A 70,915-nucleotide genomic window follows, 5' to 3' on the forward strand; every position below is an offset into this window, starting at 1 on the left:
CAATATATTTATAGCTATACTATGTTAAAACATTAAGAGGCATGGAAAATGCTTTAGGCTAATTTGTTTTCCAAATTTGCCATTGCAGCTTCAATTATTGCATGCACACCTACAACTGATTAGTTTCTGAGTCTTATTGGTTCAAGATGACTGCCACTACCTGTTGACAGTGGCAATTACAAAAATGGCAACAATGCACTAAGATTTTATAAGGTAGTAGCTGAGTCAGTCGCAACATAAGAGTGCTGGGAGGTTTTGGAAGATTTTGCAAAATAGCACGAGATAATGCAAGGTTTAACCAAAACATCAACTCCATCATTTCCCTACAAAAGATAATCTTAGATAAACATCTAAGTTCATTCCTTCAGTTACTAGGCTTTTAATTACAGCAAGCATCGAGAGATTTGTGATAAATATGAAATGTGCTTCTTAAATCTATCATTGAGAATGTTCCCATCTTATGTGAAAACAGACTTCCTTCAGTGTCTGTGCCCCCAAACTCAGTAATCGTTGTTGTTTGTCTTGTTCATAAAGTGCTGGAAATCCAAAGTTTCTCCATCTTCGTCTGAATACTACAGCTGAGTAAAATCACCATGGAATAAAGTCTCCTTTCACCGCTAGTCGATGCCGCAGCAGTCTGGACAGTTTTTAATCAGACATTGCAGTCCTTCTCTCACCCACCGGTGTACAGCTGTTGAGGCTAAATTTAAAACCACTAATAATAAACTGTTGTGGTACCAGCCAAGGACAATTCCTAAAACATCCAAACGGTCACACACTCCCTAACACTGCTTTGGCACCACAATCTACAAGAATACAGGGACAGATCTCAGAATACGTCAGAAACACAGTTTAGAGTACAAAGTTCATCTCAGCTTGCTTTCAGTTCAGTTTTCATTTGGCACTTCAGTTGATGCCATCCTCCCCCAAGTAGTCAAGCTCCGTGCTGGGCTTCTCCAAGTCCAAGTCCATGTCAAGATCCATCATCCCTCCTGCTGAGCGCTGATTAAAGCTGGCTGCAATCTGGTCAAAGGTCTTTCCCCGGGTCTCCGGCACCCGGAGGAAGGTGAAGATGAGGAAGAAGAGAAGGAGGACTGCGAAAATCAGGAAGACATATGGCCCACAAAGATCCTGGGGAAGAATGGAAGACAAATTTGAAAGGTCTTGTTCACAAACCATGGAATACCTGATCCTTTTGAATGCAATTGGTCACTCTGACTTGTACGTGCAAGCTGAACGTGAAAGTTTTCTTCAACACTCATCACCTGCATTAGCCGCAGAAAGATAATAGATGGGGAAAGGCTTGTGTCAGAAAAGGGTCTCATATATGTAAAAGGGAAAATTAGTATTCATGGCCTCAACCCACTTGGACTCGTGACTGCAGAAAGGTGTAAAGAGAGCAGAGCAGAGATGTGTCAGTCGCGAACGAACCTGCTCTAAGAGCCGGCTCTATGAAGTGAACGACGGGAGCCGGCTCGTCATTCACTACGTTTACATGCAGCCAATATCCGGGTTATGATCGGGTTAAGGTCCGTATTCGGGTTTCTGAGTTGATCAGAATAACCCGTTTACAAGCACAAATAGAAAGATTTACCCCTAACTTGCATAACCCGATTTAAATGCGGACGTTGGGGTAGCGTCAGGACGTATGGACTACGTTCAGACGCAATACGCGTCATTTCCGGTTCTTCTTGTTCCGGTATCCATGAAAACAACAACATGTTTCCCAGTTCGGAAGAGATAGCGACCGCGTTTGTTTGCGCTTTAGTTTCGTCACTCCAAAAGTGTGGTGCTGTGCCGCGACTCGCCATTTTGCCCCCAACTTGTTGTTTACTTCCGGTGTTCTGGCGCATACAAGACGTCTCGCTACTCAAAAGACCAAGATTCCTTGCGAACAGAGCATGTGCAGAACACACGCTTTGATGGGGATATCCCGATATGCGTTTACACAACCAAACATTCGGGTTAGAAAAGGGTTACCCCAGGTGTAGTAACCGGGTTTTTAAAAACCCGGTTATGAGCATATCTGGGGTTTTGGCGGTGTTTACAAGGACCTGCGGAACCGGGTTATTGTGAATATTCGGGTTTTAAAAGGGTTACTGGCTGCATGTAAACGCACTGAGTGGGAGCCATCAACCCCCCCCCCCCCCAACCCCCCGCCCTGGTGAAAGCCACAGGTCAACATGTGTAACTGCGTGTCCAGACTAGAGCCCTGCACTGGAGCCCGACGGCCCGAGTGTCAGGCTTCGGGCCAACGACTGTGTAATTACCTTGGACACGGCCCGGCCGGGCGCCTTTATTTTTAATCAAATTCATAAAAAAAAACTGAAACACTTGAACGCAGCAGCACCTGCCTGCTTCTCACGCACCGGCACCCGTTAGCTCAGTTAAGGTCTGTGTGGTTTATAATATAAACGAATCCTCAAACTGCTGATTGAAACATGCGCCCCTATTCTAACATGCCATTTTATGTCCACTTTGATGTCAGAAACCATTCGTTTATTCTCATGAAAACGGCAGCATTCTGTTTTTCTGTGAATAAATTCGCTCTGCAGTTAAAAAATACAGCATTCATTGCTGGTTTATTTCTAACTGGAGAGAGCATTTTCAGAGCGGCAGATAAAATTTACAAACGCTAGATTAACTGGGGGCGTTTATTTAATCAGCCGCTCTGAAAATGCGCTCTGCAGTTAGAAAATTAGAACGCTGCTTTTTTTCCTAATTGCACACGAGCGCTTTTTCAGAGCAGAGTAAATTTACAAACGCATCCAATTAATATAGTGTTCGTAAATTTCATCTGCTGCTCGAAAAATACACTCTGTTACAAAAAAAAGCTGCTTTGATGCTGTTTTTCTTTCTTTTCTTTTTCTTTTTTTTACTGCAGAACGCTTCCCACAGATAATTAGAAGGCTGAGCATTCTGTCACGCTAAAACATTATGAAAGGTTAAAAAAAAGTCGGGCTCGGGTCGGGCCAGGGAATCCTGAAAACCTTTTCGGACCGGGTCGGGCTGGGGCTCCACCCCCTCGGGCCGGGCCGGACACGGGCTCAGATTTTTGGCCCGTGCAGGGCTCTAGTCCATAAATCCATATAAATGATAAATATTTGATATATTGCATTTTTTTACATTAGTAAATCATTTTACATATAGTTTAGCATTATTTTGGTTATAATTATACCCTACGCAACAGAAAATCAGAGGAGCCACTTGGGAGCCGAAAGATCCGGCTCTTGATGAATTCCCATCACTAGAGCAGAGCGCATCTCGGCTAGCTAACCAATAGCATTAGCAACTCTGCAACATGGCTAAACACTTTCTGACTTGTGTTATTTGTGGCTATAAAACATCATTGCTGCATTTTTGACCAAGAAATAAGAGCAAACAAAGGCAGCGTTGCTAACGTTGCTGTTAGCCAATCAGAGGCGAGATGCTTGCATATCTTGTAAAATAAATGAGTTGTGAAACAGGAGCGGCAGAATGACTCTAAAAGTATTAATTCATACTAGAGACCACAGCATATTGTATTTTAATGAGACATTTGATTGCTAAAATACACACTTAAAACAAACAACTCACTGGGAAAGGAAGCTACTTACTGCCACATATTGAAAGCCCATGCCAATGATGAAGTTGGCGGTCCAGTTGGAACAGCCTGCCACAGCCATGGCAGCCGGCCTCGGACCTTGAGAAAACAGCTCAGCTACAAAGAACCAAGGGATGGGGCCTGGGCCCACCTCGAAGAAGGCCACAAAGCCAAAGATGGCCAGCATGCTGATGTAGCTCATCCAAGGAACGCTGTCCTGTCAAATGGAAGAAAGCAGGAGTTTGTTCGGGTTGATGATCCTGGTAGATAAAATATTTAGCACGACAAACTCAAAGCTGTCACTTACTAGCAAAGCTAGTGCTATAGTCATAATGACGGCACAAACACACATTCCTCCCAGTCCCAGCATGTGAAGGGTGCGCCGGCCCATCCTCTCCACGAGGAAAAGCTGTTCACATAAAACAGTATGATGGTGCTAACAGTGATTTTAGTACATTTAGAAACATTGTCACTAATTCGGTTTCTATATGATACTGAAATTTCTTGGCACGGCAAATTAAACATGGCAGCGGCTCGTGAAAGTGGGTTAGCAGCCTCCACCTGTCTTATCTGCTGTTTGATAGATAACGGAGTTAAACACTGAAAGAGACACACTTATTGATCCACCGCAGCACAAAAGCTGTAGCCCTGTAGACTTTGATATGGATGCAAGCTTTTAAAGCTCGTGAGGATGGGGCCATGGATTATAGTCAAAAGCACGTTGAGATCGCTCACCGACACCACAGTGAAGGCACAGTTTACTGCTCCTGCTCCTATAGTGGCATAGACCGGACTCTGGACTCCCGCCTTCATGAAGATACTGGTGGAGTAGTAGAAAATCTGCAGGAGGAGGTCAAGCAGGTCAAGTCACAAAAAACTGTGTACGGCCGTCTCTTTGTCGTTACCGACGAACAACTATTTAACTCACTGCGTTGACTCCGGAGAGCTGCTGGGAGAGCTGCAGAAGGATGGAGATGATGATGGGCTGGCGGTAAAGAGTGGAGCGGAAGAGCTCAGGGATGGAAACCTTCCTCTCCATGTCCATCCTCCTCTTCTCCTCCTTCATCTCCGCCAGCATGTCTCCCACCTCCTGCCGGCCCGTTAATCGCCTCAAGCCTGTTTCCAGTACGAGGAGAGATTTAGCCCACCGCATTTCTCTTTTGACAATAAAAGCAAAACCAACAATGTTACAAATGCAAACCAAAGAGCGTCATAATTAAGTGCTTTTTACATTTTTATGTGATTTAACCTCCCGAGACCCAAATGTGCATTTGCTGTGATTTAAAAGAAGAAAAAAAAAACACTTCCAGCCGTTATAGATTAGTCGACTCATAAAGGTGGAAAAATAACAGTAAAAATTAATCTTTAAATTAAATAAAAATGTTGACAAACTTCTGAAAAAAGAAAAAAAAATGTAAACTTAAAGTCAATATCAAGTGTCTCTAAAAAAAAAAAGGTTTACGTTGAAGAGAGTAAAATATGGTGCATGAAGTCAATGTCCACATATGTGGTTCAGGTTATTTGGGATAAAGTAAAAGTTTAAACTATAAAGGCAAGTGTTTCATCATTGAGCTCTACCGTTTTAACAGGATTAGTGCATGCTGGTGCAGAACTTCTATACTATAGCCGGTAAGTGACAATTTTATTGCTAGTTTTTGGTTGACTGTAAATCTTCTTGACACGTTTTTGAATTTCTCCTCAGAGAGAGGTTTGGTATGATCAAAAGCCAACATCTAAGACGTGTGGAGTTTTTCAACAACTCTCACCTCTCTTGGCAAGGTGCTCTTGGCTTCGGACGATGTAGAGGAACCGAGGACTCTCGGGGCAGAACGGCAGCAGACCCATCTGAAGTACAGTCGGTACGACTGTCAAACCCAATAGAACGGGCCACAAGTCGTCACTGCCAAGCAACGACTCCAGACCCAGGACCTGCAGGGAGAGGTCACGTATATTAGTGATTTGACCTGCTCGGTGGGATGAGCGTCCACCGCTGAGGCTGGGAGACTGTGGGTTCAAATCCACGGTTGGGTCATACCAAAGACTCTTCAAAATGGGACCCAATGCCTCCCCCTTTGACACTCAGCATTAAAGGGTTCGATTGGGGGGGTTAACCACCAAACAGTTCCTGAGCGCGCGTGTGTCTGCAGCTCTCCTCTTCCCCAGGAGATGGGTCAAAGGTGGTGAAAATAATTTCAGCAGAGTGTGACAACTAATGGGCCTTTAACTTTAATTATGAAGTAATTATATACGAGTAGAGCTGGGCGATATGGCCTAAAATCAACATCACGATATATTGAGGATTTCACCTCGATAACAATGAACGGACGATGCTGCCAACCTACACACAACTTTTCATTTTTTTTATTATCAGATTTGTTGACCCGGGAAAAGTGATCTCAACAAGGGTCAGAAATGTCCCTTTATTGCCCAGCCTTATATATATAAGTAAATAATTAATATTCTGTGTCAAATACATACACAAACACATTAATCTACAGAACATTTATAGATATGATCTAAAAGGTTTAGGCAACAGAACAGTAGGGGGAGCTCCCGCTGTGTGCTTGTGAAAAGATTAAAGGAGGAAACTAAAAATGGAAAGTCTCAAGACTGTCCTCTCCACTCTTGATTCAAGTAGAAAGATAATGATAAATGACACACTTCTTTAGCTCCTTTCAGAGTCAATCGACTCCAAAGGGCTTTACACTAGTCTGTCATTTATCCACTGGTATCCACATTGTAGCCACAGCTGCCTTGGGGCATTCTGACAGGGGTGAGGCTGCAGGGTGCGGGCGCCACTGGTCCCTCCGACCACCACCAGCAGGTAAGGGTGTCTTGTCAAGCGGCACAACAGCAGCCTTCTCTGCCGGGATTGATCCTGCAACCCACTCCACCTCCTGAGCTACTGCTGCACCAGGGCACACACGTCCAAGAAAGGTAGCAGAGTGTGAACGTGAGGGTGAATTAGTAATTGATTCTTTACAGTGGGCTTTGGGTTTCTAGGGGTAAAAGTGCTATATAAATGTTATCCATTATTATTATTATTATTATTTTGGATTGTTAAATAGCAAGTAAGAAGTAGCAGGAAGTCCTGAGTCAAGCCCCAAACGTGTCAGAACAGATCATCTTCAGGAATAGTGCTTATTAAAAGATGTATTCATTAGACGGAACGAGCAGCAAACCCAACGGCACCTGATCACGAACAAATGAGTGCTGATGCCACGTTTCACAGTAAATGAAACGTTTTGTGCCTACTTTGCAAGTTTTAGGATTTTTGGGTCAACACGCTCGAAAAACAACAGAAATCGCGAGTCATCGGTGTCAAAGTCGATCCCTAAGTCTTGGTGGTGATTTCTTCATTCGGGTCTAAAGCCACAACCATTTCAATCCACGTCATGTGACATAAGTTCACACCTTTGCTTATCATACCTGTGCTATGAGAATCCCCGTGACTATAGCCAGCTGGTGCAGGGTCCCAAGTGCACCTCGAAGACTGGTAGGTGCAATCTCACCGACATACATTGGTGTCAAGCCAGAGGCGAGTCCTGTGGTAGAGGAAGAATACCGATGAAACACACAAACCTGGCATGACGGTGGAGTTAAAATGTGAGATGGTTACAAAATGATCAGAGACTAAAGACTGGACAGCTCACCACAGTAAGCACCGATGATGAAACGCCCCAGGATCATCATCTCAAACGACTGGCAAAGCTTGGACATTCCCATGAGACTTCCACCAACAAAGGCAAACAAGTTGTTTGCCAGCATGGCTTTCCTCCTGGGAGACACATGGAAGAGCGGGAATGTGGCTCAGTGGTAATCCTTTTTGATGCGTTAAAACGATTCAGTGAGGACAAACTACCATGCTATTAAGTCTGACAACTGGAAGGAATTGGACTGACTGATGGAATGGGCGGGGCTGACTCTGGTGCAGCTCCACCTTCTGGTGCAGCTCCGCCTTTGTGGTTCTGCAGCACCACTTGGGTTATTTAGGGTCTGAAGAGTGCCTTGACAGTGTTTTAGCCACTAGGGGCAGCATCATAGAGACCAATGAAACAATTCCAGAGCATCTGAAACAAGACATCCTAAAAATGCTTTCCTTTCCCATTGTGCTCATACATGAAGATAAGTTTGGTGTCCACTCACTCTGCCCATTGCTGACAAGTTGCACAGAAGATAAATAATGAGTTTTTGCAACAACATTGTTGTTATTCTTTAACAGAGTCTCATTTAGGAAACCACTGATCGCATCGTCTGCTCTGATTTATTTAGTCAGTATTCTGGGGTGCTCATCTTTTGTTTGAGGTATGCCAAGCATGCCAACACCTGCGGTAAGTGTATCACTGTCCGATATCTCTCTTACACAAATCCATAGAGAGTAGTTTTGAATTCCATGTTGAGGATAACAGTGGACTCAACATCATTTGGGAAGATTATTGAGTCATTTATTAAAACCTGTTGAACAACATAACACTGTAGGTTCGTACCTATTTCAGGCATTATAATGAAGTATTTTAACTTTTCCCTAAATAAATGACTTTAAAATACCATGACTGGTCTGTATCTGTGGAATTACACATGTTCTGATTTTTAATGTTACGGTTATAATTTCTAACTGTGACTCAGACACAGAGGGGCATTTTATGTGCAGCGGATAAAACACATCTGTCTGATGAGCAAATATGAAAATGCATTTGAATGACATTTGAATTGTCATCAGAGCGCACATGCAGGCCTGCTTCCCATGGCAACTTTGCATTTTGTAAACAAGTGTCCTAAATGTTTTGGTGACCATTGCTTTTACGTTAGTTTTCACAAAGCATTGTGGGATATTTTCAGTCTGACTGACCAAATTGACCTCTTCAATTTAATGATTTGTCTACATCGAAATTCCTGATTCGAATAAGATTAACTGATTAACAGACCTCTGCAGAGCTCAGTGACCTGCTGAACAGATGATTCAACCATTGAATCAGATGTGTTAGAGCAGAGAAACAACTAAAACATGCCGTATGGGGCCCTAAAAAACCAGGGCTGAAGACCCCTGGTATAGACTGTTACCTGCTCACACACCCAAATTGAGGTTTAGTTTCCTGAACCACTCATTGTAGCCTTATGACCAAGTTCTCCACCAAGAAAAGGATATTTTTCATCACCAAATGTTTGGTGGTTTGGAGGTGTTCCTCTGGGAAGATGGTTTGGCACCATTCTTTATTCATGGCTGTTCTTAGCTTAAACCAGTAAACCTCAACTGGCAGCCTGCGGGCCACATCCGACCCGCCAGGCCTATGCACCCAGACCCCCAACCATTTGGGCCCCAACACCCCCCGATTGGGGTACTTTGAAGTTTAGCAGCAAAATTCATGTCCCAAATATCAATAATTGTTTATGTTCTCCAAACAGAACTAAAACTACAATCAAAACGGTTTAGATAGAAAAAGAAAGCCATGTTAAATATGAATGAATTAAGTGTGTTAAGGTGGAGAAACGAGGGCCCGGGCGGGATTCAATCCCCAGACTCCCGGGTGAGAATCATGCGTGCACAGGCAGTTTTACCATTAGGCATAGGTAGGCGGCCGCCTGGGGCCCCCTTTTGTTGGGGGGGCCCCTAGCCCTGACCGCCGGCACCCCTCTGTTAATGCCACAATATTCTTATTACCAACCTGTGGCCGCAGACGGGATTGGACATGTGCACTTCTCATTACCATAATTCCTGAACCGTTCAAGATATCATTAAAATTCCAAAAGTGCTGAAAAGATTAAAAATGGGGCCTTTCGTGCATATACAATACATTACGGTAGCCACCGGGACTCCCTGTCTTGAGCGCAACCAATCACAACACATATTCAGAGACGTGCTGAGTTTTTCATCCAAAATGCTCCGTTTTATAACTTTTGAACGGCTGGTCAGATCCAAATAATTCCAACGGTTCCTAAAAGTACATAAAAGCAGCTTCCCAAGAACTATAGCATGAAGCAATCAGAGTTAGGGAACATATCGCTACGAGGGGAAATCCTGCTGTACAGCCTGATTGAAACGGAGCGCAGCGCCGCGGTGAAAGCGGATAACGGAACGGGGAAGCTAATCAGCATAAAAAGCCAGCATGAAATTATGGAAATGCCTCAAAGAAAATCAACACGATCTATTAGGTGTCCCAGAAGGCTTATATCTGAAGACAGTGACCACGAAGAAGGACAGATCTCCAGTGAACCAGGATATGAACGTTTGTACAGTCTTTATTTTTTATTGTTTTATTTGAACAACCCTCGACTATTTGCTAATTGTAAGATTCAGCTTCATTCCAGCATTACTTATCTTTTCACCATAAATAATTATTTTTGCTTAAACAAATGTTTTTGGTATAGCAGTGCACGTGTGCCAGAGAAGAACCCCATGGCAGTGTGAGGTGTGCAGGACTCTGCCTGCAGCTGGAGAGAAGCTTCTTCAAGGTCTACCACATCAAATAAAAACGTCTGAAAGTTTACAAAAATAAATGGTCTTAAAAACTGCTAAAAATGATACCATGGTCCAAACTTTTTTAAGAATAGATGCATTTCAGTTCAAAGTTTAAATTGTTTGCCCAGTAATTTATAAGTTCCTGTTCGGTAATAAATGTAAAAAATCCAAATCCGTTTTTTGCTTTTTTCACTTTTGAGCTGATTTTTTAAAGGCTGTAATAGAAATAAATTCTAAATAGAAGAAGAACAAGAAGAAAATATCATTTCTATAGCGCCTGTCAAGATAAAAAATCACGAGGCGCTTCACAAAAACAAAAAATGTAAAAATATAAAAAAGCATTTAGAAAATGTATTTAAAATGAGCAAAAATAGGCAATTGGGATTTAAAAGAAAAAATGTTAAGAGAGAGAGAGAGAATAGGAAAGAGGGAAATCAGTGGATCCTGAGGAAGGTGGAATAGGTGGGAAGAGCAGAATAAAGAGAGAGTGGTGAAGAAGGTCATCCAAAAGCCAGCTTGAACAAGTGAGTCTTCAGCTGCTTTTTAAAGGAGACCACTGAGTCCACTGATCTCAGACTCAGGGGGAGAGAGGTCCAGAGTCTGGGGGCCACAGCAGCAGATGATCTGTCACCTTTGGTCTTTAGCCTGGTGCTGCACAACCAGTAGGCTTTGATCACTGGACCTCAGGGACCTGCTGGGGGTGTAGGGACTGAGAAGATCACCAATGTAAGATGGTGCTTGTCCATGTAAGGCCCTATAGACCAGAACCAGGATTAAGAAATGAACCCTAAAGTTGACTGGCAGCCAGTGAAGCTGGAGGAGAAGCGGCTTCACGTTTCTTTTCGTGAAATGTTGAAGTGGTTTGGAAATACAAACCACACACTGAAAGCTGAGGTTGTTCTGAAAAAAGGAGAGAGTTACACACACTTTGCACTTTTTATTACAATTTTACAGCCATAAGAATAAAAAAATACCAGGCGGCCCTGTTATAATGATGGTCATAAGAGGGTTATTAAGACGGCGATGCACAAACAGGAAGTGATTGGTAGTCATTCCACTCCAATCCAGTTGGTGGCGGTAATGCACCAAATTGTTGTTTGCCAAGTGCCATAAGACCACAAATAAGAATAAGAAGAGAGGCGGGAGCATTCGTAACAAACGCAAAGTGGTAGTCAAAACATTAAGCATGAAATGGAGTTATCCTAGTGGCTCCAATAAGAGAAAGAAGCAGCTTGCTTCATAAAAGCTTTTATCTTCACTTCTGAAAGTGACGTCGTTTTTTGATGTAAAAAGCAGAAAGGAAAAACAATGGAAAATGTTTAAAGGGAGGAAAACATAGACCAAAATGGAAAATAGAAAAAAAAACTAAGGCTAAAGCACAGGAGCACTGACAGGAAGAAGAAAGCAGAGCAAATATTGAAAGTGCTCAAAGGGAGGGAAATACAGGAAAAAAGAGGACTAATAAAATGGGAAAATAACTCATGTCAGAAGAGGGGAGAGTTTCGCAAATCCAGTTAAAGGGAAGATTGTCGAAAATTTAGTCTAAGGGGCCCCATGTCTGTGTTCGCCTTGGGCCCCCAAATTGCTAAATCTGCCCCCGCATGCGTGCTTACCAGTCAGCCAAAGGGACATCCCATTGGCCATGTGGCCAGGGCACATGATCAATTAGGACACTGTGACAGGATGCTCACACTGCCACATCAGATACAATAATACTTGAACTTTATTTTTGAAGAGCACATGGCCCTCACGGTGTCTGCTGGAAAAAACTTTTGCCCTTAATGGCACCATCTAGTGGCTGACAAGTAGGCTATATCACACAAACAATTTCTCCTTCAGATTTTTTTTAAGATGGCGACTTCACGTTTCTAGTTTATAAATGTGCTACTGCAGCCGACAAGCAGAGCTAAAACACGTTGTTTTACGAGTATTATTCTCATGTCCTTTTGTGTTCTCATATATTTATATTTTAGAGACTTGTCTGAAAAGTTCATCAGCTCTGCATCCGAGGTATTCCTTAAATTTGAAGCGTGTAAGCGGTAGTCTGACGCTATTGGTTAGTTCTGGTCGGTGCTCAGTTTCCTATTGCACGCTTTTAGCAAAACAAAAACAAAAAAAGACGTATTGCTTACATCACATCACAGTACATGCAAGATAATCACTTTTACAGATTTCTGAAAAATCTTCCATTATCTCTGAAAGGAAAAAACTCCGGAAAGACACTTTAAACCATCATGAGTCCACTGTTGGTAGGACAGGGGATTGATAGGAGCACTTACATTTACTTTGTCCTTCTACCAGATGCCTCAAAAGGAAAGAGTCCTCAGTTGACAAATACCTGGACCTTTACCAGGGTATCGGTATGTTTAATGGATTTTGTAGAAGGTAAAGAAGGACGTTGCAATTAATCTGATCATCCATCAGCAATCAGCCAACTTTGTCACAATTAATTTTTTTGTAATTCTCAAATGATACAGATCCCATGTTGGAGAACAAGTGTCACAAGAGACTAGAGGGGCATCTGCTTTGACTTCAGAGGTCACAGAAGTGGCATCGGCTCAGTTTAAGGGGAACATTTGTCCTGAGAGGGACTTGACCTCCATTCTTGACCTATGTGGACCTATTGACTCTGGTTCTGGCAGGAACATCAGACTCCATGAAGATTCTGTCATGAGGCATTCATTTGTCTTAAGACTGAAATAGTGAAATCTGTTATGGAAAGTGTCATGATAGAGTTTTGGACCTTGCATTTGGCTTTTCTTTGTTGTTATTTAGCAAAAGTCAATGTTAAAGTTAAAGTTAAAAGTTAAAGTCCCATTAGTTGTCACACACACTGATGTGTGTGCGACATTTGTTCTCCGCATTTGACCCATCCCCTGGGGGAGCGGTGGGCTGCAGACACAGCCGCACTTGGGAACCATTTGGTGGTTTAACCCCCCAATCCAACCCCGTAATGCTGAGTGTCAAGCAGGGAGGCGTTGGGTCCCAATGTTTGTTTATTATTACGTGATTTCTTCACTCGTTCATCAGATCCCACAATTCCTACCATTCAATGATGGTTTCCTTGCCCTTTTGATATGTTGTTCTATTTAGATTCAAACTTTACAACCTGTCAATTTGAAAAATGAGCAAAATGTATATTTTGTATTTTTGTTCCATGGAAAAACACTGTCTAGGTTTGCTTGAACACCAGCTACACATCTGCAGACAGGTAGAAACAGGTTCTCAGAATTTCATGTCAAAACTAAAAACAAATGAGACCCGGTGAGACGGAGGTAAACATGTTTCCATCCGTGCAGCAGATCTTGTTTTCTTACCTTCCCAGCCACTCTGAGATGAAACCCACACAGAAGGAGGAGAACATGCCCCCGATAGAGAAGATGGCGACAGAAAGTGACCAGAGGGAGGTGAGGGTCCCTGTGGGGATGGGTTCTCCATACCGGTGCACCCATGTTGCGTTGTAGTCCTCCTCAATGATCTGCAGATAAGCCTAAATTAGTGTCTAAACTACTACAGTGGACATTTTAAATCTCTATTCATGGTGGATTTTTATGTTTACGGCAGATCAAATGGCTTCAAATTGGACTATTGCTTTAGGATACATGTGTTAAATGAAGTTGACAAACTGCAGAGAACGTAACTCAGAATCCTCAGATTTGTTTCACTCAGCCACTGGTGGTAGTTTGAGATGCAGTAACTCAAGATGGTCACAGTCTACTGAAGTTAGAAGACACAAAAATAACCGTAACTCTGCCAGTTTTTCTCATACTGACTTCAGCTGTGGTGTGTTAGCAGCTGAGCTGAGTCCTAACCAACACATACTCCAAACTCAAGAGCCTGATTTAAAACTTCCCCCTTAAATCCTTGAGTTGTCTTAAAAAAACAAAGTTTAGTAAAAGCGTTCAGAAATTAAACCCAATTCAAGATGGCCATCCTAGCTAAATCACCTTAGTAGACTCAAAAAATCAGTTTGATCTAAATCGGCCAGAAACAGCTCAAATGTCACGGTTTGTCAGCAAAGGGTTAGGTTAGACTAAAACTCTGGCTTTGAAGGCAACGGGTGATGTACATCCTTTCAAGGGACGCCTGACCTAGGAAGTCCGACTACTTTTTTACCTCCAGTTTAATGGAACAGCCAAACCAAACTATCTGATAACACATCAGCTGCCATTCTTGTTTCTTGTAATCAAAGATCAGCAGCTGCATATAACCAGGACCCGTTCCCATTCACTCCCAGAAAGGCTCTTAACTTTTCACAACATAGAGATCAAGCAGTTACAGTGCGTGTAAGTACTGATACTTTGCAGAACTCTATGCATGCAACACCAAGGCCCTGACAATTCATTCTAGTGATTTATGACACATTTTTACACTCAGTATCCACGCATGCCACTGTAACACAACATATGGCTGCAACATGAGCAGCAGCGAAATTTATGTTCAAAGCAACTCAGACCTTTAAAAATCACATGCCTCCATCTATTTATACTGTACTGACTGTACAGAACTGCACAGACATTTTAAACTACACCGCTTCATCGGGAAAAGTTTAAAAGTACCGGGCCTAAATAAATAGGTCAAGTTTGAGCTAATAGCTAATAGGTTGTTCAAATAAAGTCGTATGGGTCAAAATGTGTAATCTTTGGTATTTTGTAAAAATTCAAGTAAATGCGAACAAATTGTGTCTCGTTGTGGTGGGCCAGTAGTGTCAAGATTCCATTTAGAAACTTATTTTCAAATGCTAAAATGGCCGCCTCAAATTTGGTTCCTAGCTAAGGTTTCTGTAGTGAGCCTAGTTCAATGAATGAAAGCATGAATAAATATTATTTTTGGTCATTCTTAGCATTACAAGTGAATTCAGCTAAAGCAATGGGAACAAAATGTATTTTTGTGGCAGGCTTCTTGTAATGAAGTTATTGGGTCAGGGCTAGGGTTAGCTAACAAGAAACATGTTTGCTATGTTTTCTGATTCGTCTCAACACAATGGTGGCTCATACCTTGAGTTAGGGGAATGTTTATGCCTGAACAAGTCACAAATACAGGGAGTGCAGAATTATTAGGCAAATTAGTATTTTGTCCACATCATCCTCTTCATGCATGTTGTCTTACTCCAAGCTGTATAGGCTGGAAAGCCTACTACCAATTAAGCATATTAGATGATGTGCATCTCTGTAATGAGAAGGGGTGTGGTCTAATGACATCAACACCCTATATCAGGACAAACCAAGACGCAAAATAACTGCCCATGAAGTGAGAAAAGTCAAGCGTGCAGCTGCCAAGGTGCCACTTGCCACCAGTTTGGCCATATTTCAGAGCTGCAACATCACTGGAGTGCCCAAAAGCACAAGGTGTGCAATACTCAGAGACATGGCCAAGGTAAGAAAGGCTGAAAGACGACCACCACTGAACAAGACACACAAGCTGAAACGTCAAGACTGGGCCAAGAAATATCTCAAGACTGATTTTTCTAAGGTTTTATGGACTGATGAAATGAGAGTGAGTCTTGATGGGCCAGATGGATGGGCCGTGGCTGGACTGGTAAAGGGCAGAGAGCTCCAGTCCGACTCAGACGCCAGCAAGGTGGAGGTGGAGTACTGGTTTGGGCTGGTATCATCAAAGATGAGCTTGTGGGGCCTTTTCGGGTTGAGGATGGAGTCAAGCTCAACTCCCAGTCCTACTGCCAGTTTAGGGAAGACACCTTCTTCAAGCAGTGGTACAGGAAGAAGTCTGCATCCTTCAAGAAAAACATGGTTTTCATGCAGAACAATGCTCCATCACACGCGTCCAAGTACTCCACAGCGTGGCTGGCAAGAAAGGGTATAAAAGAAGAAAAACTAATGACATGACCTCCTTGTTCACCTGATCTGAACCCCATTGAGAACCTGTGGTCCATCATCAAATGTGAGATTTACAAGGAGGGAAAACGGTACACCTCTCTGAACAGTGTCTGGGAGGCTGTGGTTGCTGCTGCACGCAATGTTGATGGTGAACAGATCTAAACACTGACAGAATCCATGGATGGCAGGCTTTTGAGTGTCCTTGCAAAGAAAGGTGGCTATATTGGTCGCTGATTTGTTTTTGTATTGTTTTTGAATGTCAGAAATTTATATTTGGGAATGTGGAGATGTTATATTGGTTTCACTGGTAAAATAAATAATTGAAATGGGTATATATTTGTTTTTTGTTAAGTTGCCTAATAATTATGCACAGTAATAGTCACCTGCACACACAGATATCCCCCTAAAATAGCTAAAACTAAAAACAAACTAAAAACTACTTCCAAAAACATTCAGCTTTGATACTGAGTTGTTTGGGTTCATTGAGAACAGGGTTGTTGTTCAATAATAAAATTATTCCTCAAAAATACAACTTGCCTAACAATTCTGCACTCCCTTTAAGGAATTGATTTAAACATAGTCAAGAACAATCACAAGTATTTGAAAACCTTGAAAAATGTTAGTCAAAACCATTAAAAAATTACTCAAATCTATTTGAATATCTTCATGTATATGTAGATGTTCTTCAATATCCTTGTGACTTTGTGTCCAATAACTCAGGCGGACACTTCTTTTTCCTCATGTTTGTTTTCTAAATACAGCTGCAAGGAACAATGGAAAACAATGAGCCTTTTAAAAATGCTGCTTGATAAACAGAGATTTACAGTCAACATGGTCACACCAGTACCAGCTGTGATGTGGGCCCTTAATCTGGTGGCAACAATTTATTGCATTATGCTCAACTTTACATGCTGACTCCTTCTAATGGAATGTTTCCATGTTTGTAGAAACTTTTACTGACTACAGCCATTTTTTGTAGGGTCCCTTTACCTTCTGAGGTGCATTGATGACTCCGATGTTGTACCCAAATGTCAAAGATCCCAGAACGGCAGCGAAGACAGAAAGAGCAAGGGTTCCAGTCACTGTCTGGAGAGCAAAAAACAAAGAAGAAGACATAAAGATCAGAAGTAAATTAAACCGTGATGTTGGAATAAAGTAGCATTAACACTGGAAATTTTCTAATAAATCTATCAAACTACAAAACAGTACTCAATGCAAGTCTTGAGTCGTTAAATTTTGATTCCATGGAGCCAAACGTTTAACATGTAAAGTTCTATAAGTGGATAATATATAATATAATAATATAATATATTTTAATATAATTGTGTTTATTTAATTTAAACTTTTTAAAAGTTGGGGGGGGGGGGGGGGTAATGACACAGAAAAGTGTTTTATGGACTTTTCTTTGACTCAGTTTACAGTAATTAGACTTTTACATAATTTAAAGACGAGCTCCAGCATTGCCCCCCCCCCCCCCCCCCCTTTTTTTGCCTCTTTTACCGCTCCCCCCATGTAAAATGTTCTAGATCCTCCCCTGCCTGTTACTAAAGCCCCCTTCAGACAGGCCATGAAAAACGGAAATGTTCCGGACTCTGTCCGTGAGACCTTTATGTCTGAATACAAAGATCCGGATAACGTGTTCCGGAATTTATCCAGACAAAGCCCCTAGTAACAGGTCCGGACTTGTTACGGACAGGGTGGCTGCTTCAGACTGGTGATGTAGAGTTCCGGACAAGGGGGAGGGGGAGGAGGAGGGGACCGGGGGACGCTGTGCGCACCTAGATAGCCCGCTCCTGTAGCATGCGGCGAACCACGGCAGCTCGCCTTCTACGGTACCGTCTAGACGCACGACAGCGCGCTTCACACCGCTTCAGTGATTCCTTTAACCATTGAGCTTCATCATCCAGGTCTCTTATGCGTCTTCGTGTGCGCAGAATTATGCTTAAGCGCCTCGTGATTTTTTTATCTTGAGAGGCGCTATAGAAATGATATTTTCTTCTTCTTCTTCTTAACATGAGTCCGATTCTCTCTCCCCCCACCACCACCCCCCGCCACCGTCAGACATCTGGAACTTTTCCCTGCTGTGTGAACGCAGCCGAAAGGACAAGTTCCGGTACAAAAGTGGTGTGTCTGAAAACACAGTTTCGGTTAAAAACCGGATTGAATTGTCCGCAAATGTTCTAGGATGTCTATCTGAAAAGGGCTTAAGACACATACCGTATGCTTTCTCTTAAGCAGGGGCGTGTCCAGGGAGTGGCCTGGGGTAGCACATGCCACCCTTGCAATCTAACTGGCCACCCCAGGTGCCACCACACTAATTTACCTTTAAATAGGCTTTTCATTGTTCACAAAAGGCTTGGGGGTAAAACAAAAAAGCATAACCATTGGTGCCACCCATGCACAAAGTTGTGCCTCACCTGGGCCACCCCATTTTAAAAGATCTGGACACGCCACTGCTCTTAAGTAGAATATATGACAAAAATACCCAGATAAAACATTGTGGGACACAAAATAATGTTTTAGCACCAAAGGGGAAAAATATTTCTGAAGATCTAATTGCTGATAACTTGAGAATCAGCTGGGTATGCATCTCTCCAGTCCAGTTTCAGGTCTTAGCAAGGATTTGTTTTTCTTTTTCCAATGAAGTGAGTTTTAAACACAGTTAATCAGCTGTAGAGTATTTTTGCTTAGTTCTGTTTTAACCAGGGCTGCGCAGTGACGCAGTGGTTAGAGCTGTTGCCTTGCAGCAAGAAGGTCCTGGGTTTGATTCCCGGCCTGGGATCTTTCTGCATGGAGTTTGCATGTTCTCCCTGTGCATGCGTGGGTTCTCTCCGGGTACTCCGGCTTCCTCCCACAGTCCAAAAACATGACTGTTAGGTTGATTGGTCTATCTAAATTGTCCTTAGGTGTGTGTGTGTGTGTGTGTGTGTGTGTGTGTGTGTGTGTGTGTGTGTGTGTGTGTGTGTGTGTGTGTGTGTGTGTGTGTGTGTGTGTGTGTGTGTGTGCATGGTTGTTTGTCCTGTGTGTCTCTGTGTTGCCCTGCAATGGACTGGCTCTCTGTCCAGGGTGTGCCCTGCCTGATTACCCGTTGACCGCTGGAGATAGGCACCAGCCCCCCCACGACCCTACGTGGACCAAGCGGGTTCACACACACACACACACACACACACACACACACACACACACACACACACACACACACACACACACACAGAGGACATAACGCTCAGCCGCAAGCATTGCACAGAAAAATAGTTTTAATAGCAGCACAAGTCCAGAGAAAAGCCCAAAAGTCTTCAGATAGACTAAAACACTTTTTGTTAAAGTGTGGCAGCTTGCAAGTTTAATGTGAAAATATTAAAGGTGGTTTAAAACTTTTGCACGTTAGGAAGGATTTAAACAATTACATGTCTGTGCTCCCTCACACACTTGTATGTGTTGCACACCTGCAGTAACTGGGATTCTGATGAGAGACAGTCCCTGGAGCTGTCCATGAGCATGCTGGCTACTCGCCTGAACTTTAGCTGCCCTCTACTATTACCCATCAGACCACAGGCCCCTGTTTCCACGGTGACAGTAGATGAGATGACCTTGGGGAAATGACGTCCACCAGCTGGGTGAAGAGTTTAAATCTTAACTTCATAAATGACACGCACAATCTTGACCTCATGGTGACCTTTATGTGTTTGCCAGACACGTTTCTGGTCAAACTGGAAACTTTGATGCCATCGTGGCACAACAGCCCAGAAGAAGTGGCATGCCTCAACCTTGCCGTCTCCGGTAGAGCGCAATAGGCTATTTAGGTTTGAAAACACAAACCAGAAGGCTAGTGCGTGTGAAATGCACCGGTAAAAACCAGTTATATGCTCCATTTGCTCTGAGATACATTTCACTGAACACACACACACACACACACACACACACACACACACACACACACACACACACACACACACACACACACACACACACACACACACACCGACTGTGATTCCTTTGGTATCGGGAACTAATCAGTGCCTGCCTAAGGCTACTTGTTGGGCCACAGTGCTACTACCTTGCTCAATGGCAACCATAAAACACAACCTGCCTCCATAATGTAAAAGAACTTCAGAATCACAGCAGACTTTGCCATAAACTCGTCCAACTTTAGTTTGTTGGGGCAGATGGATGAGTTGTTGCCATGACATCACATATGAACGCTTGACTCTTGTAGATGATAGTAAAAGTCCAGAACTTATCTCTGATCTGTAAACTCAGATTATTTTCTCACTCAAGGTCAGGCCTTCGTTCTGTCTTTTGCAAAAACCTCTAACTACAGATCTGCGATGTTCTCACCTCTCAAGGTGCGGGCCATTTGAATTCTTCCAATGACAATGAGACTTATGTTCCTCCTTTATGCAACTTCATAATTATTTCTTCAGCTATTAAGCATTTTCTCATATTATTTAAATTTACAAGACAAATTAAGCATTTTCTTCACGATTTTATTGCGACAAACTCGTGCATAAAATGTTTCCAAAACGCGTAGCGCATAAACAAACCCTCATTCTTAAAATTACCTCCCCTCCGAGCTGCTGAAACCCGGCCGGCATGACTTTGACAGCTCCAGGCACCCGGTGGCAGATGGTAACAGATGCGTCTGGAGCCAAAAGGGGAAAACCGATGAAGTCCGGGTCAAAACTTTGGAGCGCAAAAAGACGCGCAGATGGACTTAAATCCAAAAAGTGACGTCCGGAGAGAGAACCCGGCCGTACAACAGAGTGTCCTTTCCTACTTTAAAGTTTGTGTTGTCCGCTCGGATAGAGTGACACTTGCGCGCACAAGTGCACGCGCTCCAGTGAGGGGAGGAGGAGGAGGAAGGGGCTCCCGCACAGCTATTGAAGTTCTAGTTCTGCGTTTTTGCACATTTATTATAATATCTTGTTATTATAAAACACAAAATAGTCAACCACTAAGGCATCAACTAAACTAGAGATTGTTTAGAGTTTAACTATGTGTGTACTTATCGTATCTTACGTGCAGAATACTTCAACCGTCATAAACTACTCCATTTGAACCATTTTCAACATAAAGCAGGAGCTGCATCCACCTTCTTGGCACAAAGTCGAGCTCATCTGTGATGGTCAGACTCCAGGGATGACTCTTGTCCTCGTGGCATAGACAGGGTTTCTAAATTGTAGTTCTGGCTAGATGCATATCTGGTTTGTTCACCAGTCTTCATGCCATAGCCTTCATCTGGAGTAGTTTGCAGGTAAGAGTGAAGCAGCCGACCTGACTCCACGTCCGAGGCCATGGATCATGGAGGGAGCGAGTCTTTGCCTCGTAGAAAAGTTCAGTTATTTTATTATTTTCAGTATTTGAAGTGAGAGATGAGCCGTCAGATCCGATCAGGGTTTTGTCTGCAGTAACGAGGACACCTCTCATGCAGGATTGTTGTTAAGTTACACATTTTTCTATATTCCAACCCTCTCCTGCAAGACAGAGACAAGAGGATCAGAATGGATAGATTTATACATGATGACAAAATGAGCTTCCTGTGGCCGTACTTAGGGGAGTTTTCCACCAGTACCTATTTAGAGCAACTCGGTTTGGCATTATTTCAAGCAGTTTCAACAGGTCACAAGTTGCAGCCCCTTTTTCAGCACCAAGCACACAGAGCCGGGCTGAAAACCTCAGAGATAGCTGGTCACTGATTGGGTGTGGGGTGGAGTCGCTGGTTGCTCCAGAGTTTTCTTCCTCGCTGCCTTTTCGAGTCTCTTCATTTGACAAAAAGCCACAAACTAAGCAGAATGCTCAACACCACCATCGTGTCCACCTGCTGCGTTGTAGTTTTGTGTCATGTACAGATTACCTGATGCTACTTCTAGAACTCAGGGGAACATCCCACCAGGACATGTCCACCCATGCAGCATGTTTTAGTTTGAACTGTTTCAACGCACCAGAATTCAATCAGCAGGTGATTAACAGAGCCTGATGAGCTGCTGCACAGGTGATTCGACCACTGAATCAAGCGCGATGAGGCAGAGGAACCCCCAAAACATGGTGGATGCCGGCCCTCCAGGACCAGGATTGGGCACCCCTGCCTTGAGCTCCCTTCAGACAGGCCATGAAAAACGGAAATGTTCCAGACTCTGTCCATAAGACCTTTGTGTCTGAATACAAACATCCGGATAACGTTTTCCGTAATTTAACTGGACGACGCCCCTAGTAACAGGTCCGGACTTGTCACGGACAAGGTGGCTGCTTCAGACTGGGGAAGTTGAGTTCCGGACAGGGAGGAGGAGGGGACCGGGGGACGCTGTGCGCACCTAGATAGCTCGCTCCTGTAGCATGCGGCGAACCTTGGCAGCTCGCCTCCTACGGTACCGTCTAGACGCGCGACGGAGCGCCTCACACCGCTTCCGTGATTCCTTTAACCATTGAGGTTCATCATCCAGGTCTCTTATGTGTCTTCGTGTGCGCAGAATTATGCTTAACATAAGTCCAATCAGTGAGAGAAATTCTAGCTCTTCGTCTGCCATGTTTGACTGAATGGCTTTGTTTGGGTAAATGACGCATGTACGCCCGCCGCACCATGTTTACGCAATATCGGTACAGCCTTCCCACCCCCTCCCCCTCAGACATCTGGAACTTTTCCCTGCCGTGTGAAGGCAGCCGAAGGACAAGTTCAGGTACAAAAGTGGTGTGTCTGAAAACACAGTTCTGGTTAAAAACCGGACTGAATTGTCCACACATATTCCAGAATGCCAATCTGAAAAGGGCTCTGGAGTCTTTTCTAAGTTGCAAAAGAAAACCACCTGAACTGTGACGAGTCAAGTTGGCTAGTAGAAAACCACCAGTAGTGATAAAGGGAGGAGTCAGTGGCAGACTGGCCATCAGGAGCACCGGGACATTTCCTGGTGGGCCTGACTGCTGAACTGGCCACAGCCGGAATCCTACAGCCAGCTACTAGGTTCACTTTGGCTCTAATAAGTCGCTGTCCTCAAGTGTGCCTGACTTTTAATCAGCTTCCTCTAATGTGATCAATGCTTATTTGTTTTGAACGGCAAACATAGGACAAACTCACCAGACAAATAGTCTACTTTGAGCTAAATTTGATGTTCTTTGCATATTTTTGAATGGATGACATTAGCCATTGGCTAATCTCCCGGCTGAAAGCTTCTCCCTGACTTTTTAAGCAGGTTGTTTAGCTGCTGTCTACTGCAGGTAAAATGCTAACTAACGGCAAAATGTCTGAGCTATCGCTTTAAGTTCATTACCATGAGTCAAAAACATTCATCTACAACTCAGAGGGGCTCGTCCTTGCCACACGGGACACCATTGTCTCTTTTCCTAGCAGCCTGAAATCCATTCCTGTTTTAGATTGCATGCCAAAGAGGTCACAAACCTTAGCTCACCCCACACCCCTCATTCCTCACCACCCCCTCCCTCCTGAGCCCTATGTGTTAAACACAACAAAGCCTGATCCCTCTCTAGCAGGCAACAGGTGCGGTCTATATTTGCGCCATGGCACCTGAGTTGGCAGCACAGTGTGGTCACAGGAACATTTGGGGAGGTGTGACTGAGGGTGTGTGTCATGGCCCCCATGATTGAAAAAAATTGCCAAGAAAGCTCATTGGAAAGATCTGCTCCTCAGCTCAACCTAGACACCCCCCATTGGTGTTCGCCACCTTTGCGAGTCCCTTTTGCAAAACAGAGGGAGAACTTGACCCCCTGGTCCAGAGCCAGGGCCCCCAAGCCGAGTCATGTGTGACTCTCACTAAATGCAGGGAAACTTTACACCGTCGGCACGGTAGTGAGGAGCCCCCACCAACATAGTCTGATGGTCTGTGTGCGTAATCAGGGTGAGGTGTGTGTGTGTGTGTGTGTGTGTGTGTGTGTGTGTGTGTGTGTGTGTGTGTGTGTGTGTGTGTGTGTTTGTGGGCGGGGGCAACAAGACAGCGTTCCAGGAGATATCACATGATTTCAGAAAGGAAAAGCCAACTAAAAAGCACAAACTCTAAATATTTTAAATGAAACGGGTATCAAACAGCGGAATGTCCCCTGCTCCACCTCTGAACTGCAAGACAAGTTTTTTATAGCAATGACCCAAATCTAAGATAATGTGTGTGTGTGTGTGTGTGTGTGTGTGTGTGTGTGTGTGTGTGTGTGTGTGGTGGTGGCGGGGGGTGGGGTGGGGGGTGGGGGGGTGGGGGTTAACATGGGACATGCTAGATGTGTCTGACATCGACACCAACTTGATTATAAACCACTTGACCTTTAAATGATAGATGGTCTGTATTTGATACAGCGCCTTCTAGAGTCCTGGAACCCCCCAAGGCACTTTACAACACAATCAGTCATTCACCCATTCACACACATTCACACACTAATTAATCTTCAAAGACTCATCATGCAAACAATAAAAAAAATAAATATTTCTTTTTATTTAATTTTATTTATAAAGCACCTTCCACAACCTTGTTGAAAACCCAAGGTTATACACATTGCAGTTTACTTTTTTCTTTAGTCTACTCTTCTGAGGCAGAAAAATACATCCTGGGCTTCATTCAGATCAGCTGACAGGCTAACTGATTAATTAACAAACCAATAGTTATTTTATTAATTATTTGAATTATCAATTCACTGAATAAAAAAGCAATCTGCATATTAACAAAATGGAACAACCAAATGTGCTGCTGATCAATTGGTCAACCGAGCAATTTTTTGAGTTATCAGTTAGTGGCTGACTGATCAGTTAGCAAACAATTAACAATTAATTGATAGACAAATAAATTAATCAGCTAGTTGAGTACTTAACTGTTTAATCTAATAAAACATTAACTAGCCAACTAAATAAGTAATTAAGTAAGTGAATGGTTTACTATTGGTCAAACCAATTTATTGACCAACTAATGACCCGCTTGATAAATTAGTCAAATAAATGATTAAATGTTCCACTGGGTGTTTGACTGACCAACCAATAATTTATGATTAGAACCGACCCACTAATTTGCTGATTGATTGATCTGTTTATTAACTAGTCAACAGAAAATCCAATGACTGGTTGATAAATTAGCTCATCAGTTAGTTAACCAATGATTAGTTGATCAGTGCAATAATCAGCTGGTCAGTTCCTTATTTGGTCAGCTTGGCCAACCAATTGGAAAGCTATATTAATATTTGTTTATATACTAAAGAATATTTTTCTTTTATTTTCATCCACTAACTAAAGACTGACATCAGAATCAATAGAAAAGATGCCATTACACAGCATTATGTTAGAATGACAACAGTTTAGAACATTTTTTAATATAGGTTAAAACAATTACATTAACGTACGCATAAATACGCATAAACACATATCTAAAAAGTTAGGAGTATGATCGGTTGATAGAAACTAAATCTGATATATATTATATAAATACAGTGGGGCAAAAAAGTATTTAGTCAGCCACCGATTGTGCAAGTTCTCCCACTTAAAATGATGACAGAGGTCAGTAATTTACATCATAGGTACACTTCAGAGGGTGAGACAGAGGAGACAGAATGTGAAAAGAAATCCATGAATTCACATGGCAGGATTTTTAAAGAATTTATTTGTAAATCAGGGTGGAAAATAAGTATTTGGTCAATAACAAAAATTCAACTCAATACTTTGTAACATTACCTTTGTTGGCAATAACAGAGGTCAAACGATTACTATAGGTCTTTACCAGGTTTGCACACACAGTAGCTGGTATTTTGGCCCATTCCTCCATGCAGATCTTCTCGAGAGCAGTGATGTTTTGGGGCTGTCGCCGAGCAACACGGACTTTCAACTCCCTCCACAGATTTTCTATGGGGTTGAGGTCTGGAGACTGGCTAGGCCACTCCAGGACTTTCAAATGCTTCTTACGGAGCCACTCCTTTGTTGCCCGGGCGGTGTGTTTGGGATAATTGTCGTGTTGGAAGACCCAGCCACGTTTCATCTTCAAAGCTCTCACTGATGGAAGGAGGTTTTGGCTCAGAACCTCATGATACATGGCCCCATTCATTCTGTCCTTAACACGGATCAGTCGTCCTGTCCACTTAGCAGAAAAACAGCCCCAAAGCATGATGTTCCCACCCCCATGCTTCACAGTAGGTATGGTGTTCTTGGGATGCAACTCAGTATTCTTCTTCCTCCAAACACGACGAGTTGAGTTTATACCAAAAAGTTCTACTTTGGTTTCATCTGACCACATGACATTCTCCCAGTCCTCTGCTGTATCATCCATGTGCTCTCTGGCAAACTTCAGACGGGTCTGGACATGCACTGGCTTCAGCAGCGGAACACGTCTGGCACTGCAGGATTTGAGTCCCTGCCGTTGTAGTGTGTTACTGATGGTGACCTTTGTTACTGTGGTCCCAGCTCTCTGCAGGTCATTCACCAGGTCCCCCCATGTGGTTCTGGGATTCTTGCTCACCGTTCTCATGATCTTTTTGACCCCACGGGATGAGATCTTGCGTGGAGCCCCAGATCGAGGGAGATTATCAGTGGTCTTGTATGTCTTCCATTTTCTGATAATTGCTCCCACAGTTGATTTTTTCACACCAAGCTGCTTGCCTATTGTAGATTCACTCTTCCCAGTCTGGTGCAGGTCTACAATTCTTTTCCTGGTGTCCTTCGAAAGCTCTTTGGTCTTGGCCATAGTGGAGTTTGGAGTCTGACTGTTTGAGGCTGTGGACAGGTGTCTTTTATATAGATAATGAGTTCAAACAGGTGCCATTAATACAGGTAACGAGTGGAGAACAGAAAAGCTTCTTAAAGAAGACGTTACAGGTCTGTGAGAGCCAGAGACTTTCCTTGTTTGAAGTGACCAAATACTTATTTTCCACCCTGATTTACAAATAAATTCTTTAAAAATCCTGCCATGTGGATTCATGGATTTTTTTTCATATTCTGTCTGTCACAGTTGAAAGTGTACCTATGTTGAAAATTACTGACCTCTGTCATCATTTTAAGTGGGAGAACTTGCACAATCGGTGGCTGACTAAATACTTTTTTGCCCCACTGTATATATATATATATATATATATATATATATATATATATATATATATATATATATACCGTATATATATATATATATACCGTATATATATATATATATATATATATATATATATATATATATATATATATATATATATACATATTATAAGTAATTTCTTGTGATTACACTAAGAAAAACTAAATAAAAGACGATTTACTTGTCATGTTGGCTGCACTGGGTAAACAAAAACAGCAGTGGAAAAACATTCACAGGACAAAATGTCAAACTAATGTTGCTGCGTGACGTATCATTAAACATCAGAGCTCAGAGGAAGTTTTTTTTGTGCTGCAGCAGCTCATCTACCTTGATGGGAGGGTATACCCCCCTGAACAGGTTGCCAGTCCACCGCAGGGAAACACAACAACACACAGGACAAACAACCACGCGTGCACCCTCACATCTAAGTGAGTGTGCAGTGTGTGTGACCTGAAAGTCGTGTTTGTGGACTGTGGGAGGAACCCCACGCATGCACAGGGAGAACATCTCCCTTCTTGAAGTGAGACCCTGGCCGGGATGGGAAGCCAGGACCTCCTTGCTGCAAGGCAACATTGCAAACTACTGCCCCACTGTGCAGCCCCATGATGCAACAACAATACAAACAAATAATTCCCAGTTAGACAATACTGTTGGTGCTCTGGAACAGGTTCAGCGATAACTCCCTGGCTCCATCAGCACGTTCTTTCGAAGGTCAAATATCCAACAGATTCCTCAGGTGGTGCTACCAACCGCTGGGCCTTCAGAGAGATGGATGTAAACAAAAGTGCAGAGAAAACTATTTGGACATGCTTCAACTTGACTTCTCATGACGTAGCAACAGGAGTGTAGTAAGATGGGTTCAATGAACCTTCAGAGACAACAGATTTGAAGGAGATTTTCCCACAGAAAGATGCAGCCTCTTTCGACATGTGTGGCCAGGTTGTAAAAAACTATTTATTGTGAAATTAGCTGATTTCAACTCAAAATCTGGTTTTGGTTTCATTCCAGGAGCAACAGTGAAGGTAAAATTGATCACATGAGAGAAACTTATATCAGAGCTGACCTCTGATAGCCTAGTGGACCAGACCAAATTCTTGCTTCGCAAAGTTTAAATAATATATTTGTTTAGTCTTGCTTGCCAAGCTAGACCTCTGACCTATATGGGTACAGATTCACCTGTCAGATACATCTGAAAACAAAAGAGTGCTGTTTTAATGTTTATTACAAACTGTTGATGTTTGATTGGAAAATGCTACTATTGTGGCTAGTGGTGGCTTAGCCTTCACATGTTTTAATAAAATTTCTGTGAGACACACAAACTTTGATTTAGTAGAGACATAAATGTTAGAAATTGGTTTGTTTTAAATCTGAAAGGTTTTCTTCCGCTTCTCGGTATTATTAGTAGTAGTAGAAGCAGAAGCAGATGAAGAACAACAATATCAAAGTTTATGTATTTATTCATTGAGTGGATGTCTAAGGTTATTAATATTTTTATCATTTAAACGTTTAAGAAGCAAATGAATCCTTTTTATCAGTATTCTGACGCTCTGGAGGACGCACCTGCTTTTAATCAGTGTGTAATTCAGATGCTCCTTCAGACCATGCTGTTAACCAGGACATCTGTTTCCATCTGCTTCTGCTGTGTGTTTTTGTTTGTAAGTCTCCTCGCTTTCCCATTGGATAACTATAGCGCAAGCTGCGCTCTGATTGGATAAGGCGCCGGTTTATATTTGGCCCATCCCCCTTTGATCCGTGTTAATCCCCCGATAGCGTGGTCGGTGTTGTTCGCTAAAACGAAAGCAAGTCATTTCGACGACCGCCAAACGTGTAATACATGTGAGTCACCCTCTTTTGAGCATGTCGGCAAATGCAGCAAGGATAACTTCAACGCGTTTCTTAAAAATAACGTGTTTTATACGCTGCACTTTTGTATCAGGTTCTTTCGAAGCGAAGCTACATCGTTAGCCCCGTATGCTAATGCGGCAAAAGCGATAAAAGACGATTTAAAATGTGTGCACATTGTTTGCGGGCTTTCGTTTGTTCGTACACTCGTTTGGTGGTGATTTCTGATCTATTTTACCGCCTGTTATGATTTTTCATAAAGTGTTTATTTGAGAAAATGTCGAGTTGACCCGAACTTTGGGCTAGCTTCATTCAAGTTATGCTAACATCCGGGTTGACCGAGAAATAACCAACAGACTATTTGAGGTGGCAGCATGTTCTCGAGTTATTTTTGAATAAATTTAAGTATTAAGGTATTATTAATAGGTTATTTAGGTATTTTTGCGTTTTTTGCTCAGCACCAGTGTGAGACCTACTTATTTTGATTCTAGTTCCGGTATGAAATCATCTAAATTTCATCCAAACGGCACAATTTGATGATTTCTTTGTTATTTTTTATGTTTTTTTAAACGCGTGCAGGTTTAGACAGTGTCTGAGCTGTTTTAAATCTAAAACAAATTGCAATATTTGACTTCTATTAACACCTATTCTGTCTTGTTTTTATAAGCATGCTATTTTTGGTACTAACTTGATGAAATGAGAGTTCTTGCAGACTTTATTAGCTGGGTAGTATGAGTCTATCTCCCTGACTTCCTGTTATTACATTTTATTTAAAAAGCGCCTTTCTGGTCACTCAAGGACACTGTACAGAATAAAAACACATCATTCAATAAAACAAAAGTAGACACAAGTACAACATAAGCTGTGCTCTTCCTCGTTTTCTTTCCACAGACAGAAGATATGGAGGACTCTGCTTTGGACTTGGAGAGGCATGACTCCTTCCACGACATGTGGATGGATTTAAAGTATGAAGTTCATATTATTGTAAAATACCTGAAACGGCTGTTTGATTAATGCAAGTGAAACCGTTTTTTCCTCACAGAGATAATGTTTATTCCGCTTTGGAGTCACCACCCATCCCAGTTACTTATCCTGATGGGAGTGATGTTCCAGACGAGGCTTGGGTGGACCAGAGCCAAATGCCTTTATTGGTAAGCTCACAAGGTTATCAGTTAAATCCACAGAGTAAGTTAATTTTTTTGTCTCTTAAAGGACTCACAGACGTACAATCAGCTCATTTCTGAGCTTCCAGTGGACATGCCTCAGAAAGACTGCATCCTCCCCACGTCCTCCACTGTTCCTGTCACGACTGACCACCCAGGGGATTACCAGCTGGAGCTTCGTTTTCAGAAGTCTGGAACCACCAAGTCGGTCACCTCAACCGTAAGTTCTAAGAAAAAAAGTTTTAATGAACTTCTGAATTAGACGAAGACTAGATTTGTTTCTAGTTCTGCTTTTATCTGTTCTGATCTGTGTGATCAAAACTCCAATAACTGCTGCGCATGACGTGTACTTTTACGGATGTATTCAAAGAGGATGCTAAAGTTTTTACTGGGATTTAGTTTACTTATAACTAACTTATAACCCATCTAACCCAAATAAACACCTTACCTTTACATCAATGATCCATTCTTTGGCCTCTCTTCTCGTGCCGTGCATGAGAAGTCTCCTTCATTGTGTCGATTGGTTAGATTTTGGAGTTCAGAGGTGGTCGTCGCCCTCAGAGAGCCAATAAAGCTGACGTTTCCACAGTGACTCATCCTGATGTGCTCTATGGTTGGTCAGCTGAGTTATGGTTAGAGTGGTCTGCTCTGAAACACCCGCCCTCCTGTGTGGGAGAGGTTTGGTTGTGGAGCACCGGCGGTGACATGACGGGGCATGTTCCTGCACGCACCTCCCTCAGGACAGAAAGGGTTAAAATCTGAGTTTTACTTGTGGGTAAAGAGTTTGTTGTGAGTTGAAATTTTTATCTTATTCTTGACTTTTGCTTCAGTTTTCCGAGCAGCTAAACAAACTCTTCTGTCGGCTGGCAAAGACTACTCCAGTAGAGGTTTTGGTCAGCAGGGAGCCGCCTCAGAACGCCATTCTCAGAGCCACAGCGGTTTATAAGAAGTCTGAGCATGTGGCTGAAGCTGTGAGGAGATGCCCCCACCATCAGAACAAGGACTGTACGGAACCAGTCACTCATTTATTTAACCTGTATTTAGATCACAACTGCAGGTAATTTTTTTTTTTTTTACTGTTTTCCCTTCCAGCATCTGATAACAAAAGTCATTTGATCCGCGTTGAGGGCAGCCAGCTGGCTCAGTACTTTGAGGATCCTTTTACCAAGAGGCAGAGTGTGACTGTGCCTTATGAGCCCCCGCAGGTATGAGTCACACCGCCTGTGTGCGTCGGTTTTTATTATTTATACTTTTTTAACACTTTAACCAAACTGCAGTAAGTCTGGATGATTCGGCTTTGTTTTTAATCTCTGGGATTGTTGGAAATTTCTACCGCGGTGAAGTTAGCTTGAAGTTGGACCTTGGATATTCGGTTTACACGGTCAGTGATAAGTCTTCATGCCGTGCACTGCGGCACAGACAGCGGTGACCCGAGTTCTGAGGACTCGCTAACGGGAACAGTGGTTCACTTAGGGATTAACAAATTTGTAGTCCTTTGTAAACGAGTACAAAAAAATTAAGTTTCCAGAATAATTTGCTAAATGACTCAACATTACTTCTGACTTGTGTCTTGTAAATGTAGTTTAGTAACACAAGTTTAAACACATTTCACACAATCTGATCTTTTTTTTTATTTGGATTTTATTCCAAAATTAAGGGATTTTTCAATAGCTCCTAGGTAAATCAGTCTAAATCCACAAAACCATTTCTCAATGTTGTTACTAAGCTACACCAACGAGATACAGCAGTTTATAACAACTTTCATACAATCTGATCATTTTTATTAGGATTCTCATGAAAAATTCTGTGATTTCTTTCAATACCTCTTAGGTTAATTGATTTTACTAAACCATTTCTCAATGGTGTTACTAAGCCAGACCAATGTAACACAGCAGTTGTTTTCACATTTCACAAGCTCTGATCCTTATTTGAAATTTTATTTAAAAATAAGTGATTTATTTCAATAGCTCTTGAGCTAATTGCTGTAAATACTCAAAACCATTTCTCAATGCTCAGCAACACAGCTTCAGGCCATTGCAATTGATCTTTGACCGCAATCAAACCTCTCCTCCCTCAAATTCTTAGGTGGTATGCTCTTCCTCCTCCTGTCTTGGAGTGGGGATCTCATCGATGTAACCTTTCTCAATCTGAACGTCCCTCGTCACCACCTGGCTTGATATCAAGTTGTAGTCAATCGCATTGGTCCATTTAAATTCAATTGGCCTCATGCTTCAGGTGAACCTTTTCATCAGTAAGTGACAAGGCCAAATTCTCTCTAATCTGGTCATGTGCCATGATGGGCTTTATGTTTTAGTATTTCACAAAGACAAACATCACTGCCACCAATGGGGTTATGACACGTCTCACCTATATGTTAATATTGTTTTATTTGATGCACTCCACTTTGAACTGCACCAATCCAGCAACTGCTGCATTTTAATAACTAGTATTAACCCTCTGGGGTCCAGGGTGTATTTTGCTGTTTTTGACTAATTTAGAGTTTTCCTTTGTTTTTCCAAAATAAAAACCATAACCACTGCCTTATGTGGCATCAATCTTTTCAGCACAACCTGGACTTTATGAATTTATACTTATTATTATGACATAAAGGGGTTGCATATTAGACCGTAAATCACTCAAAAACATAAAATCCGAATTGGAAAAGTTTATTTTACTGTGAAACCAACAAACATTTATGACTGTTTTTTATAATTTAGAATGGTAATCTAGACTGTACATTTATAAAAAAATATGAATAAATATAGCAAATAACAAAAAAATAATAAATATTAGCCCTCTGGGGGTCCAGGGTGTAAATCACTGTTTTTGACCCCTTTTGGTTTTTCTTTTGTATTTTCTAATAAAAACAAATATTGCCTTATGGGGTATCATTTTTTTTTTCAGGACAACCTGGACTATCTGAATTTATACTTTTATTAATTTGGCAATAATGTACATGCATTTGAGTGGGGAGTGGCTAGGGCTGGGCGATATGGACCAAAACTTATATCTCGATATCTTTAAGCTGGATTCCGATATACGATATATATCTCGATGTTTTTCCTCCTGTAAACTGTTGACAAGTTAACTCACTTCAAGCTCTTGAGAAATTATATACATAAATCAGTAGGTTAAATGCATAAAAATGTATTGATTCTTGTCAAACTTTAACCGTAGTGCCTATTCTCTACCAGTCTGAGCTTTAGTAAAGCCGGGCGTACACTGTGCGACTTTTTCACTCGCAGCGTTCAGCTTCAGCTCAATCTGCACGACTTCCTCGCAGGGCAGATCTCACGAGTCGTGTGCTCACACTGCACGGCCCAGTTCTCGCATGCGACCTGACTGCTCACACTGTACGTCTGGTAGCAACACGTCGGCCCTAAAAATGTGCTAAAAATAGCAGTTTTTACTCAACACGTCAGACTTTTTTGTCTTGTCTTGCCTGTTGTCCTTCGGGAGTGCTGCTGGAGGACACACAGGGATTTATGGGGGTTGGATGAGGAAAACGAAATAAAAGTGAATCTGTGTTTTGTGATCAGTTTAATTTGACACGAACACGACAAACACGCTTTCTTGACAACCTTTGTGAGTAAAAAAAACGTGTAGAAACAAAAACGAGCAGCGTGTGTTATTAGGATAATAGCGAGCGACCGGCGTTGATGCAGGATTGCGCGTGCATGCGCCGTGATCGGTTCTGATACTTTTTTGGATCGTAGCTGCTCGCAGCGCCGCTTCAACAGTGCGATACCCTCACGAGGGACAAGCGAAATATTAAACACACCAGAAGTCCCTGCGACCTCACGACTGCTGATCAGCGGCTGGTCACGTGTTAATCGCCTCTCGTAACCCCCTGTACACTACACGACCGCTCGGGGCAAAACTCGCCCCGATGTCGTGGCTTCTCGCACGACTGGAAAATCGGCTCAAAAAAGTGAAAAAGTCGCACAGTGTACGCCCGGCTTTAATGAAGTATTTTTAAGCCAGTATAAAAATGACTGAAACACAAATTTACATATTTGGCATTATTGACCAATATCTTTGATTTAATTTACTTAAGAACATCCAGATGCAGTAAGGTTGGTTTATGCTTGACTAGGGCTGGGCGATCATATGATCGTACTTTGTGATCACGATCATTTTCAGTTCAATTACGGTGATCAGCTGGGAGTCTCGATCAGAAATAACAGATGTTTGCAGCCTCAGTAGGGGGCGCTAACCCTCCATGCGCGTTGGTTTCCCACCGCCATTTAAGAAAAAGAAGAAGCATTTGCAATAACACTTTTACTGCTCCGCTACTTCGGTGAGGAGGTTTAAGCAGAATGGCCAAACGTGGAGCTGAAGACAGCGAAGTAGATCCCAGTCATGACTCGGAGTTGTCTTCTGGAGATGAAGACATTGTTCAGAAGAAAAGTTACTCAACGTCAGTTGTGTGGCGGTGGTTCGGGTATCTCAAAAGTGACGTTGAGCAAATCAAGCCGATATGCAAGGTATGTCGGCGAATGGTGCCTTCAAAAACTGGCAACACTACGAATCTGTTTAATCATCTAAAGAAATACCACCCAAGTGATTATACAGAGAGCGTGAAAATGCGAGCAGAGTCCGGACAGCTTGTTAGCTTGTCTCAAAGTAGACTTAGCACTAGCGCGGCTGCTAGCAGTGGTCCAGCAGGCACTGGCGGTGCAGCTGCGCAACCAAAACAGTAGTCAATCATCTCGTCATTTTCAGCTGTTGCACCGTACGAACAGAACTCAAAGAGAAGCAAAACCATCACAAAAGCTATAACTTTTTGTATCGCAAAAGACATGATGCCTCTGAACACAGTAGAGAAAGAAGGATTTAAGCATTTAATCAAAGTGCTGGACCAGAGGTACGAAATACCTGGCCGAAAGTATTTTTCTCAAACCTCACTGCCACAGCTGTATGATGAATGCAGAGAAAAGCTAGAGCTGGAGCTCAAAGATGTTTCATTCTTTGCAACTACCACTGACCTTTGGTCGAGTCGTTCATCTGAGCCATATTTGAGTCTAACAATACACTACATTGACAAGGAGTGGACTCTTCAAAGCACATGCCTGCAGACAGCATATTTTCCGGAGGACCACACAGCTGAAATCATCAGTCGGGGGCTGGAGGATGCACTGGAATCATGGAACCTGAGCAAAGACCGCCAGGTGTGCATCACAACAGATAACGGAGCCAACATAGTTAAAGCTGTTGCTCTCCAAGGATGGACTCGGCTTCAGTGTTTTGGTCACCGGCTGCACTCCGCTATAGGTAAGTAAATATCAAGAAATTGGTTCTATATTAATATATAACAAACAATGCAAATAGAAAATATGTTTTTAGAGCTTTAAATATTAGGGGGATCTTATAATTACATTTAAGAGGGAGGCAATGAAGGAAAGCTACAACAGGAGAAATGTTAACCTCCTGAGACCTGAACCTGTATTTGTTGTGATTTAAAAGAAAAAGTATATCAAACTATTACAGAGTAGTCTACTCTCATTAAAAAACAAAATTACAAATATTAAAATAAATTAAATTTCATTAAATAAAGAATTTGTCAAATTTCCTATAAAGAAGAAAACAAAAATGTTAACTTAGTCAATATCATGTGTATAAATGATAACAAAAAGGTCTAAGGTGAAGATTAAACATTTTATAGTGTAAGGAGCCAATGTCCACATATGTGTGGACACAGGGCCCTAAGAGGTTGAAAAGTATTTATCAGGACTCTTGTCGTACCATTCTGGATCAACTGAAAGCTTTTTGTTGTCTATCTGACACTTACTGAACCCAGTTTTTGGTTATCTCTTGATTAATAGCATTTGAAAAAAATGCAAACTAAAATTGTTTTATGGAGTTTGTAGGTTTTGCATTTTGCAGTCTCTATGTCAATTCTAGTAATTTTCAGATTTGTTAAGTTATTTAATATTTTTTTCAGGTGGAAGCATGAAAGACGAGAGGATTGTGAGAGCTGTTGGTGTGTCCAAAAAACTGGTCAGTGCTTTTTCTTACTCATGGAAAAAGAAAAAAGCACTAGCAGCTGCCCAGGATGAACTTAAACTGCCAAAGCACAAGTTGATCACAGAATCCCCCACCAGGTGGGGGTCGCGTCATGCAATGATTGCAAGAATTCTGGAGCAGGAGAAGGCCATTGCAAAGGTTTTGTCAGATGACAGAAAAAACAGGCACCTGATTCCTTCATGGCAGGACATAGATGTTCTAGAGTCTGTCCACAAGGCCCTGAATCCCCTGGTTGACTTTACTGACGCCCTTTCTGGAGAAGCATATGTCAGTGTCTCTTGTGTGAAACCTGTCCTTCAGCTCTTTAATGAAGAGGTCTTAAAGCCAGATGATACTGACACAGAACTTACCAAGGCCATCAAGAATTCAGTCACCTGCTACTTAAATGAAAAATATGATGATGATGTCACTGATGACCTCCTGAGCATGGCAACCCTTGTTGATCCTCGCTTCAAGACCAACTACATCCAGGCTGACAAAAAAGAGGCTTTAAAGATCAACGCTGTGTCTCAGATGTTTGACGAATGGAAGACTTCACAGTCCAGACCAACTACCTCAGCAGAAGCCACATCTTCAGCTGCACCAGTGAAAGTAACAAAAGACTATTGGCAGCGTTTTCAAAAAGTCCTTTGCTGCTTCCACGTCTGGTCAAACAGATGAACAAGCTGTAGAGGCTGAACTAAACAGTTACCTGCAAGTGCCAAATGCAGACAGTGAAACCAATCCACTGGTATGGTGGAAGATCCACTCCACAACATATCCCAGAGTTAGCCTCTTGGCAAAGCGGTACCTCTGTATTCCTGCTACTAGCTCACCCTCAGAGAGGGCTTTTAGCACAGGTGGCAATATTGTGTCATGCCACAGGGCAGCTTTAAAGCCAGATGCTGTGAACAGGTTAGTGTTCCTAGCAAAAAATCTGTCACCAAGTCCTAAGTAATGTGCACCTCGCTTCAAGACCAACTACGTCCAGGCTGACAAAATAGAGACTGTAAAAATCAAGATGCTGGATGAATGGAAGACTTCCAAGTCCAGACCAACTACCTCAGCAGAAGCCACATCTTCAGTTACACCAATGAATGTAACAAAAAAAGACTCTTGGCACCTTTTTCAAAAAGCCTTTTGCTGCTTCCATGTCTGGTCAAACAGATGAACAGGCTGTAGTCCTAAGTAATGTGCACCAGTGTTATGTTCTATTGTGTTTACAAGTTTTGCACATTTTATTCATTTGGTTTGTAACATGGCAAATCTGAAAATCAGGTTTACAGTTTAAACTTTGTTCTTTAGGTGTGTGATTTTCTTTGCCAAAAATACAGTTTAATTTGAGTTCAGTTCTAATTTTATATGTATTTGTTTTGCATTGTTTAATTTTGTAGCTGCAACATAGTTACACTGCATTGTTATCTAAGATAAAGTGTTTACAAATTCTGCACATTTAATTCAGTTGGTTTGTAGCACAGCAAAACTGACTTTCAGGTTTACAGTTTAAAGTTTGATCTATAGGTGTGTTATTGTTTGCATAAAATATTTGATTAGAGAATTCTGCACTGCTAATTTTTATATTTTATATTTGTTTTCCGTTGTTTGATTTTGTACCTGCAAAGAAGCTAAACCGTATTGTTAAGATTAAGTGCCAGTAGCTATGGCATAAATGGCATTTGCATATCACAGATAAAGAAGTTTACATTTTAGGGTATGTTAATTTTCCCAAAGCAAATAATTTGTTTATTTTGTACCTGTATAGCATTAAAGACACACAGAATGTCAATAAAAGGTTTAACTAATATCTAGTTTCTTTATTTTTACATTTTAAGCTGCTTTAAACTGTATGTAAAAATTAATCGTGATTAAAATCAAGATCGAACGATATGGAAAAATATATCATGATCATTCTTTTTGCCATATCGCCCAGGCCTATGCTTGACGCGTCTGCGAGGTCCGCACGGCTCCACGCGGAAAAGTTGCGTCATTTTGCATCATTTTAACAACCACGCCCCTCCACCGCGCCTCCGCACGGCCCAGAATTTCTGCAACGCGCACCTCGGAAAATTTCTAACCAGACGGACGGACGGACGGAAGCGGAAAAACGTGGCGGACCGGCAAGAACTAGTATGGCAGAGGTTCGTAAATACAGACATTTGTATGATTCAGCTCTCAGAGATCACCGTGATCAACATGTTAATAATTCTTGGAGAGAAATAGCTCGCACTGTCGGAAAAGACGAGGGCGCTGTTAAAAATGCTGAAATGCCATGTTGTAAACAGTAATTTCTACTTCAATGGTGTAGTGTTGGATGCATGCCGTAGAGCTCCATGCTGCCCCCTACAGTTTGGGAGAATATTGGCTCACCGCAGAGACGAGCCGCATGAACCATAAACGCTGAGAGTTGTGAAGCGCGTTCCAGCCGCGAGCCGCATCACCGCGCGGAAAGTGAATGCGTCAAGCATAAACCAAGCTTTACAGTGAACATTATAATAAAGTACATTTTCTAGTGCAGAGAGGAGACAACCCATAGAAGCACTGATTTGATCTCATTTCAGAGAAAAATAGAACAGGTCAGATGCACCTAATAAATAAAATTACTAACAAACTCAGGAATCTGTTTCTTTGCTTCGTTGTTCTGGTGCTGAAAATATCACTAATGCGGATCAAAGGAGATACACAGATGAATGCACCTCTTATTTATTATATGGAAATTAGTGGGTGTGGTTTAAATCAATATATTATTTTACATCAGAAATTGATATGGATTGATCAGAAGTTGCTATGTGTATTGTTTATTTATAAACTATTTACAGAGCAGCCTCAGAACTGAGATTAAATATGTTTGACAACAACAGTAAAGGAACTATTACAGAACAAGTTTTTCAGTAAAATCCGAACATTAATGTTTAAATGCATGGATTAATGCATCTGAACTCATGCAGTAGGAACTAGGAAATATGAAATACTAGAACCATTTTATTTTAATTTGATTAAACTGATTTTTTTCCTAACGTTGTTGGCATTTTTCCCACACACAGTTAAACAAAACAATGTTTATTAAGGTGTGTGTGTGTGTGTGTGTGCGAGTGTGTGTGTGAGTTAAAATTAAAAAAACCAGAGCGGAGGCAGTGACCTACGCATGCACGAGCCGTTTTCAGCTCTGTCTTGTGAAATGCACCACGTACGTTACGGAAAAAGTAAATATTCAAGCGAAAAAGAAGCGAGCTGAAAACCTAGGGAGCACCGAAGAAACGTGAGCAACAGTGAAGCAAGCACAGAGAGATCAGTTACTGTCAGTGTGTGTGTGTGTGTGGATGCCTGGGCCGAGCTGACTGAGCTCCCGTTTGCAGAGTTGTGTGTGTGTGTAGAAGTGGCGAGCGCTGTATGTGACTGGCCATTCACAGAGCGTGAAGACAGTCAGTTACCCAATGAGGATTTTCCTTCAGCACGATTACAGATATTTACGAGTTTTACTCGTTTCATTCTCGTACTCGTCAAAAATGCTTTATCCGTACTGGCTCATCCCTAGCTGTAACCACCCTGCCCTGCCTCCTCCTCCTTGCTGCCTGCCGGCTGTGATCACAAGCAACAGAATAGTTCCCGCTGCTGCTTCGGGAAACGGTGCAAAAATAAATAAATAAAATAAAACTTGGGAACTTGTAGGCGTGGCGGTGGGATTTCAGCTGTGGCAGGCCGCCACGGCTACGCCTATGTAAGGGAAACACTGTAGGAGCTATTGAAAGAAATCACTGAATTTTTGATAAAAATCCTATAAAAAAGGTTGGATCTTGTGAAATGTGATTAAAAACTGCAGTGTCTCATTGATCTAGCTTAGTAACATAATTGACAAATGGTTTCAGGTATTTTGACTAATTAGGAGCTATGGGGGGGGGGCGTAATTTTGTATAAAAATCCTAATTAAAAAGATCAGATCGCATGAAAGGTGTAAAAACTGCTTCGTCTCGTTGGTGTAGCTTAGTAACAACATTGAGAAATGGTTTTGTGGATTTAGACTGATTTACCTAGGAGCTATTGAAAAAAATCCCTTAATTTTGGAATAAAATCCTAATAAAAAGATCAGATTGTGTGAAATGTGTTAAAACTGTTGTGTTACTAAACTACATTTACAAGACACAAGTCAGAAGTAATTTTGAGTCATTTAGCAAATTATTCTGGAAACTTAATTTTGTACCCGTTTACAAAGGACTACAAATTTGTTAATCCCTAAGTGAACCACTGTTCCCGTTAGCGGGTCCTCAGAACTTATCATGAAGACTTATCGCTGACCGTGAAAACCAATGTCTGTCGAATATCCAACGTCCAACTTCAAGCTAACTTCACCGCGGTAGAAATTTCTTCCAAACATGGGAGTTTTGAGAGAATAAGAGGTATCTGAGGGTTAAATGGGTTTCATGTTCTTTAGCAAAACCTTTTACCCCCAAAAAAGATTATTGAATGCTTATAAAAGGGGTTGGGCATCGTTTGGTTTTGAACGACTGATTTCGTTTCAAATTCCTCGTTTCGATTCCGGTTCTTTCAAGACATGCTTTACATGAGCTAGCTGACCACAGGTCCTACTTGATGAAATAATCTTAACTTCAACATGAATTTTAACTCTATGAACAACAACATCACCTTCATTTAGACTAAAACATGTTTTGGAGAAAAAAAGAAAACAACTTTGCTGCACAACCAGTGTGTTTGTTTCTGACCACAACCAAAGTCTGGAAGAAGCCTCTGGGATGAGAGGCTAAATGTCTCCAACATATCCAGAAACGTCCAGCTGTCTTCAGCTAAAACTCTCAGGATGATCATGTCCAGGATGACTGAGAACTACACCTCCATGCTGCAGCAGCATTCAGTCAGAACAGGAAGTGAAACTTAAACGTAGCTGCTGTCAGTAACAATCTAACAGATTTTAAACATTAAAACTCTCAACAGAAATAGTTCAGAAAGGAAATTAAAATGTTCACAACTTTGTGTGTGATTTATTATTATTATTATTATTATTACTATTTATTGTGGCAGAAGCTGGTGTGGTCCACCACAGAGAAGCTGCTCTAGCATGATGACTTTAATTATTCTACAGGTTATTGCTCAGCCTTCTGACACACACACACACACGAGTGTTGGTGAGCGGCTGCGTCTGACTGCTGACGCTCCGTGTGTGTTTTTATTTCTGCAGTGAGACAAACTCACCTCACACCGTCCAGAGTTTGTTCTTTAAAGCTTCTATTAAATCCACCGTGCTGACGTATTTAACAAGTTTCCTCTACGCTGCAGGAGTTAAAGTTTACATCACGGAGTAAAAGTTTGGCAGACGTGTGTGTTTATATCTGGGTGGGGGAGGGGGGGGGCTCGTGCTGCACACAGACAGCTGGTGTGATCAGCTCTGGAAAGCGTTGATCACAATTTGCAGATCACGTTTATTTTTCACGGAGGTCGGCCGCGGATTCCTCTTCTCTCGGCATTCTAGGAATCGAAATAAACTTTGAACGATTCCGGGGAACACTAACAGTTGGAACCGGTTCCAATCGATGCTCGATGCCCAGCCCTACTTATAAATGAGACTTAAGAGGATGTCCTGTTTTTTAAAGAGTAACTTTGTTAGATAACTGATCCTAAAACTCTGTGAAACTAATATGGACCATTTATTATGCTTAATGTGTATTATGGTATTTTATTTTTTAGACTGCAGATTTTTAACATTTATAAATGTCCTGTTTCAGTTGGGCTCAGAAATGACGACCATACTGCTCAGCTTTATGTGCAACAGCTCCTGCATGGGGGGCATGAATCGCCGTCCTATCCTCACCATCCTGACCCTGGAAACCCCCGAGTGAGTCTTCGATCCACCCTTCAGATGAGAAAGTAGGATCAAATCATGGTTTCAATTTACAGAATTTTAGTTTTTTTTTTCTCTATGAAAGCAGTTCTGATAAGACTGGTGTGTTGAAGCGTTTCTGGGGACCCTTTTGACCTTATTTCTGCTCACTTGCTGCTCCAGGGGTCTCGTTTTGGGGCGGAGGTGCTTCGAAGTTCGTGTCTGTGCGTGTCCGGGCAGAGACCGGAAGACTGAAGAGGAACAGGCGAACAAGAAGGAAAGTGGCTCCAAACAGACCCAAAAAAGTATGTTTATGATGCTTTAAATTTTAACGGGTTATACTTTTGTCTTCACCCACTGACTTGGCTCTTTATCCTAGAAAGGAATCTGGCTCCCAACACCTCCTCTCTCACAACTCCAGCCAAGAAGATGAAGTCATCATCCAGTGGAGAGGACGAAGAGAAAGAGATGATACCGCTATATGTAAGCAAATGTTGTAGTCTCATGTGAGTTGGTTCATACTAGGGTCGTCACGGTGTGTAAATTTAACCTCACGGTTATTGTCACGGTTTTCGGTATTACCGCGGTATTTTTTTAAGCGTGTTACATTTTCAGACAACTAAATAAACCCTGTATATCAGGAAAATATTGTCCTCAGTTTGTGCCTAACTTTTGCCTAAAATTTGTTATTTTGTAATTATGTTGTTTATTTGTTTACATTTTCCCCCTTTAGTCTTTAAAATACCAATATTTGCCCATAACTTCTTATTTTATGTCTGTTTGATGTCATCATTTTAAAAATATTAGACCAGATGATACTCAGTACTCAAGTAGCCTTCTAATCAGATACTTTTTTACCCGTACTTGAGTAATAAACCCTATATCAGGAAAATATTGTCCTCGGTTTGTGTCCTTCCTGTGAGCTTTGCAGATGTGGGAAAATGTCATCAGGCAGTAATCGTTGTTAAATTCATAATTATTCTCGGAGAGAGACCAACTCTTATCTGCCCCTGGGAGCCCCGTAATGCATAGCGTCATTTCAACATGGGGGTGTCCGCGACACGGTTTATATGCAGGTAGCAGCGCTGCGGCTGCTTTATATAGCGACTCGTTGCATTCTCCCTCAACCCAAATCCTCGTGTCACGCAATTTAGCTAAAACGCTAACGTTAGCTTGCCATAACTTGGTCTTCTGTTGCAGATTCAAGGACGCAAAAAATGGAACCTGATGAAACGTATAAGCGATGGGTTGGACCTGGTGGAAAAAGAGAAGTATGGAAATCAAATACATTTCAGTAGAAGTTAATTTTTTTTCTAATTCATTTAAAATGTTGTCCAAATACTGTTTGAAAAGCTTGTTGTGGACATTTCCATTTAAAACACATAACAGCAGAGTTTTCTAGTAAAGCGTGTCCTTTCTCAGCAAAGCTCTTTTCTAAATGTGAACCTCCGACGTAACCAAAGGGAGTTAGGAGCTCGGCTGCCTCACCTCAGTGTGGAGAGTGGCAAGCTTTAGGGTAGAGAGGTCATGTGATCCAGTCAGTGTGTGTGTGTTTACTAGTGTTGGGTTGTGTTCATGTTGCTAAACTAGAGTGTGAAGGCTGTACCAACTCCAGCCTGTCTGGACATCGAGTCCACGGGTTTCCAGATCAGAGGAACAACGCCTCTATCTCTGTGTCTGAGGGCGTTCTGTGCAGCTGACAAAACGGTCTTCTGTAACCCACATCGGTCGGTACCGGGACAGGGAGGTCCACGCTGGGCTCTGGAGACCCGTGGTGGGGTTTAAAAATAATAAATGCGTATTTCTGGAGCTCAGATCACCGTCAGAACCGACCACCAGAAGAGACTTGCGGCTCAGAGGGCCAGCTGGTTTCCCCCGGGTGGCCCTGTGGGGGGTACTCCAGGAGTATGGGGAACGTTAGGTGTAACGTACCTAAGGGTCAGTTTTACCTACATATTGACCACATAAGAATAACCTTTCATTTGCAGAAATAAACCCACTATCTATCTGGCTTCCAAATCCAGAACGTTCTGCTCAGTTCTTGTTTACATACTAGAAGACAACATTCAGACATTCTCACTCTGGATAACGTGAACCTACTCGAAGTTTCTACATGACTTTATAACTCATAAGCTTGAATAATCACAGGTGATGAATGAACAAGATGTTTCAATCACAACTGAGCAGAACTTTCTGGAATTGGCCAGATAGATGGTGGGCTTATTTCTGCAAATGAGCGGTTATTATGTGGACCGAGTTGGACTCGGCCAAGGCTGCCCTTAGTCACCGATTCTGTTCATAACTTGTATGGACAGGATTTCTAGCTGCAGCCAAAGTGTTGAGGGAATCTGTTTTGGTGGCCTGAGGATCGGGTCTCTGTGCAGATGATGCGGTCCTGTTGGCTTCATCGGACAGTGATCGCCAGCTTTCGCAGGAGCGGCCGAGGGTGAAGCGGCAGGGATGAGAATCGGCTCCTCTAAATCTGAGACTATGGTCTTAAATCGGAATTGGAATAACATCCTATGGACAGATGAGACCAAGATCAACTTGTACCTGAGTGATGGGAAGAGACGAGTACTCATACTCCTGGAAACCCCCCTGTTTGCCTGTTCCTCTTCAGTCTTCCGGTCTCTGCCCGAATGCATGCCACCTCATCAGTAATGCATGGTGCAAGTGTCATGGTGTGGGCGTGTATGGCTGCCAATACAACTGGTTCTCTTGAATTCATTGATGATGTGACTGCTGAATAAAAAAAACAGCAGGATGAATTCAGAAGTGTTTCAGGGAATACCAGCTCAAATTCAGCCAAATGCATCAGGACTCATTGGACAGCACTTTACAGTGCAGATGGACAATGACCTAAAGCATACTGCAAAAACAACCCAAAAGTTTCTTCAGGCAGGGAAGTGGAATTTTATGCAATGGCCAAGTCCATCACCGGACTTGGACCTGACTGAGCATGCATTTCACTTTCTGAAGACAAACTGAAAGTCCCAGGAACTGCAGTAAAGGCCTGGCAGAGCATCACCAGGGATGAAACCCAGCATCTGCTGATGTCTGAGCTCCAGACTGCAGGTGGTAATTGACTGCAAATGATTTTTATGATTATTATTCTGTCCCATGACATTTGGTCACTTAACAAGTGGGAGGCACGAATGCAGGCTGTTGTAATTTGTTACACCGTTCACCTGATTTGGATGTAAAAACACTTAAATTAGGCTCACCGTCTGCAGTAATAGTACATGTTTGTTTAATTTCAAATGCATTGTGGTGATGTAAAATTGTATCTATAGTCATGTTTACATGGACGCAATCAGATTGAATGCCCAGTCTTATTAATAATTCTGCATGTAAACATGTCAATCGGAATGTTCTGATCCTATCGGAATAAAATTTCAATCCGATTGAGAGAGGGGTGGTTTTGTCTGATCATCATTCCAATTGATGTGCATGTATACAGCCATTCAGACTGAGTAAAATAATTCCTACTCTGCATGTGTGCAACAGCCAGCGAGCCTCCCCGCTGTCCTTTTGACTGCCTGACTTAAAAAATGACGGCTTAAATAACAAGCGCCGGCTTTTGAATTTGATGGCAAGTCATCCTCGCTTCTATCACAGAACTTGCATTTTGTGGAAGTCAAATAAAAATCTCATAATTGCACAAATCATTCGACAAACATTTTAAAATCTGTTCTGGAAACATGCAGGTTCATTTAAAGTTTGCAGCACAGATCCCCATTTCTGTGAAGGCAGCAGCAGCTTCTGCAGCAGGCGCATGGAGACATGCTGTAGAGAAGACCGGTGAATCGGACCTGGTCTGAGTTTAACGAGGATGATGTCGAGTAGAAAAACATCCTCAGTTAAATATTCTGGGCGACTATGCAGTTTGTTTATTAGCACATGACAGGTTCAGCTAATTCTCACATTTTATTAATAATGAATGACAACAGAGCTGAGTCTGAACCCCTGCTGGGCCCAGCTGTCGGACCTGCGTATCAGCTGATAAAGCGGCAGAGACAAGAACCCGCCCTTATTTTAATATTGTAAATAATAAATCGCAGGAAAGCACAAGCCTGCAGTTATTCACTGAAGAAAATGTTACTTCTGTGAGCAAAATAAAAACATTAAACTGATTAAAGTAATACGAAAAAAAGCAGAAATAATTGTTTTTTTTCTTCTGTTTTTACATTTTTCATTTTGTTTCATGACGTTTACATTTTTTTTTCCCCCGGGAAAGAGAACTGCATGCTCAACCATTTAATCTGGGGTGAATACGGGGTGCCTATAAACTCACGGAACGATCGGATCATTTCAGTTGGGTGTCCATGTAAACAGATTTGGGATTTCCAATCCACCAAGATTAGATTGGGATTGGGGAAATGTGGCGCATGTAAACGTGGCTTACGTCTATATTTATGGACCTGATTATAGATCGTTGCTTTGTGTTCAAATTAGCAATGCAACCATATGAAAATGGGAGCCTATATCAATGTTACTGTTTTGGCCGAGAACTATTATAGCAGTTAGATATTAATATCATTTATTATTACACATTTACGCTTGTGGGATTGTCACCATCGTGAAAAATGTTGGTCATTTCTGCCCAGTTTCACTTGGTGAATCAATTTGATATTTAAAGATCGACTAAGGTCGACACTGATGCAGATGAATCGTACATCCTTGTCAAGTCTCCACCCTGCTTTAAATGTCTTTATTCTTCAACAGAAAGCAGCTGTTGGTCCAGGAAGTCCTCCCTACAAGCGGAAAGAGGCTTCTGAAGAAGGACCGGAGTGACAGCGATTAGACCTCGGGACCAGATTATGCAACGTCATGTTTTGTTCTCTGAGGCCGTTTATGTTCATCAGATTAGAAAGCTGACTCATCCCACTGCTGTTACCATGAGTTCAGAGCCTTGTTTAATTATGCCAGTTTTTTTATTTTGAAGTCAAACCCGGTACCTGGTAATTAATGGCCGTTTCATTCTGACTTGCTTCACATAAAACGTCCCGGTTAATAATGCTTTTCTCCAGCAAGATCATATCTTTTTTTTTTTTTCCCCAGTGTAATCAGGGATCTAAATGTTTGGTTTCTCAGTAACGTAGTATTTTAGGGGAAGTTAGGAGTAGACTGTGAGGGGCTGGCTGGTTCCCCCTCCATCGTAGATATTTTTGTAAAAGAATTCTCTGCAGTGAAAAGAGAAAATGAATAAAAATCAACCTTTTTGTATTTTGGACCTTTTTTAGGATGAATGTGGAGTCTTTTTTGAAAGGACAATCCATATGTTTTTCATAAGGTGTTAAAACAAGTCAGTACTCCCTTCCAGTGAGTTTTGTTTCCTGAAAGGATTTTATTTTGATGTGACCAACTGCTTTTATTTTTTTGTTTTCCTTTCAGGTGCTTTGTAAAGCGCTCGAGTCCATTCCTTAAATACTTTATTTCAAAACACTGCCATCAATCTACAAAGAGGCATTTCTTTATATTTCTGTATACCATAGATTAGTTTTTCTAGTCATGTTAGTTTTTTATTTTTGTACCAATGTTCTGTTTTATTCTGGAGCTTGAGGCCAAAATAAACGGATTGTATTTGAGAAGCCTTGTGTGTTCTGTTAACTAGATAGATGTGAGTGCTTTGCATGTTCAGGATATGGATGCAAAACCGTCTTTCTCTGACGTGAGGAGGCTGTTAAAAGCTGAAAAGAGCTTTGTGACGTCCTGCTAAAAGGTGGGCGGCGTTTGGGATTATTTCACATCCTAACAGGTCATTTTTTTTCACAAGAACAAACATCTGAACCAGCATCTCAACCTTAGAGAGCGGTTATATTTACTTTAATATGTTTGTAGGGGTAATTTTTTAGTGTTTTTATATACTTTTTCCCAATCGAGTTCTTGTACGGTGTGGAAAATGTCCCAGGTCCAGAAACGTAAAGCCGATCTGGGGAAATTGATCTGGGATAAATGGTGCATTTTTACCTGTTTGGGTGAGTTCAGTTCTCTATCCAGTATCTTCAGAATAAGCTACAAATTAGGACATTCTGCTAGTTATTTCAGTTTGAAGGATACTTGGTAACAAATTTGTGAAAAATACTATGTGGAAGGACTAAAATGTAGTTTTACGTTGTTTTTATAACAAAATATAATAAAAGTTAAATGAAACTGTGAAATGTTGCTGTTTCCTGGTGGATTTGTCAAAACTTCTGTAAACACAGTTTATCTACCTTTTCGTCTTCAGCCCTGATGATAACGATGGCGAATGCAGCTTTTGAGCGACAGTACTTCTTTTTGCCCATGAGTTACACCTGGATGGAAGCCAGTACATACTGTCAGGTGCGTCTCTTTCCTTGTGCTTTCAGACTCGAGGCTGGAGTTAAAAACACAGAGAAAGAAGAGCCGGTTTTGATTTAACAGCGTATCCAAAAACAACCTGTTGTGTTTAAATTCAAAGTAACACAAATGTAAATTTTCTAATAGAAATGAATGTGTTCACGGTTTATTTTTGGCCCATTTCTGGTTGATTTTAACTAAACTTTGTAGTTAGCAACTGAAGTTGGAAGAAGACCATTTGGTGTCTGAATGAGGCCAGTTTGTTTAGCATAATAAAGCAGGACAACCAAACCTTATGGGCAAATGCTTTCCTTGTGTTATTTTTCTCCAAGAGTAGTTGTCCTGCTGTCTAAGTTTATTCTACAAAATGCACAAATTGTTAAACACGTGGGAGTATAAAAAAAAAACAAGACCACCTGTGTTTGTGAGTTTGGAAAATGTTCTCGGTTTGAAAGTTTTGGCGTTCCTCAGGTCAGAACTCATGAGTAAATCATCATTCAGTTGGGACTGAATCTAATGCTCCTTTAAAAGAGCTCATTGTGTTGATTAAAACGAGCGATGCGTGGCGCCTGTCTGGTGTTCCGGTCCGGGCTTTACAGATATGGTCCTATTTGCATGAAGAGGGTGGTAACGACATGCAACTTTGACAGTTTTAAAATGAATGATGCTGTTTTTTTTGTTGCATGTTTGATCAGACCTGCTACAAAAATCTGGCGACAGTGACCCCAGAAAACACCCAACTCCTTTCCCAACGGATCATGGACAAAACCTCTGAACACTGGGTCGGTCTACGCAAGCAGTCCTACACCGTCATCAGCAACAATCAGTCCACCTTTAATTTCTCTGATCATGATGGCCTTGCCATTAACTCCACTGATAACTCAACAAATAACTCCACCAGCAGCCCAGCTTTGGTCTGGACCAAATGGGTCAACGGAGATCCGCTCAGCTTCCAGAACTGGTACCCAGGTTGGCCAGCGCTCAAATTCCCACTTCCGAAGATCGACTGCTGCAGCTGTTCCTGCACATGCCCAGTAAAACAGAGACCCACCCAGACACCGTCTACAACCACAACATCACCACCCTTCAGCACAGTGCAGAACTCTCCAAGCCCCGCCAGAGCGGACAGCTCGACAAAATCCGATGGTCTCACGGACACCACCGGCCAAAATGTGACAAACTCTCTCAGTGAGACCACCACCACTGCAAGTGACATGAGCAGAAACACAGATGTCACAGACACGAGCAACGTTACAAACATCACAGACGCAAGCAGCTCCACCAACTCCGTAAGCCAAAGTGTGACCAAGTCTACGAGTTCCTGGCAGTCCTCCTACACCTCTAAAATTACAACACCTTACACTAGCACTCACTGGAGATTCCAGACCCAGCTGCCGTTAGAGTCCACGTGCCAACGTTCACCCACGCCGCCTCCCCCTCTCATTCCACCGTACGACAAATACATAGAAAACACCTGCGTGGCCATGCTCACCGTTGGATCTTGGATAGAAAAGCACTGTGAAACCAAGCTGCCTTTCATTTGCTATGAAGGTAAATGTGAATCAAATTAAATACACCGATTAATTCCAGATTTATTCATCAGAAAAAAAGAAAACGTCAAAGGATGAGCAGTTACAGTGCAGAATGTGCAGCAGAAGAACAGTCAGCCCAAGGCTGACCAATACATGGAAGTTTTCAACTTTGATTTAAAGGTTACTAGACCTGGGGCACATCTGAGGTCATGAGGTCACTGGTTTAGTCAGTGTGCAGCATGGTAGCTAAAAGCACTGAGTGGTTTTTAAACTAGTAGAAGAAACTTGAAATAAATTCTTTAGTTGAGTCGTGCTTTTTGATGCAGATGATAAAACGCTGATCTAGTTATAGTCTTAATGTGACCAGCGAAGCTCAGCTCTGAGTCAGTTACGATACCAAGATTTCTAACCTGGTTTATGTCTTTATTTCTCTGGAGCCAAGCTGAGCAATAACCGCCATCCTATCCTTCTCATTTCCAAAGACAATGACTTCAGTCTTGTCTTTGTTTAACTGGAGGATTCTCCAGACACTGAAGGAGTTAGTCTAGAGGACCACAGTTACTAGGTGACAGAGGTAGGTAGATCTGGGTGTCATCTGCATAACTATGATAGGTAAAGTTATTGATAATGAGACGTGAATCAAATAAAAAAACATCAAAATGTAAACCATTATTAAGACCTTAAAATAGGTGGAAGCCTTGCTAAAGAGAGGACTTTTACCCTACAGATGGCAAGATTGTGCTGAATTTTTTTTTTGTTCAGTTCATTTCTGTAGGAGCCATAAAATCTAAAGTGAAAGTCTCATTAGTCATCAGCACAGACTGGTGAAATGACATCTCGGCATTTGACTCGAGTAGCTGCAGCAGTGGCAGCGCTCGGGGACTATTTGACGGTTTAAGCAATAAATATGTTTAAAACACAGTAAAAAGCATTAAGACTCTATTTTATCTACCTCATGCTTCATTTATGTAGAACTGTTACATGGTCACATCTGGACGTATATATGTTCAGATGTGACAGGCTTGATAAGCTAATGGCTCGTCTGCGCAGGGCCAAAGTGAATTATTGCCATCCTAAAATCGTTCCAGAGGAAAAAATGTCACAGTATTTTCTGCAAACGCAATTTTACAATTATTAACTGAATTTACTAGTTGTTTGCAGTAGAAAATAGTGCAAATGGTGTTTTCAGTTCTTTGTGGTTAGAAGTACATAATATTCCTGCTGGAGTACGTGTAAAATGTAAAACTGGTAGTTCCTAAATGTTTAGAACGTGTTTGCATTAACTGACAGCACTAGTTTTAAAAAGACAATACTATCTAGAAGACTTGTTCATAACCTTTCCACAGAAACCCACTTCGCAAGATCTGACTGATAACAAATAAATGTAAACACCAATGCACCGATTTCCCCCCTTTTATATATTTTTTACATTTCTAAATTTACAAACTTCATATTTTTTTCCTTCAGATGTCTTCGTGGGTGAAGTCGACGTGACCAACATTACATTCCAGAATGCCAGCCTGTCGTGGCAAAGAGCACCTGGTGGTTCTATTGACTATCGTGTAGAGGTCAGCGGTGACATGAACTGGGTGATCAATACGACAAATTTGACCCAAGACCTTCTTAACCTGACTGCAGGCACCCAATACTCAATCCAAGTAGTTTCCATAAAGTGTGAGAGAGACCTGAACCCTCAGAAGGCCTCTTTCTACACTGGTGAGTAGAACATAGTTATCTAGATGAACTGGTTTCACTTGTTACAATAGATTTATTTTATAATGTCGCTATTACGTCTCACAACACAGAAATGTTCTTCCAAAGAGAATACCAAGTAATGTTGTCTAATGTTCTGTTACGACCCTGACGTGTGCTGTCAAAATGTGTAACATAAGAAACATGATGGTGGGTTTAAAATGGTTAAATTGTTATAAAAGGTTCTAAGAACAAGTGCAAACAGATGAAAGCATTATTAAAATAATGCAAAAACCAAGACTAAAAGGCAGTGGCGGCTCCAGGGGGGTGCTAGGGGGCGCTATAGCTACCCCTGGATTAGTCCTTGCATCCCCATAGCACCCCCAAGTAATTAGATTTTTTTTTTTACAATTTAATTTTAATTGAATGTGTGGATGTGATAATATTTAACATACAAAGCAAAAATAATCAGTAAATTGTCATATAGATAGTAAAAACTTAAACCAAAACAGGAAACTGCTGCAGCAGTCGAGGGTTTTGCCGCTGGAAATGCTAACACTAACGTTAGCTAACCTTGCAACACTATAGATGGTTTTCTGTGTGGCTGTATGCGTTTATGATTTCATGGAAAAGTCAGCGATTGTTCATATGTTTATGATGTATATTAATGATTGTTTCAGGAGGTTTTGTGCACGCATGTGTATCTGCTAGTGTTGAAGGTGTTTTAGAGAACAATAGGTACGCATGACCACATCCTTCATGGCACCCTCAATAAAAAGACTAGCTCCTTCATAGCAGCTGCAGAAAAACATTTCTGGAGCCGCCACTGCTAAAAGGTTAACATTTAAAGGACCACTTATCAACATGAAAACACTTGGTTAAGTTTACTGAAACAGAAGGCGTTTTAAAAAAACACAAGTTGATAATAAAAACCGACGCACTACGAAAACACCCGAGTGTTTTAAAATCGCAAAGTCGGTAAACTACGATGTTAACGTTAAAAACGAGTCAACCAAGTTGGCATCAAACAAAGATCCCTTTGGATCACTCAGAGTTGAACCTTTATCTCCATTAATACACGTCTTAATGCGCTAGTGTCCACACCGCCTCGCCCATGTTGATGCTCCTTTAGTAGTAGCCTTCTGCATCCGTGTTCCACGTTCACGTCTACAGGTTCCACGCTGGCCTAACAGAGGGTGGTCATGCACTGGTTTGTCAACCATCTTGTCAAAAACTAAGAAATGTCTGAGTGACTTCTCACTCAGGAACAACCGTTCTAGCTGTTCCTTTAGTTCCCATTAAGTATCTAATAATGTAGACAAGAACAAATCTCTTTCGGCTTTTCCCTTCAGGGATTGCCGCAGCTAAATATCTGTCTTCGTTTAGTCCTGTCTTCTGCTTCCTCTGCCATCACACCGACTACTTTCATGTCCGCTTTCACCGCATCCATCAGTCTCCCTTCTTGGGCTGCTTCTCAGCCTCCTGCCTATGTCATTATTGTCTCTCCTCTGGACCTGTCCAGAGTCCAGACCATCACCAGAGCTGTCCCTCTGATGGAATCACTCCTAAACGCGTTATTATTGACTTTATCCGAGTGAATCTAATTCATTCAACAGATGAACTATTGGTAGCACATTCTATGTCAAAGGAAGTGAAACGTTAACATCAGGAGGGGGATAATGGCAGCAGTGTGCCAGCTGATGGCTCCCTCCAGGAGGGTATCGCGGCTCAGCAGAACCCCAGTGTAGCTTCTTCTGGGGAAGTAAACCCTAGAGACGCCATCAAGTTTGCTGGTGACACACCTATGACCTCGTCTTATTTACACCTTATTTACAAAATCTCGTCTAGAGAGCAGGCACACTTTCAAAACCTGCACGTTTCTTCACTCAGGTATTCTTCACAATAAAACTTGACCTCATTGTAAACGTGACTAATCTGACTTTCCGATTATATAAATAATAAAATCAAATTCTTAATTATTAAAGAGGACAAACGATTGACTCGAATAACGTTTCTATACTTTTACACGAGTGCATTTTCATTCTCAGAATTCTTACAATAAGCTGATGTCTTTTGTTTTTTGAAAGGCGTGCATGTTGAGGACTAATCGAGGTTGTTTTCTTCTTCTAGTACCTCTTAAAGTTGAGAATCTTGCAGTGACCAGTGTGGCAGAAACATCTGTTAATCTAACCTGGAGTCACCCAGTTGGAAACTGGAGTTTCTACTCTATAAGAAGTGGGAACCGTGCGAGTAAAAGTGCAGCAGAAAGCTTTAACTTTGGTGGTTTGATTCCTGGAACTCTTCACACATTCACCGTCCTCACTGGAGTTGGGGACGAGTCCCAGTGGAGTGAAGAGTCACATGTCACAGCGTACACCAGTAAGTTTTTATCACGCCTTACACAGATAACAGCAACCATCTTCTACTTTATACACTCTTCTTTTAAGGACTTTTGTCTCTAGACCAGGGGTGTCAAACATGCGGCCCGCGGGCCAGATCCGGCCCACAAGCAAGTTAAATCCGGCCCGCGAGATGGTTGTGTAAACTTTATTTTCATACTTTACAATGTAGAGTGAAAATAAACTTATCTTTGTGAGCAAGTTTTCTCTGTAATGAGTATAAATAAAACAAAGCTGCGCTCAAGGCTCACACAAGAACTTGAATCACATCCTGAAGTTGGCCGCCACTCAGGATGTGACTTCTGATATTGATGTGCTGGTGAAAGCTTAAAGATGTTAAGTAAAATGAGTCAAATATACTTTAAGTGCTGCATGAAACTGATCTAGCCATGTGATCTGTAAGCTCTTTGAATCACTATGTTTTTTTAATTTATTGATTTTTTTTTTCTTCGAATTTTCAAGTACACATCAGGTGTTGTACTTGTACTATTTTGAATACACTGTCCTCAGGCTCCAGCTTTGTTTTATATTGATTGTATTAAAACAAAGAAAACATTCTGAAGTTGTTTTTAATTTACCGGTCCGGCCCACTTGGGACTAGATTTCCCTCAATGTGGCCTGTGAGCTAAAATGTGTTTGACACCCCTGCTCTAGATGACTAATGAAAGCAGCGGTTACTTCAATTTCCAATCATGTTCACAGTTTACAGGAGGATGAACTTTACAGCTCGTTGTTACTTGAATTATCTAAAGTTTATTTCAGCAGAGGCAAATTAGACCTGCAACTAACCCATTCAGTGGCCTCTGCCACATTTCCAGTAAACACACACTAGCTGCTTTTACAGGACCAGAGCGTTTGCAAACGGGATTTGCCGCGGCCCCCTGGGGAGGATAAAGGTCGTTTATAAGATCAGACCGTGGCGGTAATGTGGCGCAATCGAATGGCATTTTTATAAAAGTTTAGGTGATGGCGGTGTAAAGGGGGTATGGGGGCGGTCTCTACGCTGCCGCAGACTTCTGTTTACCTTGGACATAACTTGCTTTTTATTGCGATTGAAGCCGTGATCGTTAAGTTTTTTTAACAAGCAGCTCCTAAAGGTGTCTGTCCCCATCAGTCCCTGTGCAGTCTCTGGTGATCTGAGCTTCAGCTCTAACAGAGAGGCTCGTGGAGCTCTGCGGCGCTCCAGTTTGCCATCTCAGCTGATTTTGTTCAAAAACCAAACCTTATTGCCCGTGTTTACTTTCATTTTCAGTAAATTTACCAGCCAGAGCTCAGCAATAACTCCCCACGTCATCATGACATCTGCCTCTGTTGCGCCAGGGCGCATACGACGACCATTACCGCAACATGACTACCAAGCGAGGCGGAACGGATGCCGCAAAATTTGCGTGGCGTGTTTTTAGACATACCCTTGCGGTAATATTACGCCGATTTGCTGGCATAAGAGAGTGAAGCTTTGTGTGTTTGTCTCTTTCAGAGCCTGGCATCGCATCAAACCTGAGCGTGTCTGGCAACACTGACAACAGTTTAGTGCTCCACTGGAATGGACCTTATGGAGGTTTTACAGGCTTCATTGTGTTTGCTAATGACAGCCTCAATTCGTATGTATTACACACACACACACACACACACACACACACACACACACACACACACACACACACACACACACACACACACACACACACACACACACACACACACACACACACACACACACACACACACACACACACACACACACACACATGCCAGCAGTCGGTTATTAATCACTACTCAACATCACTCATTTGGTTTTTCCTGATCATTCATTTCAGCAAAGTTCCCAATATGAAATGTGTTTTTTTCAGTAATTTAGCAAACGAGTGAATCGCATCTGTGTTTCTGATAAATTAATTAATTCTACGTTCTGTTTTAATTGGTGTAAAAGCTTATTTGGGCCAACCCCAGAAAATGTTCAGAACTTAAGAAAATAAAAATAACAAGATAAAAGTTGAGATAAAACTATTAAAAAACTCATTTCGTAATGAAAGCAAAGTCAAAATGTTAAACTCCTTAAAAAAGTTATTCCCAGAAGAAAAGTATTTTTAGAAAAATAAAAGTCATTTCTGTTTCTAGAAAGCAGCTGAAATGTGCAGAAAATAGTATTTTGCAAAGGAAGCAGTTTGAAGCGTAATACTGAAAAAAGCTGGTTCTGTTTTATACTATAGGATTATTATATGTTATAAATAATAACATATTTAATAAATGACAAACACTAACAGAAGTAGTTTCCTGATTGAGTCTGAGGTGTAGTCTGTACTCTAACGTCCTTCAAAATAAGAGTCTCAGACTTACACACCAAATGTGTTTTTAATTAAATGAGACCTGCAGCCAGAATATCTAGTTATTCAGGCAAATCCTTTACAAGTAAGTACGGGGTATGTGGCAAGATCATTTCCCTGTTTATTAAAACCTATTTTAGGTACAAAGTGGTGGCTTTTTAGGATTTTACTCTGTTTAGTTTTTGGTGCGTTTTATCCCAGAATAAAAACTATAATCCAGGGATACTATTTGGAATTTTTCTTCGTTTTCAACAAACAACACGTAATATTTTAAAAGTCTCTATTACATTATTTTATTGCCTAGGAAAGGCTGTGAAGACGACCACTGTAGAAGATGAACATGCAGCCTAAACGAGACAGTTATAAGCTTTGCTTTATCGTTGACCGTGTCTAGCTTGAAATTTGCCTTTTTGTCCTAAATTACTTTTCTGTTGCTTTCAAATACTTCAATACTTTAATTACTTTAATAATTTAATACTTTTCAAATACTTCTGTATTTTTAATTAACACTAAATAACCACAGACAGCAAAAAAAGATGTACGACAGTTGGACTTGATCTTAAGGAGAAGACGAGCAGTGTGTGTGTGTGTGTGTGTGTGTGTGTGTGTGTGTGTGTGTGTGTGTGTGTGTGTGTGTGTGTGTGTGTGTTACAGGCAGAATTATTCTGTACAAGTGATGACACCTAGCACGTCAGCCTTCCAACAGACTGTCGACCACCTGTCGAGTGGAGATAAAGTCCTCCTTAGTGTAACCGCTGTGGCCAATGAAACCCTTCTGGGAGACACCGTCACTACGGTCTCGTACACTAGTGAATAACTCTTCTGTTGTCTAATGAAGATTCACATTTCGATTGGTGTGGTCAGTGGCACTGACTGACTTTTTCACTCTTCAACAGCTCCTTTACGGGTCTTTAACCTGATGCTAACCTCAAATGACAGCTCCATCCGTGCGTCCTGGAACTACACTAAAAACATCACAAATAGTAATGGCTACTTCCGCACAGAGCTTCAGTTAGTAGGAAGCCCCACCTATCAACAGATGAAACACACTACGGATAAATGCATCACGTTCACTGGCCTTCAGACTGCAGCTAATTACACAGTAACTGTCTACGCTGTCAGTGGAAACCTCACAAGCCCACCAGTGTTTGACTTCAAGCTGACACGTGAGTTGTTGTTTTTTTGTACATTAACATTATCATTACAGTGATCCCTCGTTTATCGCGGTAGATGCGTTCCAGACCTGGCCACAATAGGTGAAAATCCACGAAGTAGGGACACCATATTTACAGTACAGTGTCAGAACCCAAGTTCCCAGGCCAGCCTCTTCCAGCTAGCCGGCTTCCACTATGGACCACAACTCCCAGCATGCCCCTCGCGGGGATTCCCTCACGTCGCATCTACGTCACAAACCGCGGCTATAAATGGAAGTCGCCTTTCCAGCTCACCACTCAGTCATCGTTTCTTCAGATTCATGATCAGAGTTTCCAACCTACCGATCCATCCCACGAACTATCAGCTCATAGTAAGTTATCTTACTTACTTCTGGAAAGCCCTGCATTTCCGTGTCACTTCGTTGACGCTCGAACGCTCGGGGGTTTCCTAGATTAAATCGTGAGCCGGCGTTTCACCGACGCTCTCACTTCCGTGTCTGTGAAACCATGCGCTCCCTACAAGCTCAACTCCCGAATCCAGCCGACCAGTCTGACATACAGTACTATATTTAATTATCGTATGATCACATTCTCTTTTTGTGGGTAAAACTCAAGAAAAATATATTTTTTTACTTGGTTTTTTTATAATTTTATTACAGAAAGTGCATTTTATGATGAAATTGATGAAAAAAATGGAATTTCTTGATATTTCGCATAGAAAAATACCGCAAATCGGCGAATTTCCCTTGAATAAGGCACCAAAAAAAAATCTGCAAAGTCGTGAATCCGCAATAAACGAACCGCGAAGTAGCGAGGGATCACTGTACTGGAGACACCGCAAACACATCATTCATAATTTGATGAATTTTTTATTCTGTTTAAATGGATATCAATACAAAAACATGGAGCTTTTGTCATTTCTAGTGCCCAAGCCTCCTACTAATGCCATGGTCAGATCCACATCGACCAACTCCATCACCTTTGCATGGACCCCGCCCGACAACGTGGCTGATAACGTTGTGTACAAAGTCTTTATTCAGTCTGGATTCTGGAATTATTCGAAGAATGACCTTGTGTCAAATCAAAACAACTACACGTTTGCAGCCTTGAAATCAGGGACCAACTACAGTTTTTCTGTCTTAATCGTTACGGCAACGGACACCAGCGAACGAGCGGAGTGTACGGGGAGGACAGGTGAGTGTGTTCTACCTGAAGACTGGAATTACGGGTTTAAATGCCTAAAACATGTAAAAATGAGCTGCTTTCTGTTGGGGAAAAAGTGAGTTTAGTGCATTTGGTGATTGTTATTCTTTACTTAAAGCAAAACAATAAATAAAGATTCATTCTAGAGTTTGGTGGTGATAATCCCAGCCCACACAAAGAAAAGACCCCAATGCTATTAAAGGTACCAGCTAAATAACCTGATGATGGGTTTCTCTAGTTTTCTAACAGCAGACACGTCTCGGGACAAGGTTAGTCAGACTGTAATGGTGGAAGTGAAAATGGCTGCTGACGTGTCAGTGATAACAGTCTTAGCTAAGTCGAGACTCCAGTCAACGCAGAATCTTGACCCCGTAATGACGTACTCCACCGTCGGCATTTGGAGGAACTGTCTGGTTTTCAGCCGGTTTGTGACCAGAATCACTGATCCAAGCAATTTAAAAAGAGACTTTCACACTTTTTGTTGGAGCTTTTATGGAAAAGCAGTTTGCTTGTCTGAACCAAACAGAGGTTTAGCTAACAGCTAGTCCAAGTGCGGTCGTTCTGAAACAACTTTCTAAGATTTCATTGTGGTTCATGCAAATGCTTGCTCAACCATTTACATTAAAGTCCCATAGTCGTCACAGATGTGTGTGTATTTGACCCGTCCCTGTGAGGAGCGGTGAGCTGCAGACACGGCTGCGCTCGGGAACTATTTGGTGGTTTAACCCCCAGTCCAACTCATCAAAGCTGAGTGTCAAGCAGGGAGCCGTTGGGTCCCATTTTTAAGCCTTTGGTATGACCCGATCTCCCAGTCCCAGAGCGGACACTCTACCAGTAGACCTCTGAGCTGGTGCTTACCTTATGTGGTGTGTTACTTTACTGTTAATGTGGCATTAGTTATATAACCAGGTTTTGTTACTTTTTTTTGTTCCACTTTAGCGTCAGATTGCTTCTCTGCCAGGTTGCACGTAACATTTTCATACAGATCATTAGAAATATACAGACTAATGCTGACTTTAGCATAACTGTGTAACTCAGAATTGGCATGGATGTCAAGGTTGATAAAAGTATTTGCATGATTTGGTTTGATGTTAGAGTTATTTTAAGGCGTTACAACCCACCTTGGTGTTGGCCTCACTCAGACTGCCCGTAAACTCGTTGTTTCTGTCGTTTTCTCCAAACTGAAATCTCTCAAAGAGCTTAGCGGGTGGACGATCTGACCTCCTCAATTTTCCTTTGGTTGGAATTGGATGGTGGAGTGAAAGTATAGCAGGCATTAGGAGCTTTAGGTTTCTAGAAACTCTGGAAAAAGTCATTTGAAAAACTCAACGTAGGGATTTCGTAAAGTGGAGAAGATTGTCGTAGGTACAAAGCTGCTGTCACAGCTATAAAAAGCATCAGAACCATTGCTTCTTCAGAAACCTTTTCAAGGGACCAGAGTAGGTTTCCAGGGCTATTCTTTACCCCTCTGTGCTTCCACTAGAGGTACCAGAGTAGAGTTACAGTATACCCCCCAAAAAAGCAGCCCTGGTATGAAGAAAGTGCTTTTAACTACCTGGAACTTTCAGGGTGAGGGAGCGCTCAACACTTCTGATTGGCTTAATATTCCCAACGTTTCCAATGACCATCTGTCAGAAATATGCTTATGAAGAACTGAGGCAACACTTAACATAAGGGATTTAATTAGCTTACCCACCCTGCTGGTAGGTAAGGTATTCTTTGTTGAGGCTCCTGTTAAGTGGATATGTATCTTTTCCAGATACACATGCAAATCCATAGAAACCCCCTTAATGAACGTGTCCTGACTTGTGACTGGTTCTTCTATTATTTTTAATCAGTGTGACCAAACAAAGTGAGAACCCGAATTTCGCCCCTCTGCTCGTGCTTATTTCTCCACACGCAAACCGTTTACCTGAATGAAGCTCTTTGTTTCAGTTTCCTGCTCATCTCACAGCTTCTGTTTGTCCCTCAGATTCAGTTAAAACTGTGGTCAGCCTGTCATTGCTGTGCTCCTCAAGCACTGCTCTCCACTGTGATGATCCTAAAACAAGAGCAGGTGTTTTAGCCAAGGTGAGTCGCCCATCCGGTCAACTGCTACAGAAGGAAAACTTCAGCTAAACTTTATGTTCTGTTGCAGTTGAGGGAGCATTTGGGACACTGGCTGGGACAGGATATCAGTTGGAGCCTCGAGCAGTCGACATCCCCAAACACATGAGACAACAAATGTTTTGAAAGATAAAAAGAACTCAAAACGCATTTGATTTACAAGCAACAGACATGAAACCTTTCCAACTACACAAGGCCAAAAGCCTTTTTTTAAATAAAAAAAAATAACAGAATACGATCAGCCTGGTCCGGAGCATACAGGTGTGTGTGTTAGCTCCTGACATCGACACCAATCATAGAGGACATTTATTTCCCAACAATTTGTTTATTTTATGGGATTTTATCTTAGGATTTTCCTGACAACCTCACCAATGAGGTCAGATTGCACAAAATCCAGAGAAACTGTAAAATCCTACTGATTCCAAAGTCCTTGAACAGCACTCGTTTCTGCACATTTTGCTTCCTCCACTTTTTGTGGTTTGTCTTTTTGTTTTTACCAGGGACCTAATTAAGCCAGTCCCATTCATGTAACGATGATGAGTAGTACATGAATAAATGCCAAAGATGGTAAAACTTTACAACAATGGTTCCTTTTTTAATATTACTGCATTATTAATCATTAGTGAACAAATGATCCATTTATTAACATTATTGTTAACTATTAAGTGTTAGGACAATGGGCCAGGGGGTGTCTGCTTAGTAATGCATTACGTGATATGGTTAAGCAGTTGTTAATACTTTATTTAATAGTTTATTAATGCTTAATAATGCATTAAGTAATGTTAATAAAGGGATCCTTATTGTGAAGTGTTACCACCAAAGAATTCTGCTTGACAAATAATATCATGTTACAAAAACGTGTCCTTGGGTTTTCATAAGATGGTCTTTGATGCAATCATCATTTCTACTTATTTTTACTGAAATAAGGTAGAAATATATGTAAATGCTGCGATGGACTGGCTCTCTGTCCAGGGTGACCCCGCCTGATTGCCCATTGACCGCTGGAGATAGGCACCAGCCCCCCGCGACCCTACGTGGACAAGCAGGTTCAGACAATGGATGGATGGGTGGGTTGGTGGGTGGGTGGGTGGATGGATGGATGGATGGGTGGGTGGGTGGATGGATCGATGTAAATGAAATCTATTGATCATACAAACAAAAATATGCATACATCATGGACCCTTGCTCAAGAACAATTCAGCATGGCAAGCAGAAATCTCTCCGACAACCTTTCCCATTGGTGGACAACAACCCAGCTACAACAACCACATATTAACATGTACGATGTATTTTTACGATTTTTAGTGTAAAACCTGTACTGAGGAAAACATACATATAACTAAAACTGGATTTTGACACATCTTGTTAGTCAAAAACATACAAATAATTTTTTGTGTGTTGTCAAAAGAAAAATATTGTACCAAACCTCATATAATCACTCCAGAATTGTTCTCGTTCTAATCTCTGTGTTCTGCATGTACCTGATATATAATTCTACTTTTGCTGTTAATACAGTTAAAACAGCTTTCTGTGAATTTAAAATTAAATATTTGATTTTTATGCATTTTTGGTTTTATGTGAAAATGAGATGAAATCAAAAAGACAAATGAGTAAAATGGAATTGACTTAAGTTAATTATTAAATGAATATGTTTAATATAAATGTGTTTTCCTTTCTTGTTATGAAAAGCGTGTTTGAGGCCTTTCTGGCTCAGCTTCTCTGAACTGTGCTTCTGATGCTGGAGAAAGTTCTCAGTCACACAGGTCACCATAATCCAAAGGGGAATTGGGAGGGTGGAGTTTATAAACTGTAGCTGTTTACCTTTGCTTAATGAGCTGAAACTACCCACAAACACCCCCTCCCTACACACTGAGGAGTCTTTAAAGTCATTAGATCCTATAGAGCTCCGGACCCCACGTGACTCTCAGTTAGTGGACGCCATTTTGGCATGCAAAAAAGGTAAACAAACACGGATGTAACCATGAACATGAACGGGATCCGCTTGGATTTTACTTCGTCTGAGTTTACTTCACACTTTAAAACAGAAGAAATCGTTTTATATAGTCAGAAATTAAATAGACTAAACATGTCCGACCCTTACCGTGCCCCTGGGATACTTTTTAAAAACGCCAGAAGCTGTTGTAGCGGACTTCTTACCGGCACAACGCCGGACCTGGCCAGGGGAACCCCTTGGGATTTCCCCGGCCGGAGGAGCTGGGGAGAGGTCTGGGACTCTCGACTCTACTGCCCGCTCCGACGCCAGAAGCTGTCGGAGCGGGCTTCTTACCGGCACAACACCGGACCTGACCGGGGAACCCCTTGGGATTTACCCGGAGGAGCTGGCTCCGGCGGCTGGGGAGAGGGAAGTCACGCTACTGCCCCCGCAACCCGACTCCGGATACGCGGATGAAAATGGATGGATGGACGGACAAGTAACAGATTTACACGTAAGTAGTCTCTGTGAGACAGATAATAGCAATCCAAAGTGCTTTTTATGTGTGATCTGACAATTGATCAACCATTGCTTAAAAATTAAATACAGCTTAGCCGGTTAATTGCTGTGATCATAAAACACGTAAACGGCAGCACGCAGAACTCACGAGGCAACGTTTTACGTGATGTTTACTTGCTGCTGTGAGTAATAAGACAGAAAAAGCCACGCCAAAATAAGTTTAGGAAGCCCACTAAGAATCGTAATAAAAGCATTTAAAATAAATACCACACACAGTTGAGGAAACGTTGGTGTAAGTACCTGATATGAAGCGGTCGCTGCATAAGCGAAAACCTTTAATCTCGGGGTCCCACAGCTTCATTTTCACCCGGTCACTAGGGCGTTTTATTACAATGAACCAACGTTTGCGGCGCTCCGGATCTTGGGGAATCCTGTAGATGGCTCATTCCTTATGTCGTCCGTGTCTGTTCTGCATCCTGGGGCACAACAGGAATCTACCATATTTCCCATTTGATTGAGTTTTCTGATAATAACAATAGTCCAGCTGCGGGCTTCTGCATGCCAATATGGCGCCGTTTCGATTTGAACTGTTGCATGCCGGGAGAAGTGACGTCAACTCCCGGAGCTCTATTGTGTGTGAATGCTTGTTTTGATTAGATGCAGGAGGGTGTGACCTAGATTAAAACCGTTTTGGACATAGATTTGTAGCTGCATTGTAGATGTTGGAAAGGTGATCTGAAGGATAGCCTAACAACTTCAATGACTCATCAGGGGATAGGGAGGAGGGGTGTTCACAAGTAGTTTCTGCTTGTTAAGCAACAATAGACAGCTACAGTTAATAAAATTGACCCTCCCACATTCCAGTCAGAATTGACAAAGTTTCTCGCATGAGAAATGAAACTTCTTCAGTAAAAAAAAAAAAGTTGCCAGTTGTCTTCATTGGAACCCCTTTGGGTTAAATGGCTGATATTGAGTCATTTGCTGTTCATACTTTTACACTTTTAGATAATTAGCAGTTTTGTGAACATATCTGCTCATATATTTAAACATCACACACAAATAAGACCAAAACTGAGTCCTAAAGCTTCAGAAACCCTCTGAGTACAGTTTGAGAAGCTGCTGGTTGTTTAGAGAGACCTCTGCACACTGCCTGCTTCCTCTGTAAAGCGTCACAAATGTAAAGCTTAGATTTGCCTCTCATACTTAGTAAATAGGCCTGTGAGGGAGAGGTGGCACTTGTGCTGGTTTAATGAGTGAAAAACTCACGTCAGAAGACCGAAGTTTAGGTAAAAAGTCACAAGAGGAAAGAATGGAGACGGCTCAGAGACACCTGGAGGAGGACGAAAGGCAAACACCTGCAGGTCGGTGTTGATGAGTTGGTGCTAAATGAGAAATAAGGACATTACTTAGATTATAAAATCTAACCTAAGCTGTCTGTTGCATTGCTAACCTTTCATGTATTTTACCAATAATACATCCTGGCGGGAGTAACTCTGGTATGCCTTTTTTTCCCTCCCCCAACTTTTATCCTCATGTAATTCCCTTTCCATCTATTAAGGTAGCGCGACTCGTGTTGCCAATGACCGCAGTCACCAATTCTTGTCATGTGTCTTGCCCATGTATGTCTGATCTCTAAATTGTGTGTAATGAAATTCAATTTCGTTTCTCTGTATGTCTTGCACATGTGGTAGAAATGACAATAAATGACTTTGACTTTGGATGTTGCTGTAAAGGATTTTCTTTATAAATGTCCAATAAATATAAAACAGTACTTTAAGTGTTATTTTTGTAGCTGTGAGGAAACGCTTTAAAGGTTAAACATTTGGGCCATTCCCATCTGTACCGGGTCGGCCCGGGCCGGGTAGCCCCAGTCGGCCCCAGCCTGGCCCGGTTGATTCCACACATCCTTGCCTTAAGCCCATGTGGGCTAATTCTACCCACCAATCAGAGGCTTGCTCTAATGGAGGGTGTGAATTTGCTGTCAGCAGTGGGTGTGTTGGCCCTGGTCGGTCTGAAGCAGAACCCCCTCGAGAAGAGGGCTGAGAATGAGCCTTGGTTGGCCCGGAAAAATACCAGACCACCCAGATATGTAAACAACCTACGCTACCCAGCCCGGGCCGACCCGGTACAGATGGGAATGGCCCATAAGTGTCTGTTACAGGTGTGAGAGGCTGCCGAAAGTGGCATCTGACATTTTCTGTAGCAGCTTTGGGAGTCGTAGCGCTGATTGTGGGTCTGGTTCTGAAATCCTCCTTGTCTGGTGACTTGACTTGTAAGTAAAAGATTAAATTATTCTTACAAGGCAAGAGAAAATAGTCAGATATGCTGGAAAGTTGGTATAATCCAATTACGATGAAGCTTATTGAGATTTTATCTTAGGAGCGATCAATGCTACTACTGTTTAAGAGTATGAGCAGTTTCTCTACAAAAAGGTGAGGTAATTACATCTTTGTCACATTTTTTATTTGTGAAAGAAATCACGTGTTATAAAGTGGTACTGCTCTAATTTTATTTTGCGTGGGTGGCAGTTTTATGCTTCCGTAGAACTGTTCTAACCTTCAGATAAGGTTCACAAATATGTTGCAAAGTGGTACCGAAAAGTTGTTTCATTTTAATAAAGTATTTTGTTTTTATAGTTAGAAAATATTTTTTGTGTTTTGCTAAATAAATAAAAGCATCATCAAGGAAAACAGGCGAGGACCAAATACGTGGCCTTAAGAGACGCCAAGTGGTACAGATCAGACTCGGTAAAACTGAAAACACTTAAAGATTCTGAATTTTCCAGCCACACAGAGCGCCGCTCCAGAAGAGCACCACATGCTGAACACGGTCAGGGAGGAGCTGCAGCAGTGCCAGAGAGGGCAGGCTGACCTGAAGTGGACGCTACACTCTGCAACTCCAGGTGGGTTCACGTGTTCTGCAGTTCAAACGTGATCTGAGTGTTCTGTGGTTAGACGTGTGTTGTTTCATAGTTATGAATGCGCTCCTGTCCCGTGTGAAGACTCCAGGTGCCGTTTGTGTCCGCACACCTGGCTCTTGCGGAAGAGCCACTGCCACTTCTTCTCTGACGGACTGCAGGATAACCGTCAGTGGAATGAGAGCGCAGACTTCTGCCGGCAACACTACAGCAGCCTGGTTGTGATCAAAGACTGCAGAGATGGTAACCGGACATTTATGAGGAAAATCAGAGACTACAGTGTCCACCGCAGTTTGTGCTTCCTACAACTAACTCTTTCACCGAAAAATAAACACATGTTCTCCCTCAAATGCAGCATTTCATCCAAGGAGTGATGAGTATGTTCCCTCGTTTTCCTTTCCTGTGGGTGGGACTGACAGACGTCCAGCAGGAGGGACGATGGCTGTGGGAGGACGAGACTGATATCCAGCATTACCTACCGTAAGTCTTTTTTTTTATCAGGGTGAAAATCTGAACCATTTTATGTTTTATATGCAGGAATGAACATGCACTTCTCTGTTCAGTAAATAATTGTGATGGTGGAGTTCATTAAATTAATAGTCTGTAGAATTACGGATAATTCAAGAAAGTAAATAAGAATCCTGAAAACAAAACACATCTAAAATAATTCCAGCATTTCTTTTACTGTACATATCTATAAGTTATCTATGTTTGTCTGAAACCTCCTGACAGATCTCCATAATTTAAAGAAATATGTTTTGTCAGGACTTCAACACCAAAAAATGAAACGTTGAACAAATCAAGTCATTTAAACAAAATGAAAACATCACGACAAAGCTGAATAATTTCAGTAATTCCATTCAAAAGGTGAAACTTCATTCATTACACACAGACTGATATATTTCAAATGTTTATTTTTAAAATTTTTGATGATTATAACTGAAAACTAATGAAAATCCCAGATTCAGTATCTCAAAATATTAGAATATTGTGAAAAGGTTCAATATTGAAGATCCCTGGTGCCACACACTAATCAGCTAATTAACTCAAAACACATGCAAAAGCCTTTAAATGGTCTCTCAGTCTAGTTCTGTAGGATACACAATCATGAGGAAGACTGCTGACCGGACATTTGTCCAAAGATGACCATTGACACCTTGCATAAGGAGGGCAAGACACAAAAGGTCGTTGCTAAAGAGGCTGGCTGTTCACAGAGCTCTCGAGTCCAAGCACATTAATGGAGAGGAGAAGGGAAGGACAGGGTGTGGTAGAAAAAGTGTACAACAATAGAGATGACCCCACCCTGGAGAGGATGGTGAAACTAAACCCTTTTATAAATGTGGGGGAGATTCACAAAGAGTGGACTGCACTGCAGTGGACTGGACTCAGTACTTCAAGAACCACAACGCACAGATGTATGCAAGACATGGGCTCGGTTGTCACATTCCTTGAGTCAAACCGCTCTGGGCTAAAGACAAAAAGGACTGTACTGCTGCTGAGTGGTCCAAAGTTATGATCTCTGGTGAGTAAAAGTTGCATTTCCTTTGGAAATCAAGGTCCAAGAGTCTGGTGGAAGAGAGAAGAGGCACAGAAACCATGTTGCTTGAGGTCCACAGTAAAGTTTCCACAGTCAGTGATGGTTCGGGGTGCCACGTCATCTGCTGGTGTTGGCTCATTGTGTTTTCTCGGGTCAGAGGTCAACCCAGCTGTCTACTAGGAAGTTTTAGATCACTTCCTGCTTCCTGCTGCTGACCAACTGTATGGAAAGGCCGGTTTCCTTTTCCAACAGATCTTGGCACCTGCACACAGCGCCAAAGCTACCAGTACCTGGTTGAAGTACGATGGTGTCCCTGTTTTTGATTGGCCAGAAAACTCGGTAGACCTCAGTTCCATAGAAAATCTAAGGCATACTGTGAAGAGGAATGGCCTGTCTTTGTACAACGCCTTCTTAGGGTTCTACTTGGGGCAGCATTAGCTCAACAGGTTGAGCGGGTTGTCCAGTAATCGGAAGGTTGCAGGTTCGATCCCGGCTCCGGACAGAGAATTCTGCTGTTGTGTCCTTGGGCAAGACCCCCCTTGGAGGGAACGGTGGTGCCTGTGCTCGGCAGCCTCGCCTCTGTCAGTGTGCCCCAGGGCAGCTGTGGCTACATTGTAGCTCATCACCATCAGTGTGTGAATGTGTGTGTGAATGGATGAATGATACAGTGTAGTGTAAAGCGCTTTGGAGTCCTTACTCTGAGAGGCGCTATACAAGTGCGGGTCATTTATCATTTATCATTACAACCCCCCAAGGCGCTTCACAACAAAATCAGTCATTCACACATTCACTCACACATTCACATGCTGGTGGCGATGAGCTACGATGCAGCCACAGCTGCCGTTGGGCACACTGACAGAGGCGAGGCCTGCCGAACACTGGCGCCTCCGATCCTTCCGACCACCACCAGCAGGTAAGGTGGGTTAAGTGTTTTGCCCAAGGACACGACGACAGCCTTCTCTGGTCGGAATCAGGATCAAACCTGCAACCTTCCGATTACTGGACAGCCCGCTCTACCACCTGAGCTACTGCTGTCCCAGAAGATGCAATACACCAGACCCAACACTTCAGAAGAGCTGAATCCCAGCTACATGGGCTCTCATAACACCTGGGCAGTACCACAGACTGATCCGCTCCACGCCACGCCGCGTTGCTGCAGTAATCCAGAGCAAAGGAGCCCCAACTGAACACTGAGTGCTGTTCATGCTCATACTTTTCAGTCGCCAACATTTCTAAAAATAATTTTTTTTGCATTGGTCTTAGTTGAAATTCTAATTTTCTGAGATTAAGAATTTGGGATTTTCATTATTCATCAGTTATAATCTTCAAAATGAAAGAAATAAACATTTGGAATATATCGGTCTGTGTGTAATGAATTCATCTAATATACAAGTTTAACTTTTTGAATGGAATTACTGAAATAAATCAACTTTCTCATGATAGTCTAATTTCATAACCAGCACCTGTAAATGTACTGTAAATGGTACTCTTTACATTAAAGTTACTAGTTTTAGTAGAACCAGGGGACATAACTTGGATAAGTTAATTCAACATTTTGCATCCAAACCAAGTGATTACAGAAAATATTTGTTTTAAAAAGGAACAATCATTTACATGAGCTCTTAGAGCAAAATCAACTATCTGAGAACCACAACGTGAGTTTAGGGGCTTTCTTGTAGCCTTAGAGCCATCAGGGCCCGTCCTGGTGAAAGAGTGGCGAGGAGATCATTTTTAAATCTATCCAATAAAAAATTCTAACAAATAAAGAAAAAAAAATGCACAAAAATACAACAGCAAATAAAAACTGAATGTAGACAGAAATGTTTCATTTTTTATTATTATATTACACCATGACGACACATTTATTCTTAAATATTTCATATATTTATAAACACACTATATATGTACAAAATTTTTCAGATGTATTATTCTGTTCCTGCTCCCCATATGAACACAGGCTGGCTGTGGAGTGGGACACTGACGACAGGGACTGTGCTGACCTGAGGGGAGGCTGGAGTCTGTTTGCTGCTGAGTGTGACGTCCACGGACCCTGGGCTTGTAAACGGGAGTCCTGAGACCCATGGATTAATGTCAGACCCAAAATAAAGCATTAAAGTGTCAACAAAAAGTTCTATATAGCAACATTTTTATTCTGTACATTTATGAAAGTGCAGTATAAAGTGCATGAATGAACATATTCACATGTAATAAAATTTGTTTCTAGTCACTCCAATAGCATCATTTCCATATAAAAACTTATTTTAGTTACATTATCACAGACTTTAAAGTATTTAAGGTATTTATAGCGCAGCGTCTATCACCCTAGCATTGTAGCTTTAGCAGAGAAAACCTAGCGTAACACTTTTCTAGCTGAGTTTCCTCTTCAGCTTCCTGCTGGTTTGCCTTGATGTTGGATCATCTTAGCTTCATTTTCTTTACAGCGATTGTTAAGATTTTTAAAATACATTTTATCTGGAGAGATAAAGAACAACTATCATCTTGTCTGCACAGCCCCGTAAACAAGCTCAGCTTGGAGAAACAAAGCATTTATGACTAAACAAACAAGCTAATGCCCAGCAATAGAATGTTAGTAAGTACAAGTACTTTGTTACTTAACTTTGATACTGTACTTAAAGCAGAAATCTGGAGTTTGAATTTTCACCATCTAGAGGTTAAAAGACATGTTGCACCTTAAAGAGCAAGTCACCCTTACCAGAGTCTTACTCCACCCCCACTTCCTGTTTGAAAAATGCAACAAATGCTGTTGCCTAGCAGACCGAGAGGGCGGAGCCGCTAACAAATGCACACACACACACACAGGTTCACAATGACATTGTGACATCATATGGTACCAGCTAACGTCCTAGGGTACCTCTTGGCCAATAGCGATGGCAGATTTAAATTCAAATGCAGTGCAGAGTTTTTACCTGACAACGGCACAACACTGGCAGTTTTAGGCAGAAAATTTAAATTTGAACTAAAATGCACTAAAGTGCTAAACTATTGACTACACGTGTCTGCAGCACGATTAGACACACATTTATATAGTTTATCAGAAAAAAAGTTGATTTGGGGGTGACTTGCTCTTTAAGGTGTTCTCACAACTTCCGTGTTTGCAGCTGAAAGCCACGCCTCTTGTTCATGAACACGCGCCTCTAGCGGGCCAACAGACCTAAAACACATGGCTTTATGATTATTATTCTAATGTACTCATTTCTATGCATTTTAAAGACCTACTTGCACATAAGAAATGTTGCAGAACCAACAATATTTCTTATGTGCGTCTGCAAACACTCATGCTTGCTCTGTGATAAACATCTATACATAAGCGTATGTCTAACGCTATTGGCCAATGCTGAGTGGTGGTCGGTTCTAAATGCATGGGGTACTACAGGATCGGGGTGGGCTTAACAAAAATGTTTTGAAGTATAGCCTACATTATATTACATTACAGGGTAAAACTATCACTTTTAAAAATATCTACAAAATCACACAGAATTCCTGAATGAAGGAAAACTTTGGATTCT

General features: G+C 41.8%; 5 protein-coding genes and 1 pseudogene across 5 annotated transcripts; 5 read left to right on the plus strand and 1 right to left on the minus strand.

The window, feature by feature from the left end:
* Nucleotides 1-621: 621 nt before the first annotated feature.
* LOC107377390 (solute carrier family 2, facilitated glucose transporter member 4) lies at nt 622-20,698 on the minus strand. Its single transcript, XM_054747795.2, has 11 exons — nt 20,440-20,698; nt 16,868-16,963; nt 13,358-13,518; nt 7,237-7,361; nt 7,013-7,128; nt 5,350-5,512; nt 4,512-4,699; nt 4,319-4,423; nt 3,891-3,992; nt 3,597-3,800; nt 622-1,131 (listed from the first exon to the last, which is right to left on the minus strand). The coding sequence occupies exons 1-11, from the start codon at nt 20,470-20,472 to the stop codon at nt 907-909; spliced, it is 1,518 nt and encodes a 505-aa protein (XP_054603770.2). The 5' UTR covers nt 20,473-20,698; the 3' UTR covers nt 622-906.
* Nucleotides 20,699-28,698: 8,000 nt separating this feature from the next.
* Nucleotides 28,699-46,603, plus strand: tp53 (tumor protein p53). Its single transcript, NM_001323800.1, has 11 exons — nt 28,699-28,749; nt 29,647-29,720; nt 29,798-29,906; nt 29,968-30,138; nt 30,749-30,923; nt 31,011-31,123; nt 41,657-41,766; nt 41,935-42,056; nt 42,131-42,234; nt 42,952-43,022; nt 46,477-46,603. The coding sequence occupies exons 2-11, from the start codon at nt 29,656-29,658 to the stop codon at nt 46,553-46,555; spliced, it is 1,119 nt and encodes a 372-aa protein (NP_001310729.1). The 5' UTR covers nt 28,699-28,749; nt 29,647-29,655; the 3' UTR covers nt 46,556-46,603.
* On the plus strand, nt 31,130-39,002 carry LOC129165209 (E3 SUMO-protein ligase ZBED1-like). The gene is made up of 2 exons (XM_054747793.2): nt 31,130-35,192; nt 35,863-39,002. Exons 1-2 carry the CDS (start codon nt 34,721-34,723, stop codon nt 36,603-36,605), a joined length of 1,215 nt encoding a protein of 404 aa, XP_054603768.2. The 5' UTR covers nt 31,130-34,720; the 3' UTR covers nt 36,606-39,002.
* An 882-nt stretch (nt 46,604-47,485) lies between the features above and the next one.
* Nucleotides 47,486-53,758, plus strand: LOC107377391 (uncharacterized). Its single transcript, XM_070542117.1, has 5 exons — nt 47,486-47,729; nt 47,981-48,075; nt 48,768-49,623; nt 51,072-51,320; nt 53,427-53,758. Exons 1-5 carry the CDS (start codon nt 47,654-47,656, stop codon nt 53,756-53,758), a joined length of 1,608 nt encoding a protein of 535 aa, XP_070398218.1. The 5' UTR covers nt 47,486-47,653.
* Nucleotides 53,759-56,631: 2,873 nt separating this feature from the next.
* On the plus strand, nt 56,632-61,538 carry LOC129165208 (tenascin-R). The gene is made up of 5 exons (XM_054747792.2): nt 56,632-56,828; nt 56,916-57,185; nt 58,098-58,367; nt 60,349-60,446; nt 60,514-61,538. The coding sequence occupies exons 1-5, from the start codon at nt 56,696-56,698 to the stop codon at nt 60,589-60,591; spliced, it is 849 nt and encodes a 282-aa protein (XP_054603767.2). The 5' UTR covers nt 56,632-56,695; the 3' UTR covers nt 60,592-61,538.
* Nucleotides 61,539-65,666: 4,128 nt separating this feature from the next.
* LOC107377393 (CD209 antigen-like protein C) lies at nt 65,667-69,615 on the plus strand (annotated as a pseudogene).
* Nucleotides 69,616-70,915: the final 1,300 nt, after the last annotated feature.

The sequence above is a fragment of the Nothobranchius furzeri genome, chromosome 2 (assembly GCF_043380555.1).
Source record: "Nothobranchius furzeri strain GRZ-AD chromosome 2, NfurGRZ-RIMD1, whole genome shotgun sequence".
Lineage (NCBI taxonomy): Eukaryota > Metazoa > Chordata > Actinopteri > Cyprinodontiformes > Nothobranchiidae > Nothobranchius > Nothobranchius furzeri.

Excerpts from the sequence above, each read along its gene's own strand:
- LOC107377391 (XM_070542117.1), top strand. The coding sequence starts at position 47,654 with ATGTCCCAGGTCCAGAAACGTAAAGCCGATCTGGGGAAATTGATCTGG. Across the intron at positions 47,730-47,980 it reads GTGCATTTTTACCTGTTTGG|CCCTGATGATAACGATGGCG; the intron begins GTGAGTTCAGTT and ends TTTCGTCTTCAG. Across the intron at positions 51,321-53,426 it reads GAAGGCCTCTTTCTACACTG|TACCTCTTAAAGTTGAGAAT; the intron begins GTGAGTAGAACA and ends TTCTTCTTCTAG.
- LOC129165209 (XM_054747793.2), top strand. The coding sequence starts at position 34,721 with ATGATGCCTCTGAACACAGTAGAGAAAGAAGGATTTAAGCATTTAATC. Across the intron at positions 35,193-35,862 it reads CCGGCTGCACTCCGCTATAG|GTGGAAGCATGAAAGACGAG; the intron begins GTAAGTAAATAT and ends TATTTTTTTCAG.
- LOC107377390 (XM_054747795.2), bottom strand. The coding sequence starts at position 20,472 with ATGCCGGCCGGGTTTCAGCAGCTCGGAGGGGAG. Across the intron at positions 4,700-5,349 it reads AGAGCACCTTGCCAAGAGAG|GCTTGAGGCGATTAACGGGC; the intron begins GTGAGAGTTGTT and ends TACTGGAAACAG. Across the intron at positions 3,801-3,890 it reads CTATAGCACTAGCTTTGCTA|GACAGCGTTCCTTGGATGAG; the intron begins GTAAGTGACAGC and ends TCCATTTGACAG.
- LOC129165208 (XM_054747792.2), top strand. The coding sequence starts at position 56,696 with ATGACACCTAGCACGTCAGCCTTCCAACAGACTGTCGACCACCTGTCG. Across the intron at positions 57,186-58,097 it reads GTTTGACTTCAAGCTGACAC|TGCCCAAGCCTCCTACTAAT; the intron begins GTGAGTTGTTGT and ends TGTCATTTCTAG. Across the intron at positions 58,368-60,348 it reads GGAGTGTACGGGGAGGACAG|ATTCAGTTAAAACTGTGGTC; the intron begins GTGAGTGTGTTC and ends TTTGTCCCTCAG.
- tp53 (NM_001323800.1), top strand. The coding sequence starts at position 29,656 with ATGGAGGACTCTGCTTTGGACTTGGAGAGGCATGACTCCTTCCACGAC. Across the intron at positions 31,124-41,656 it reads TGCCTTATGAGCCCCCGCAG|TTGGGCTCAGAAATGACGAC; the intron begins GTATGAGTCACA and ends GTCCTGTTTCAG. Across the intron at positions 41,767-41,934 it reads CTGACCCTGGAAACCCCCGA|GGGTCTCGTTTTGGGGCGGA; the intron begins GTGAGTCTTCGA and ends TTGCTGCTCCAG.